This window comes from Cryptomeria japonica, chromosome 3 (assembly GCF_030272615.1).
Source record: "Cryptomeria japonica chromosome 3, Sugi_1.0, whole genome shotgun sequence".
Lineage (NCBI taxonomy): Eukaryota > Viridiplantae > Streptophyta > Pinopsida > Cupressales > Cupressaceae > Cryptomeria > Cryptomeria japonica.
The window spans coordinates 554,782,882-554,854,970 of NC_081407.1; the positions used below are offsets into that span (position 1 = coordinate 554,782,882).

Sequence of the window (72,089 nt, forward strand, 5' to 3'; positions counted from 1 at the left end):
TCCTTATCAACCATGAAGCAGATTGTTTCCTCATATTTCTCCACTATCTCCTTCAGGATTCTTTCTCTGCTCTTCATTGTGGCTTGGAAATTTTTGAAGTAACCCCAAAGAGTGGATATCCTCATTGTGGCATCACCAATCCCAATAATCCCTTCCTGGATTTTCCTAGCAATTGGCCTATCATAGGCCCATTGGACCTTTTCTTGAACACTAGAGATTTCATTCATGAAGTAGAAAGCCAAATAGATGATAAGAGTGCAAAATTTAAAAGTGTGCTTCTTGTCTTGTTTGATTTTCTTCAAATTGCTTAGCAACTCATTCAGAAGGATAGTACACAAATCATACCTCTTGTCTTCCTTTAACATCAAATAGGCAGAGTATATGGTTGTATTGAAGATAGAGTTGTGTCTTCTTGACTAGTAAACTTTGTATCCGACCACCATTGATGCAAGCTTCACGTCATACTCCATAATTTCATTTATGGTCATCGCTCTACTATCAAACTTAGAACCAGTGGTGGAATTCACGGTGTTGTTTGATATTTTTCTCAGGCTAGGGACATCACCGAATGACCTTAGACAAGTTATGACCTAGATTGATTTCTTAGTAATCTTGTGAGGCTTGTCCAACCACATAAATTCATCATGGATTCTGCTAAGTACAAATCAGATCCATTCTTTCTCATCAAAAGTCAGAAAATACATGAATTAGGAAAAACCCTTGGTCTGCAAAGGTTGATATTTCGGCTTAAGATTTTCCAAGTTGTTCGCCAGATGCTTGTTGTACAGGTTCAACATGTTTGCACTCCCGAGTTCATCAAGATCATAGTGGATGTATGCCCTAATGTCCTCATTGTGAAGAACACCATATGGTATAGAGGAAAATGCACTTTCAGAATCATCCTTGACAAATTTAAAAGAATGTTTCTTAAAAATAGTTTGAGCTCTATCCTTAATCTTCACAACCAATGGGGTAGCAATTCAAGAAGTTGAAGCCATTTCGAACTTAGGGTTTGTGTAAATTGATAATCTGAAACAGATAAATACATTAATTTGCAACTGGGCGTTGGAATTCTCTTTAGGATCGTTGAAATCAATGTTGAGATCACCAAATTGCTTTTCTCTTCTTCTTTGCATTATTCTCTTGATCGCATTGTGACAAATGAAGCTTTAAAATACCCTTTTAACCTTCAAAACCCTAATTTTTCATTGCAATAAATGCTCCAGCCGGTTACCTTGATTTTCATGGAGTCTCTTACCAAAGAATCAAATCTTCACTAAAACTTTTGGATAACATCTGCATATACGATTTAAGCCTTCTGCAACCTTCTAGAATCGATTACAGATCACCAAAGAGGGGGTTCTTAGAATCTGCATGAAAAGTTCCCCCTAAGGCATAAAGCCCTAGTTACCAGATGAAGATCCTGCACTGGATTCGGGTGCAGATCCATCGTCTTCTTTAAATTCATCTTTCCTGACCCACATCTTCTCATGTTTGTCTCTAATCTCTTCTACCTGTGCCTTTCCCTTCTCATTTGATTTGTTCTTGTCTATCGGAAGACTATTCTTGCCTCTGTAGTTATTTGCAATGTGACTGGTTTTATTTCATGCACGACAAACAACATTCTACATAGGTCTGAATTTCATTTGATTTGATCTCATCTTGTACTGGTTAGAGATATGTTCAAACATCCCACATGCATAGCACCTCTTGTTTTGGAAATTATTTATTACTTATCTACACACATTTGACTTGTGACTGAAATTATTACATAGGAAACACTTACCGGTAAAGGTAGGAACATTATTCATGTTGTTCATTCCATTATTCATCCTACTTCTGCATTGATTTTGTTGGCATTGTGTTGTCATTGATGTCAACAGGTATAGGATGACCATCGGTAGATGAGATGTATGTGCAACACTGATATGAAAGAGTACAGTATGTGATAACTTGGATATCACCTTGTGTTGCTGAACATCGGTACACAAGTTAGCGCCTCACTTGTGTGATGAGATGGAGGAGTGTTTTGAGCAGTTGCGTTTGATGAAGAGGCAAAATGTTATCTGAATCACTTCAACACTGAAACAGCATAATAAATCGGTACATTGTAAGATTACAAAACAGTAAGACTCACACCGGGTGAAGAAGTGGTCATCATGCAAAGCATTGGCTGACAGTAAATATGCTCACATCAGATCACATGAAAAGCATTGCAGGATGTAGAAGACAAGGTGTTACCTCATCTAGCAAGTGGAGCTTATCTCCTATTATGCATTGAGTGCATCATAGCTTAGAGAGATAAAAGTAAAGAAGTAAAGGCAAACACTTGAAGGATTACACCGAATCCACCGGTGAATTGAAAGAATGCCCTAAGTGCATGAGATCGAGGTTATGCACCAGACCAGAAGAGAAGGCATGATGCCAATATAGAGGGAGTATGAAGTGTTTGTCATCTTGACAAACCTGTTGAGATATGGTCAAAGCTAATCAGGGAAAAGGCAAGGCTGAGTAGATGCAAACAGAGGAATCTGACCTAACTAAAAGAAGATGGAGCCTTAAGAAAGAATGATGACATGGTGTCATCAAGAGTGGTAATTGGTATGTAAGTCTACCGGTTATATAAGCAAGGTGCAATTGTAGAAGACCTCCCCGTTGTGGAAATGAGCATACTTAGGACTTACCAGTTTGGAGACCGGTTTGAGAGTTCCATCGACAGTTCAAGATGAGAGTAGATATGATAAGGTAACCGGTAGAATGGTTGAGACTGGAAGGGTTAGAAAACCAAATGGAGTAAGAAACTGTTAGAGTGGTTGGTCAGTGATCCTACTTGGACCGACTTAAAGTACCTAGTTGGCAGATGGTTGACATGGAGTCAACATGGCAAACCCAAGTTTGGATAAAGATAGAATGTACATTGACAGGGTTGTTGTAGGGTTGGTCAACTTTAATGAAAGACCACATAAATCACGGGACTTGCTGTAGAGCGATTGCAGGGGTTTGAGGCTTGAGGTCTAGAAGACAACTACGAGCCAGCTAAGAGATATTGAGAAGATCGAGGCGATGAAGGAAACAGCCTGATAGATCTTTCATGACTGACCGAAGGATTTGTTGTGAGGGTAAAAAGAAAATCGCCAGGAATAATAGGCATGATCAAGGAGATGCGATTAGGGTGGAGTTGTGCATTCAGATGTCAAAAAGATCAGATCATGCAAGATCTAATTAAATTTGGTTTTCCTCGAGGATGGTGAAGAAACCCTAACTGCCTGGATTTTGAATTGGTGTTTGCCGGGAAATCTGAGCTATAAGTAAAAAGGCCTAAGAGATTGTTTGATGTTGTTGAAGAGATGAATATTGTGTTGTTGCAAAGTGGAAGACTTCTGCAAGTAAGAACAAGATCAGATGAGTGCTTAAAGAGTATCTAAGAAGAGAGTGAGAGTGAACCTAGTTGAAGCCTTCAACCGGTTGGAGAGAGAACTGGTAGTTCTTATACCGATAGAGTGTGATACTGATGATGCGCAGAGAGTGAGTTGCAGATCCAGCAGAGAAGCAGCAGGTGCAGAGCAGGAAGAAGAGTGAGTCAGTAAAGGAGAGAAGGTACTTCACTGATAGAGTAAGATATTTGATAAGGTTGCAAGATTCACTTGTAACATGATAACAATTTATGTATTTGAAGTTTGGATTGTGAACACTAAGTTGTAGCTTGGTGCAGGGGTTGATGCTCCTTTGTTGTAGCCCATAAATCTGATAAGGGTTGTAGCTCCTTGGGTTGGTGCCCTAAACTTTGTAACTGTGTTTTACTATGAGGTTAGATTGGAGCAGTAGCCTCCAGCAACATTGTTCACTGAGGTTTTTCCCATCTTGGGTTTTCCTCTGGGATTTGTATGAAGGTTCCTCCTTGCAGCATTGATCTTTACTTTTGTCTGCAAGTCCACACCGATTGTGGTCAGGTCAATCTCTTTTAGAGGATCACTCCTAACTAGAGAGGTCTGGCCTTTGTTTTCTTCAAGCAGCCACTGAAGTTTTTTGTCTTTTATTTCTAGTTGAGAGGCTAGATCTTCACACAAGCATACCTTGATGTCTTTTGCCTGAGTCTTCAACTCTGAGATGCACTTAGGGCATCCCTTCAATTCATCGGGGGAAGATGGGAGAAGAAACCTCATCAAAAGCAGGAAGATGAGGAAGCAACAAAGGAGACCCTCCATCGATGGAGGGCAAAGAAATGCTACCACTCACCGGGGGAAGCATATGTGGGAGAAGAAGAAGAGATCAAATGAGAGAGGTGCTCTGAATGGACAACCAAGGGTCCATTCCCAAAAAGGAAAAGATGGGGATGCAAAACTGGCAAGATCCTCTCATGCATGGCAGAACAAATATGTAAGTCATATGTCATCCTTTACCGGTTATTGTTTTACATGTAATATTTATGGCCATAAGGAAAGGGAGTGTAGAATGAGGTCCAGAAAGGATAATGTAGGATTTCATAGAAATCATGCTTACCGAAAGCATGTATCCAGAAGTAGATACATGCATGACCTTTCTCCCGGTTATGCAAAGATTGGTTGTCATAACTACAATGGATTTGGCCATAGAAAGTTTGAATGCAGGAAGAGGAACCTGCAGTTACATGGAGGCCGACAAAATGGCCATGCTCTGAAAAAAGGTGAAAATAGTGCATATGGAAAGCAAAGACCTTCTTGGAACAAGATGAGTGGTGTTCCTACTCCAGCAAGGCATCCAAGGAGACTGGGTAATGGTTGCAATGACATGACAAGAAGAAGAAGAGTGAACTGGTACATTAGAAGGTTCCCTTGTCATGAGGTTAGTATGGATGTTGTGTGCTACTAAAGCACTACTTCTGGTTGCAATGAAGAATCACGAAATGGAAGGACCCATCAGCAAAAGAAGGAAAGACTTGCTCCCAAGTCTGAAAATGAGAAGAAGAATGAGATGAAGCGGGTATGGAGGAAGAGGACCATGGATCGGTACTGTGCATTCAAGGCACAGGTGATATCTCCTAAGGCCTAAAGGAGATGCAGGATCTTAGGGGGAGCAACGCACTTTGAAATAATCATTCACCCCCCTCAAAGAAGAAGGCAACATGGATGAAAGTGTTGTTGCCAGTATGAAAGGAGAAAATGTCTGTAGATGTTATCTTAACTACACACCTATAGATCTGTGATGGATCACCACTACTTGTGTCAAGAAGTAATGGTTAACAATTAATATCAAGTGTTAATCGATATGTGCAGAATGTTACCGATATGACTACTAATAGGTACTTGCAGGTTATGTAAGACAATGAAGTTGGAAGTTCATTGCATTGGCCCCGATAGCTTGGAATGTGGAGTTTGTGTCTCAAGATCATGTCATAAGTTGTGCTGGATAAAATGGAGTTGAAGGATCATCAGATGATCACATATGAATAGCTAAACCAATATATGGTGAAGATTGGAGTCCCGGTACCATACTTGACCGGAGATAAGAACCTAGAGATGTATGACTCGGGGGGAGTTCAAGTGCTCGTGATGAAGAGTTGGCTTGCTTGAACTGGTAAGAATGTTGATTGCCCAAACTGAAGGAGATGGAATTTGCAATGGTGTTGCAGGTTGACCAGAAGGAGAGCAATATTCACTAACACATCAACAATTGGTATCAATCTTTCTTGACTTTGGACCCACATACTCAATTGGTGTCAGGTGATGGTCAAGTTCCCCATCTCAAGTGTTGTGACTTGAGAAGATGTAACAACCGATGACTAGATAACAAGTGGTATCTAAAAAAGTTTTACATCCAATGAAGACAAAGGGGGAGAAAGTATTATGTCAGTGACCGGCACATACAAAGAGTAATAATAGCCTGACAGTGCCCTTTGTCATTGTGTCAAAGGGTGAGAAGAATTTTGTAGTATGTCAGATACTACATGTGTTGACATCAATGCCAAAGGGGGAGATTGTTGGCATTGTGTTGTCATTGATGTCAACATGTATGGGATGATCACTGGTAGATGAGATGTATGTGCAACACCGATATGAAAGAGTACAGTATGTGATAACTTGGATATCACCTTGTGTTGCTGAGCACTGGTAAAGGTAAAGAAGATGATCACAGAATTCATCATTACACAAGTTAGCACCTGACTTGTGTGATGAGATAGAGGAGTGTTTTGAGAGCAGTTGCTTGTGATGAAGAGGCGGAATGTTATCTAAATCAATTCAACACTGAAAGAGAATAATGAACAGGTACGTTGTAAGGTTACAGAACAACAGGACTCCCACTAGGTGAAGAAGCGGTCATCATGTGAAGCATTGACTGACAGTAAATGTGCTCACATCATATCACATGAAGAGCATTGTAGGATGCAGAAGACAAGGTGTCACCTCATCTAGCAAGTGGAGCTTATCTCCTATTATGCATTGAGTGCATCATATCTTGGAGAGATAAAAGTAAAGAGGTAAAGGAAAACACTTGAAGGATTACACCGAACCCACTAGTGAATTGAAGGAATGCCCTAAGTGCATGAGATCAGGGTTATGCACCAAACCAGAAGAGAAGGCATGATGCCAGTATAGAGGGAGTACGAAGTGTTTGTCATCTTGACAAACCAGTTGAGATATTGTCAAAGCTAATCAGGGAAAAGGCAAGGCTGAGTAGATGCAAATAGAGGAATCTGACCTAACTGAAAGAAAATGGAGCCTTAAGAAAGAATGATGACATGGTGTCATCAAGAGTGGTAACCGGTATGTAAGTCTACCAGTTATATAAGCAAGGTGCAGTTGTAGAAGACCTCCTCTTTGTGGAAATGAGCATACTTAGGACTTGCCATTCTAGAGACTGGTTTGAGAGTTCCATCGACAGTTCAAGATGAGAGTAGATATGACAAGGTAACCGGTAGAATGGTTGAGACCGGAAGGGTTAGCAAACTAGATGAAGTAAGAAACTGTTAGAGTGGTTGGTCGGTGATCCTACTTGGACCAACTTAAAGTACCTAGCTGGCAGATGGTCAACATGGCAAACCTGAGTTTGGATAAAGATAGAATGTACATTGACAGGGTTGTTGCAAGGTTGGTCAGCTTTAATGAAAGACCACACAAATCACAGGACTTGTTGTAGAGTGATTGCAAGGGTTTGAGGCTCGAGGTTTGGAAGACAACTACAAGCCAGCTAAGAGATATTGAGAAGATCAAGGTGATGAAGGAAACAGCCCAACAGATCTTTCGTGACTGACCGAAGGATTTATTGTGAGGGTAAAAAGCAAATCACGAGGAATAAAAGGCGTGATCAAGGAGATGTGACTAGGGTGGAGATGTGCATTCAAATGTCAGAAAGATCAGATCATGCAAGATTTGATTGGATTTAGTTTGCCTCGAGCATGGTGAAGAAACCCTAACCACCTAGATTTTGAATTGGTGTTTGGCGGGAAATCTGAGCTATAAGTAAAAAGGCTTAAGAGATTGTTTGATACTACTGAAGAGGTGAATATTGTGTTGTTGCGAAGTGGAAGACTTCTGCAAGTAAGAACAAGATTAGCCAAGTGCTTAAAGAGCATCTAAGAAGAGAGTGAGAGTGAACCCAGTTGAAGCCTTCAACCGGTTGGAGAGAAGAACTGGTAGTTCTTATACCGACAGAGTGTGATACCGGTGATGCACAGAGAGTGAGTTGTAGATCCAGTAGAGAAGCAGCAGGTGCAGAGTAGGAAGAAGAGTGAGTCGGTAAAGGAGAGAAGGTACTTCACCGACAGAGTAAGATATTTGATAAGGTTGCAAGATTCACTTGTAACATGATAACAAATTATGTTTTTGAAGTTTGGATTGTGAACACTGAGTTGTAGCTTGGTGCAGGGGTTGATGTTCCTTTGGGTTGTATCCCATAAATCTGATAGGGGTTGTAGCTCCTTGGGTTGGTACCCTAAAGTCAGGGGTTTTAGATTCTTGGGTTGGTTACCTAAAGTCAGGGGTTGGTGCTCCTTGGGTTGGTGCCCTAAACTTTGTAACTGTGTTTTACTGTGAGGTTGGATTGGAGCAGTAGTCTCAAGCAACATTGTTCACCAAGGTTTTTCCCATCTTGTGTTTTCCTCATATATACTGGTGTTATGTGATGTTTCCTTGTATGTGTGTGTGTGTATTTGAGTTAGTCTCATTACTAACCAGTAAGTCTGCATTGTGCTTGATTCACAAAGCAGTGTTGCTCACAAAGGAAAGCCAAAAGGAAAAGTTTTGAGAACCACTGATTCACCCCCTCCTCCTCTCAGTGGTGCATTGTGTCTAACAGATTTTTCATATGACCAAATTTATTGAAATTAAAGCATCTACCATTGAATTTATGAGCATTGAGCTATCTTACCGGAGGATTCTTGCTCTTCTTCTAGTTAGGTTTTGCATTGCTTTGTCCAAATTTGGAGGATTCTCCTTTCTCAAATCCAAGTCCTCACATGTCCTTTCCATGTCTCTAACTTTCTAGCATCTCATCAAGACTTGTTGAGCTAACTTTGAATTTGTCTTTCTTTTCATTAGTATTAGCAAGCTCATCCCTTAAGGCAATAATCTGTCTTTCAAGTTCTTGACTAGTATTCCTTGACTGTGTCAACTCAAGCTTCAACAAATCATTCTCATAGGTAAGCCTGAAGCATTCATCTTCTCTTTCCTTTAATGATTGTGTCAAACTCTCTTCATTCTTCTTTCGGTCCTCAATCTCCTTAGTCAGCCTCATCACAATGGATTCCATCTGATTCTTCAACGCAACATTGTCTCTCTCAAGATTGTTAACTTCATCAGCTTTACCCAAATTTTCCATGATTTGATCTTCTTTCTCCTTTAGCTTGTCCATCAATTCCTTCCTCTTATCTCTTGAAGTGTTCACTTGATCCTTCAAGTCATTAATGAATTCATCAACAGCATTCAGGTTTCTCTTCAAGGAACCGATCTCATTTCTTGTTGCATCAAGATCCTCAAGTGCCACATTGAGTTGTCTCTGAAAACTGGAATCCATTGATTCAATCTCTCAGACCTTCCTCAAGCGGTTAAGCTTCCTCAGAGGAACTAGGCTCTGAAACCAATTGTTGGAATCAGGGATCACTAAGAGGGGGGGATAAATCAGTGATCTATCAGTTAGTAAATTTTCATACTTAACTTTAAACCACCATAAGCATAAACATGAAACTAAAATGCAGGAACATAAAACAATCAACCACAAAATCATAACACCGGCTTTTTACATGGAAACCCAAATGGGAAAAACCACGGTGGGATTTGAACCCATAATATTATTCCACTATGGCCAGTAGAAAAACAATATTACAATATGGGGAACACACAAGCATTCAAGCACACTGCCTAAAGCTCACTGCTCAAATACAATACGGGCTACAACCCCAGAAGGCTCACTGCCTTACTAATTAATTACAATAATAAATTACAGAAAATGAACTCCAAAATAGCATCTACAATGCTTGGATGAGTTCTAGTAAAGTGCCAAATACACTGACTGAATCACCTCTGTTGTTATGTTCTGTTCTGCCATGTTCATTGTCTCAATCAGCTACCGAATCAAGAATGCGAGCATGAAACTACACTAAAAATGATTCTTAATCACCACTCACTCGCATATAATCATACCAGCCCTCAAAAGGATCTCCCACACCGGTCTTATATATCCGCAATCACAAAATAGATCATTTATCATGTCGACCTACTAATGTAGCATGTAGTCATATATCGGCTTGACCGGATCACCAAAGATAAATATGGATCACCAAAACTATAATAAAATGATGTCTCTATGTCAGCTCAATCATCCCAAACACGATTTATAGCTCCGCAATCACTGGAAAGCTTCTAGACCAAAAAATCCTCAAATATCGGTTAACAGGATACCAATTAACATCCTCTTCCGAAAATCAAGATCCGTGATTACCGGATAGGAATCTCAAGAAGAGTTGCCATCAATGACAACCCTAAACCAATAATCAACCATCATAAGCCACCGGATGAGTGTTAATTTCTAACAGTGGGGGGAATGGAGGAAGGAGGATACTTAGCATCCTCTCATCATTCACCAATGATAGGGCCACTTATTAGCTTTGGTGGCATGTTGAGATCTATTGTGGAGTGTGATTTTATTTTTCTAATAATTGGAAATGTCACATCATGGAGGGGAGTATAAAAATAATATTCCATCTCCAGTGGTAGTAACAATTTTATTTACAGTTGGAGATTGAGTGACTAATCAACAACAATTGGTATTTATGTTCTTTTGTGTATGATTTTCTTATGTAACCTCCTAGTGTTAAAACTGTAATGAATAAAAGCACTATTGTAATGCAGTTCATGGATCTTGAAATGGTTAGTGGTAATATAAAAAACCATATGAAGTGAAAAGATGAGTGCGGTCCTATTCGTGTCTAGATTTTTCGTAAACCTGTGTGAAAACCATGAAAGGTTGATGAGAGGTGTCTTTCAAATGAATCAAGGTCATGAGCTAGAAGCATTGGACTTGGAAAGTGTGAGTTTTTACCATATTCACACTAAGGGGGGGAATGTTGGAAATCTATTATTAGTGCTCATGTTTGTTTTGGTTACTAGTTGCTTTAACAACTAGCTAATCTTGGTAGAATTGCAGAAGGAATTTTAAGTCCTTTACATATGTATTATTCCAAATGGTTTTAGATTGAATAAAAACTATGCTTTTTTGTGCTACTCTGATAGTTATTATTCACAGAAGCCATTGTCATTCCACCATGATGGTTTGAAGTCTCTTGGTTCATAGTGCTTTATTTTTGGAAGTGTAATGGCATTAGACTGGATTAGCTTCTTCAAAGTTGATTCAATGGGTTCCCCTAAGGGTATGTATCTCTATCTTGGTGTGTTGTTGATGTTTGTCAAGGAAAATTAATTGTTAGATAGTTGCAAGGTAACTCCCATTCAGGGTGTATGACATGACTAGAAACGATGACCCAAAGTGCATTGTGTTGGTAGGATTGTAGGTAGGGTCAAATATAGTGTCGATTTGTTTTCTCTTGGTTTGTGACTTTTTGTTAACTATACAAGGCCTCTGTATACTATCAAATGTTATGCTAATGGATGTTAAAACTGCTAGAAATGTTATGGATGTATGATGATGCTAAATGATTTTTTTGGATTGATTGGATTTTTTTTATTTTTGGGATGTTAGATGTTAACTAATGCAATGATCTACCAAGATGAACAAGGAATTTCAATACCTCAAAAAGGAACAAAGATCAATATGTTGGTTAGTAAATTCAAACCTAAACTAGCTTGGTGAGATTTTAGGTCGAACTATTGATAGGATGATGATGAAAATGGAGTGAGGTCAAGACAATCAATGGAAAACTAAGGTTTGATCAAGTCTAGTTTGATATGCTACGTATGTTGCTTGTGATATGTGGATGAATCCTCAAAATGAAAATCTGCTCTAAGGATGCAAATCTAGGATAAATATATTCAAGGCTAATGCAAGGTGTATAATTCTATGCTAGAATGAATTATCAAGTCTCTGATGTTTGTGTTTGGTGTTTGGTATTAGGTCTAATAATTTTAAGCTCAAAGATTAAGTATAAATGTAGTGTCCCTCCCTGATTCAACTTGTCTTTTACTTCAATAGTCCATATTGATATAGCTTAGTCTATTTAATGATGATTTGATGTTATCTTATGATGTACTAACCCTATTTCTTAATTATATTGGATATGATGGTGAGTATGATTAGTACTTGGTTCTTGTAATTGTCTTCAACTACGGTTGTGATAAGGATGATGTCATACCAATCATCCGTGAGCATGATCTTATGTTGTAATTTATTTTCACTTGTTTGTTTATTTCATGATATATGTTATTGTATATGTTGTTGTATGTGTATTGGTGGTGACAGGTTTCCAGGCACCAGACATCCACCTAGCTTCATAGGTCTGAGCATGTCTTTATCCCAATGCCAAGTTGATCGGAGATGACTTGAAAACCCATTCTACACTATAGGTTTAAGTTGATTACCCTTGTTGGTTTAGTGTCTTGGTGTAAGTTGTTATTTAGCATCAAGTTGTCTCTTGAGTTGTCCTATGTTGGATTGTTTTGTAGTGTTATGACTATTGAATGATTATATTATTAATTAATTGATTGATTTATATGGTTTAATAATTTTAAATTAAACTAATGGATTTACATAGTTTATAATAATAAATTAATAAATAGTTGATATAAATATTTAATATTAATGTGTGATTATTATTTGAGAATTATTATTTATAAATAGTTATCATTTGGATTTATATTTAATTAATGATTTTATATCATTATTATCCATCAAGGATTATTTGTTATTTATTTAATTATTAAGTTGTGGCTTTTATATTAATTTGGGTATTTATTTATACACTCTTGGTTATTTTATTAATGGGCTTTTATATTTAATTGTGCCCATGGTTTAATTTATTATTGGTTGATTATATTATTATTATTATTTCCCTTACCTATTGGGTTAATTAAATATTATATTTTTTACCTAACCTTTTTTACGATTGGTTGAGTGTATTGGGTAAGTTAATTAAATAATATTTTATTATTCTTACCTTGGTTTTTGGAAAGGGTTGGTAAGAAATATATTCTAATTCTTTATTTTAATTGGCCAACATTTTCTATAGTTTTGGCTATGATTTTCTATTTGATGAATTTTTTGTACATTTGCCTCGGTTGTCTTCCGAGAAGAATTTTGCATTTGCTGAAGACTGGATTTGGATTTTGTCTACTAGGAGCTTTGTTTGGTTTAGTTGGTTCAAGATTTAGATTTCTCTTCATCAATTCCATTTGGCCATCACTTCTATATTTTCAAGTTGGAGATATTACTCACGTGTCTCTTGCATTTGATTTTTGAAAGGATTATTCACAAGGAATTGGGAAAATTTAAATATGCTGGAAATTAATTTAATTGTTAAGAGGAAATAATTACATATACATATATAACACTGGGGGAATTATTGTTTATATGTTGTATGCTTTCTGAGAATGATGTAGTGTTTTCCTATGTTTGTCATGTCGTGAAAAGAATCATGATTGATTCTTGTTTAAGTGTATTACCTTGTCCTTTGTCTTTGAGTGCCCTTTGTGTTTTAAATGGTTGAATTTTGGAATTATATTGTGCCTTTATAATATCCTAGTTTTGTTCGAAGTTTTCTATTTTCCGTGCCCCAGACTTTTCAAGTTCTTGTCGTAAATGCGCCAAACTAGGTGGCAGATGCACTACTTCTTGTCGCAAATGCGCTAGACTGGGTGGTAGATTCTCCACTTTCTATCACAGATGCGCTAGGAGATGTTATATATGTGCCACTTCCTATCGTGAATGCGCTAGGAGAAGCACTTCTAGTCGTAAAGGTGTGAGAATATTGTTCATATGTGTCAGAGCTTCTTGTGTATGCGTTAATCGAGGTGTCATATGCGCTAGAAGACTCTATGAAAGTGCTAAAACAGTCAATGAATGCGCTAATCTGTGTATCCTTGTATAGAGATCAGTTTTTGAGTTTTCTGAGTTTTCTGTATTCAGATTTTGAGTATCTATAGGCTACTCTTTGGTTCCTAAGTTGTCCCAGGAATGTTTGTTGGTTAGAATTATGTATTTGCAAAGATGTGGTACCTTGTTGTTAGTACACTTCGAGCTCATTTGTTGAATTCATGTTTATATGCATGATGTGTTTGTTCCATGTTGTTTATAATGTTGATGGCATGTTATTCATGTCTCTTGAAGTTTATGATTAATAAGCTTGGTTATCTGGTTGATTGTTTGAGAGCCCATGTTATGTGTTGTGCATTGTTGTTATCCTAAGGTCTAGGTGCATGTTAGGGGGAGTGGGCTTCAAAGAGGGTGACTGGGGTCATGAGGATTAGACTGCTAGGTTGCCCAGGGTCTAGACTGCCAGGATATCTCATTGGGATTTTACCTTGTAATCAAGTGATAACATAAATAATTAATTATAATGGGATGGGTACAAGTAAATAACCATAATAAGATAAGAAATGGATTTGTGGCCTCAACTCATGTCCCTGGGTGGTTATATGGATCTAGGAATGGTTGAGTAGACCTTGGTGATCCAAGTAAGCCGAAATCCTTTGGTGTCCTTAAAGGTTGAGATGGCTCCACATGAGTATCATAGATGTCGAGACAGGATTCCCAAGTTCTCATGGTGGCTGCATGCAATGACACTCTTTCCGTACATGTAGATCCTAACACTTTGATTCTTTATTTGATGTGTTGCCTCTGGAGATTATATGTTGGAGATCTCGTGCTTTATGTTTTGCATCCTTTTGTTAGTATTGTGTTGTATCCTTTGGTTGTTAGGTGTCGGCCTAGATCTAAAGTGTGAGTGGAATCTTGTGTCATCTCCTAGCACGAGGGGTGGTTCCACATGGTCGAGTGGTTTGATGCCTTCTTCCATTGGGATGTTCTTTGATGGTTGCTCTTATGTGTGGATGTGGATTCTTTTATTGCAGCTCATGGATGGATTCGTGTAGTAGATCGATGCATATGATTCATGTGGCATATGTATCTATAGAATGATTAATGTATATGTAATATTGTAACTTTGATAATGCTTATTAATGGAATTGACTCTATGGTTTTATATTTAGTGTTATGTGAATGATAATGATGTTTAAGAAAATGGATTAGTAATGTGGTAATTAGCATTGGAAATGGTATAATGATGTTAGGAGTTGAATAAGAAATTCGGATTAGGAACATTTGGTATTGGTGCTCTTAAAATGAAAATAAGGGGTTTAATGGGATTTGCATTATTGATGAATGGAATCATGATAGTATTATGATGTATATTTATGTTCATATTTTCCTTAAGTATGTTATAAGTAATGACGTTGAGATACCCTAGGGAAGAGTAATTGTATAATTATGTTTATTTCCGCTTGTCTACTGAGTTCATAAGATTGTGCTTTTAAGTTGTGCTCATGATGACTAATTGTTTATCATGTTAATGAATGTTATATGCATATGAGTAGTTGATTATATATGTTGCATCAAGTGGTGTTTTAAAAAAAAATTAATCTCCATTTGCATATTAGATGGTTGGTTTCTCTAGGGTATTTTGGCGGGCATTACAATAAACACTAATTTTTCAATCCTAAAACATATGCGGTAGGGAGTTTTATAGTGTGATATAGATTGTCTTAGTTGTGGTACAAAACTAGTAGATTTGGTATAGGATATGCAGTAGTGTGATTCTAGTCAAATTTGGCAATTTTGACTTGTAAAGATTATGCTTCATTTTGCATGAAAAATCAGTGTTTTAAATATGGCAAAAAAACATAGCAGATAGTAAAACACAATGGTTGTTTTGATTGTGTAACTTTAAAAGGGAATATCAAAGGGGGTCTTAAATGAGGCCCAATGATAAGCATTTTTTGTTTGATACAACACAAAAGAAGACACACATAAGACAAGCACAACTTAATTGGTCAAGTGGGTTTGTATACACAATGAAGGCCCAAGTTCAACACTCCAAGAAGTGGATAGATAGATATCTAGGCCTATAAAACATTTCCCTTCTCTCTCTCTTAGGGAGGAAATGAATAAGCCAAAGGCCCAATATTTCTATCTCAATTTAGAGGAGTGCATATTGAATAACCTCATGGTACAATCTACATCCCCTATACCTCACTAGCTGAGGGTGATGGCTTCTAGTATACTACAACAAAAGGTTCTTAGTGAAGGAATTCCATAAACACCAATTTGTCTACACATGTGGGACCTAAGTGCAAGAAAAGGTCCCTTCACCTTGTGTCCTGGATCACTAGGGGCTTCAAGGTTGTGCCAAACATGACGTGATTGGATTGAGATATAAATTCCACTATCCTCCCTTTATATAGCCTACCAGAAAATATGTGCTTGAGGTCAACCCTGGGGTGATGAAATCCCCAGGTAGGCCTCTTACTAAAAATAAAAGTTGAGAAGATTTGTATATTTATCTTGCACTCAAGCTCCCATGAGAAGGCGAGTGGAGAAGGTATGTGTACACACACTTTCAAGATAAAGATAGAACGTGCAAGCACAACAAACACTACAAATAGGGGTTCTTTCCCCTAATGAAATTGAAGTGTTATATAATCTATAAATAACAAACACACAAACTTCAATAGATATAGAAGTAATTTCAAATTGATGTCTTATCCCACTATTTATCAAGGTGTTATAGAAATTAGATTAGTTGCCAAAGCCACAACTAGATTAGCTAAAAAAGGGGAATCTCCATGTGAAAAGTATTTTTTTCTTATGACACTATAATTTGTAATTGAATTTTTTCAAGGATCGTAAAGTAATATTGTGATACAATTAAATACACGCAAATTAAATATAAACCCATTGCACAATTGCAATGTCATTTTTTTTGCCTTTGATCTTGTCACACAAGATTTGATCTTTTTGCAATATTGTTGACCCAAAAAATCAAAATGAAAAGAAGATACCCCTAATGAATTTCTGAGAGCTTTCTAAAATGTAAAAAATGTAAAAAATTTAGAAAATTTCCTCAATTTGCATCCTAGAAAGCAGATTTATGAAAAAACCTTAATTTTTAAAGATCCAACTTTATGCTAAATATTTAATTGTTAAAATTAAAAACTTGTAAAGAAAAAACCCCTCTAGAATTTTAAGAGATTTCTAAAAATATAATTTTTATAGAAAAATATTTTATTTTCACCCAAATTACATGATTTATGAAAAAAATTAAAACTATCATATACCAATCAAAATTGATCATCTGAAGTTGATTATTGGACCGTAAACGCCTAAGATGATTCTTAGCCTTCAGTTAAAAAATCATAGAAAAAATCATAGGTTTTTTAGAGATATGATAAAATCTTTGAAATTCAAGTGTAATTTTGCCTTCAACCTTATTTGCACAACATTAGTCTTGAAATTTTTGAATAAAATAGAAAATTAAGGTCAAAAAAAACCTCAAAAATATAGATCTTGAAAAGACGTAAGTCCCATCAAGTATTCCAAAATGTATGAGGTGAAATTTTTAAAACATAATGAATCATCAACAGGACAATCTGATTCAAAAACCTCAAAATAATTAGACAACTAAATGAATGCAAAACTTGAAATCAAATTGAAATTACACAATTTATACCTCACTCGAGCATGCATCATATTGGCCTCCATTTTTCTTCTTGACCTTTGTATATTGGTAGTATGTTGCTCTCAAAATCTATAGCACTATTATTTCAAGATGATCGCATGACTATAATTGTAGATGAATGAGGAATGAAGATTGCTAGCTTGATAATGATGGTGCTTGATAAATATTGATTAGCCATAGTTTGATTTGATGAAAGATGACTGCTTTCATAGATTTATTGATATTGATCAACAATGGAGATCTGAGGAGAAGATTTAATGATTAATTATTAAGATTCAATGTGAAAAAGTTGATTGGGCTAATTATTGAGAAGACTGATCAAAAGGAGTTAATCAAGATTGGTTGATCAATTGAGTGAATTAATTAATCAATTTTGAAGTGAGTGGGAGTTTGAGAGGTAGAAGTGGAAGAATAAGTTAGTTTTAAATAATTAAATAATTTTTAACTATGCACGAAAGAGATATATAAATAAAATAAAGATTTTACTTATTTTTAGATTAACTTAATTTGGAAAAGTGAATAATTAAAAAAATTAAAGAATTCATTTAATTGTAGAAGACTTAGTTAACTAATTAAATAATTAAAATAATTATATTATTATAAGAGACTAGAAGAAAATAATAAATTAAATAATTAAAATTATTTGATTATAGAAGACAAGAAGAAAAAAGAATTGATTAAATAATTAAAAAATTATCTAATTAATGTGCACGAGACAAGAATTAAATAAATTATTTATTCATATGCATGAGAAGAGAATAAAAAATAATTAAATTAATAAATTATTGATTCATGTGTATGTGGGAAATAACATTTATTTATTATTAGAACAAATATATTTAGAAAATTAATAATTAAATAAATTAAAATAATTGATTTAATTATAGAAGAGAATGTTATGATTAAATAATTATTTAATAATAGGAGATTTAAAAGAAAAGAGTTTATTTAATTAGTGAGGAGAGAAGAAAAAGAATACTATAATTAAATAATAAAAAACATTTAATTATTGTGCAAGAATAAATTATTTAATTAATTTAAGAAGAAATTAGGATAATTAAATAATTAAAAATTATTAAATTATAAATGCAATGGAGGGAAATTTGAAATCTGTATTTGAAGAATAATGTTTTTGATATTAAAAGCCGCCAAAAAATAAGGGGCTAACCCATAGGAACATTAAGGAGAACAGTGGCAGGACCATTGTCCGCATATAATCAGCAGAGTTATAGCCTTTTACCTCTATCAAAAACAATTATCATTCTACGAGAGTTTATCAGAAATAAAGCAGTAATAAGCAGAGTTTTAGACATTTGCCACGCAGGGCAATAAACATAGAAATTCAAACAAAACCATAGGCTAACACTATCCGCCCATAGGCTACTAAACGTAGACAAAAAACCATCTTTTCGCCGCATTCAAAGAATTACTTATATTTCCCATGGCTCCTCTTGGGGAGGAGTTTTCTTGCCCATTCCTAGGTGAGGAATTTGAACACAGCCTTGTAGTCCTCATCATCCTTGCCTTTACCTTTGGACACACTTTCCTGCATGAGGCACAGAGTGGTAGCCAAGCAACACATAACATTTAGCGCGAATTTAGAAACATCATGCATTTTGGACTCTGCCACCTCCAGTCTGCTGGTGATATTCTGCACATTATCAGAAAGGGCCACCATCTTTTTCTCCAGCTCCACCAAGTTGTTTTCCTCCTCCTCTTTTATGCTACTCGCCTCCTCCACAACCATCATTTTATCCAGTCTGAAAGTCGGGAGGGGAAATTTGCAGGCTCCGGACTCTTTGAAGAGGTGGGGTTTTCAGAAGTCTGGGTGGAGCTGACAGAGTGAGGGGTCAGGTTATGGTGGAGAAAAACCACATTATCAGTCGGGATGGAATTTCCAATGTCATGCAAAGAGGAGGGGTCTCTCAGAGATTTTTCCAAGGGTTTAGAGGCAAGCCTGCTAGAGCGGCGGGGGGTTTTGGCCTCATCAATGATATCCATGTCAGAATCAATCTCCTAGATTATGACTTTCTTAGGAGTTCTGACCTCCTCAGGGGAGTGTTTTTTAGTTTTCTTGCTACAAGAGCCAATTTCTGGGAGTTGAGGGGGGCTAGCATCATTTTTAGCAGAAGGGTGGGCCGAAGGGCTAGTATTAGTCACATTCTGGATGAAGATGGAACGAGGCAGGCAGAGAGCGAGGTGGAAGTTGTACAGGCGAAGAATGAGGCCTTGGTGGAGGATAGGGAAATCTTTCCCTTTTTTCATAGCTTCAACAATGTCCTTAACTTTAGCATCTAGAGAATGCAGCAAGAAAAACGGAATGGAAATATAGTCCTTATTTATCAAATGGTTAAGGAAAGGGAGATGGTAGTAATAGAAGATACCATACCTTCCCTTCGACATGAAATACTTCATCACAATATAATAGACCTCATCCCACGGGGGAGGGAGCTCATCCCTGTTGAATCCACCAGCCCTCTCACCAGGGTTTTCGCCCTCGTGGAAGAACTAGTTTAGGCTGGTGGTATCCGCAATACGGCTCTGCTTTTTCCATTTCCTCCCCTCCATAGAAAGACCCGTCGCCTGGGCTACGACTTCTTCATTGATTTCAAACGAGATACCCCCCATGGTAACTCTTATGTCTTCCCAGGAAGTCACAAATTGCTTGGAGAGTCTTTCATCGTTTCCCTTCATATTTTCCATGAACTTATCAATGTCGCCCTTCGAGCAAACGAACCACACCGCCGGTTTAGCTCTGAAATCGTCCACTTTATCGGGTTCCAGTTTGAGCCTGTCTCCCCCCCCCCCCCCAATTCTCGGTTCCTCCAACTTAACAGAGTGAATCTGAGTCCTTCTAGCAAAAACGTAGAGCCGAGGCAGAATTGAGGCAAAGTTGATATGTGAGTCATATTTGAAGAATAATGTTATCTTAATTAAATAATTAAAATATCTGATTAATTTAGAAGAATAATTAGTGAAAATGTTGCTAGTAGAAATTGGACAATTTTTAATGTCAACAACTAAATATAACATAATAATGGGATTTAGCTTTTGAACCATCCCACTTGACCAAATGCATTGATCTATTACTTCTAATAGGAAATGAAACAATATTTTGATTATAAAACACACAACTCTCACAAGAATCAAATGCTCATTAGAGTAAATAAAAAATCCTCAACCGTATTTTTATTAATTAGAGTCCAAATAAAATTTCTCCAATTTGTCCCAAACATTGGTAATAGCAAATACATGCATTTTGGATGTGTTAGTTATATTGGTATTAAGCTTAAATAAAGTCATGTACTGCGATCCCTTCACTACCACCAAATTTCCTCTTACACAACTCCAACCAAAATTATCAATTGTCACATGCACTATAGAATTATTCAACTTGGATACAAAAATAATATTTCTCACAAGGCCTAAAATATGCAAAACTTTACTAAGATTTCAATTTTTTTCATCACTAGAACAGAACTATACCCTTCTTTTAATGACAATTTAATGCAAACTTTTGTCACCAAGGAAAAAAATCCTCTATTATAAGCTCAGTGAGACAAGAAATAATACTCATGAAAATCCACATGGTGGAAGCAATTTGAATCATTAGCTAATAGTTATCACTAGTAGCATAAATAGAAAGAAACAATGCATCATTATCACCATCATTAGACAAATCATCAAATATCTTCTAATTATTGTAATCCTTCCTCACTTGTCATATCTTTTCATAGTTCCAACATTTTCTCCACTCTTCTCAAGGGTTTGAATAGTCCTTTGAACTTGGACCTATCTTCAATTTATTATATCCCCTTTGGACCCACCTTTGTCCTTGGTCCTTCCTTGAACATGTAGGCATCCACCAAGCCCACATCCATGGACTTTTTTCTCATCTCTTCAGAAAAAAAAATAGAAATAAGGGATTCCATATTCATCTTTGCAACACTACAATATTTACTTACAATTGGTTTTCCTCAAGGTTCAAATAAAGAACAAAGCAACAATATAATATTTTCTTATTTATCTAGTATAATAGTTGTTGAAACTAGTTAACTTAAAATCAAATTAAAGGTACTAAAATATTCTACAAAAAAATAGCCATCCTTCGTTTTTAAAGAATATAAACCTCTTTTGAGATATAATTTATAATTTGATAAATGTCAAAGATTTTCTGCTATATTGAAAATGTAATAGTCTCCTTTAAGACATTCAAGAAGATACAATCTATAAGGCACAATTGAATAGTTTCTCCTACCTTCTTGTCTAATATTTTCTAATCTTAATTAGATGTTTCTTTAGATTTTTCTTCCTTTTAAAAAATAATGTATATAAGAGAAGAATATAATAAGAAATATGTTACATATACTTGAGGATGCTTGAGAGTAATAAGTCACTTTGGGGTCTGAGTCTCCAATAATAATAAAATTTATATTCCAATAATCATAAACTATTTCATTAATCTTATACATGCTATATACATGACTTGGATCACACTCAAGACAATTTATTTAGATATATATGATTATGCAAATGATTATTTAACTTAACTGAGGGCTATTGATGGCTACAAATAAACCACACATATCCTAATGTAATCAATGGGTTGAGGATGTAGAATTCTCCACTCTCTAGAGAATTATTTTCCTAAATGATAATAAAATGTGGATGTTTTTTCACAACATCAAGGTTATTTTCTCATATAACATCTTCGACCAAATGATAAAATACTATATGATTACCCTCATGTGTAGTCTCTTAGTATATATTTGAAGGATTTATTTTGGTTTCAAAATTATTATTCCTCCTAAATATTTGGTAACTCAACTTATTTGCAACTCTATGTCTAATAACATTCTTCAAGCTTTAAACATGAAAGGTTGGATGTATTTTATGACATCTATAACTCCAATTCATATGATATACTCTCCATAATCTACAAAACCTTATAAAGAGAACAATACTTGGGAGTAATAATTTCATCCTTATTTTGTTGTTTCAATGATATTATCTTGTTTGGATATAATTATATCAAATCACAATCTCTTATTTGAAAATTCATTTCATTGTGATGTTGAGAAACTTGTTCCTTCATTCTATTTTGTGTGATTGTCAAGCTCTTCTTGAGACTAACAATCATCTCTTATTGATGCAAGATAAATTTGTCAACTATCTAGAACTTTGGGTGTGACCACAATTAAGAGATGACTGGTGGAGGATGGTACCCATATAATGCAAAAAATGGAGACATTTTAAAGGAATTTTAGAAAGAAGTGTCGTACCACAATTCTACTAGTGGTCATCATTGTACCCATCTCTTTAATTTATCCAAAGAAAAAAATCATAGACACCTCTCCAAGAACTCCTTGAACTCAATATGTCAATTTGACTAGGGATGATGAGATGAGATATGAGAAAACTAAGTGCATAAATATGAAAATAAGTCAATCCAAATATTAATCCCAAATATAAGATCATGACCACGTGCTATGACTTTTGGATTCCTACATAGTTTTTTAATACTATCCATAAACATTGTTGATATAGTGATTGGTACAAATGGGTGTTAAAAGTCACAAACATATGCATATTTTATAAATAAGGCAACAACAACCATGATGAATAAAAAATTCTTCAAACCTAGCAAAACCTATGAAGAAACCTACAAAGAATTCCTCATGCCTTTGGTTTCGAATAGTTAACAATTACAAAAGACCCAAAGATTTAATTGGCTCCCCTTTATTTTTTTATATACCATGCATTTTATTATTGATTTTTTCATCTCATTTTTCTTTACCTAAGGATACTTATAGGGCTTGATGTTGGTTAGTTGATTCCCTAGTACTGGTTGAATGATATGGTCTTAAGAGGTGATGAGATTTAGTTCACAATGATATGTATCATTTTTATAGAAATAAAAGACTATATGATTATGCATGTTTCTATTGATTCTTTATATGGGTTATATTTATATGCATGTTTAGACTATGAGCTAATGGATGGCTATGCATGTGTACTTGATGCTCATTTGTAATGGTACTAACTTTTATGCTTTTTTAGACTATTATTTTATGGATTATGATGCATTAGATTATGATGCAATGCTATGGATATGACCTAACTTTATATATGCAAGGTGTCATGTAGTAGATATTTATGCCCTAATACTTATGTATGTGAACCTTTGTGTATGTGTGATATCCATGATTATGACCTAACATGTTGGTGTATAGAGGATAATGCAATGGATGCAATACGATGGCAATAAAACTATTTTTTTTGGTGTACCATTAGACATAACCATAACAAGTGTGATGGATAGAGGAGTAATTGGTCAGAATAGGAAAAGGTTAAGTGATGAAAGACAATGGTTGAATTATATAAGGTATAGAGATGGTTAATGGATAAAATGAATATGGATGGATATTATTGTTAATCCTATGAGGATCCGGTTAATACTGAGAGGGGGGTGAATCAATATTAACACAATTTATAACCTCGAATCAAAATACCATTTACAACATATCTGAAATCATTTAATACATGAATCTCTCCCTTTAACAGATCTCATACACTTGATACCCACTTATGCAATCTTATTAATTAGAATATTCACTAACTAGATATATGATCAACACATACTCATACTATCTTATTATCAGATCAGAATACTTCATGTATCAATTCATTAAGATTACCAGTAACCATTATCAGATCTCTAATAAACAGCAGATACTTATCATAACTGGTAATCCAAAATAATGCATGAAAACATACACTATGAAAAGACATTCCACACATGAACACCAAGTTTTTTGACGTGGAAACCCAAATGGGAAAAACCACGATGGGGATTGGTACCCAATATAATTTGTACTCTTTCGAACTATGCCCTGTTAGGAGCTTAGCCTGGTTAGGAGTTTATAGTACACCCGGTTAGGAGCAGACCTTGTTAGGAGTCACCCAGTTAAGGGATTTACCTATCACTCCAACTAGGAGCTTAATGATCTGTTAGGATCAACCTAGTTAGAGGATTTAAACACTCTTTTGTGAGCTGCCCTGTTAAGGGAATTAGATGGAAAAGGCCTGCTAGGACCTACCCGGTTAAGGGATTTATGTTGTTGTAACTGTTAGGGAACAACAGTGAAAAAAGATCTATTACTTTGCACTTTCAGCTTGCTAGATCAAATCCAATTATGGTTCACAGTCTGCAACACTCAGGAACATCTCTATCTTCTCTAGGATGGCTTAACTTATTCTCCTAATGCCACCAACACATGAAACATCAATTGTGTCACCCTAAATAGCCATAACAACTAAGTCGGCCATAAAACCTAATTACATCTTGAATTTACAATATAGATCATATCAGATCAATATCCAGATCATGACAACAATTTACAATGCAATATCAGTTGTTGATTATTCATAACATCACAAAAATCTGATCTGTATCCTCAAAACACTCTACTAAGCATTTCGTTGATTCCCAAGAAAATCTTCCTTTAATCACGCCAAAACAACAATTAAATCTTTCACACGGGTTGTGTTGTGTTACCAACTTCATGTAGACTTGCCACCAATCATCGTCATCTAAGAAATCATTACCAGTTGAGTGAATTCATCATCGGTCCTAAAACCCTAGCACAACTCCATCAGAAATTCAAAACATGCCTTCCAGTAATCAACATAGGTTGCGGTTCCAGTCACATACACAATTCCATCATAAAAGCTTATGTCTAAAACCACAAGTCTCCAACCATCATCGATTTATCGATTCCATCAAAATCTTTTCTTTTACCAGTTCAAGTCCTAATTCTCAGTCCTGTCGGTAAACCCTATCATACTTACAAATTCTAAATCTGGTAGACCAAATTACTTATCCAACAAGTCAAACATCAAAGTTCATCTGTAACCATCATCAAACATTAATTGGCATAGGTTTACATCAATGACAACACAAATAACTGATGATTTCATCATCATTCTTCTACCGATACAGTCATCAACTCATCTGCATCAGCTATGCCAATCATGCCAACAGTGTCTTTGATAAGTACCATAGTGAAAACCTATTTACAAGTGACATGTTTAGTGATTCATGCTCTACTATCTATTAGATTCTAGATGACCATCCACATTGCCTTCCATAATTAAATGCATCCATAATAAAATATACCCACACCTATCATGACCTTATAGTTATCAATATTTGGCATCACCTATTTCATTTCATGTCATACTAATGTTAGTACACACATCCCATAATAAACATGTCCTATACCTAACTAAGGTCATTTCCTTGACCTTGTATTTTGTATTGGATCCTTGAAGTCACTATTAGAGGAAAACATTTCACTTCTCAATATTACCATCACACCCCATTCATAATTATACTATCCACCTACCATAATAAATCAAAACTAGGCTCATCCCTCACAATCCATAATAAATTGTCATTTGCCTAGACTTTAACACTTATATGAGACATTACACAAAACTTAATATTTCAACAAAATTGAAAACAAAAGAGTTTGGTCATTGAGTCTATTACTTTGCTTGATTCATGTAATGCCATGTTCTTATACTTCTCGAGGATATCTACAAATGATTAGAGGAGCGATGATGAGGCATAGTCAATGTTTTCATATATCTTGTTTGTGAAATGTTCTTGTAACATTACTAGGTCAAATACATCCCATGTGTGTGTTGTCATAACTTCTAGTATGATCAATCACCTTTATAAAAAGGGTCATCTAATACATTTTTTAATTAGGAATATCATGATTCAAGGCTACTTCCTGACATATTCTAATAAGGTTCTCTTGTGTCTGGTATGAACAAGGTCACTCCTTCATGTTTACAGAGTCATAGTTCATGCAAAAGATACCAAAGTGGCCATGGTTCTATCATACCTAATTTTATATATCTATTTATTCCCTAATACAATTCTCTATGATGATAAAAAGAATAAACAAAAAGCATCAATTCATATTAATCCATTTCCTATCAATCAATTTATATCAACCTATCTCACATCATCTCCTTATGTTGTGCAACACAATGCTTGGGTTTGTGACATGGCTTAACCACCTCTTGTGGATTCTATAAGTCTAGTGGTTGTATCGGGCATTAACACATCGATCTTTTGGTACAATGGCAATTACACTTGTAACAGACACCAACAAAGTGGTTTTCATCACATGATGAACTATTTCTATTTAATTTTTATCATTTTAAAAAAAATTGTCACACAAGATGCTTATTTGGAGAGAACAATTTTTCTTTTTCTATTTTTTTTTTTTTGGTTTTTTATATTTTTGATAGGATTCTCTAAGGAATGGGTGTAAAATCTGTGAAGGTTAATTATATTGGTTGTTTCTTCTAGTGTTTCACCTTCCAGTATAGTGAGTTGGTAAACACCATATCCATATACTATTGTAATGATAAAAGGGCCCAACCCATTAGGCTCAAATTTTACCATCTTCTCTTAGTTTTGTTCTACTTTTTGGATATTATTTAAGAACCAAGTCACCAATATTGAATTTGTGAACTTTGAATCTCTTATTGTAGTTATTATGGAGGTTATTTTGATGGCTTGTAAGTGAGTCAATGTGTTTTGATGCCTCTTATCTAGCAACTCTAAGTCATGAAGCCTAGAAACTCTATATTCTCATCATCAATGAAATACTACAATGTGACCCTTAAGGATGGTAAATCAACCTCAGTAAGTAATATAGCTTCATCTTGGAAGGTTAGGGGATATGGGAAAGAAACTATAGGTGTGTAGATACTAGTTTGGTAGGATCATAAGGTTGGACTAATTTGGATGTGCCTATCGCGACTAGTTCCATTGACCATCTTTTTAAGTATTTTCAATATAGTTTTATTAGATGCCTCAACTTGATTGTTACCCTAAGGATAATATGGGGTGGAAAATCTATGTTGGATATGAAGTTTATCACATTGTTTATAGATGTCCTAATTTTTTAAAGGACTAACATTATCTATGATAATGGATAAAGGAACCCCATACTAAAAAATGATGTAATTCAATATGAATTCAGGCATTTATTTTTGATAATATATCAAAGAAATGGATTCAATACATTTTCTGAAGTATTTAGTGGTGGTGCTCATGAACTTGTGTCCATTGGATGATGGGGAATGTATCTTACCTACAAGGTCAAGTCCCCATTGACTAAAGCGCCATGGACTAATTATTGGTTTAAAGCTCCTATGTTGGTGCATGTATGAGATCTCCATGCAGCTAACACAGCTGACACTTCTTGATAGATTGATATGCATCTCATTCCATGGTAGGCCAATAGTAGCAAGTTTACATTAACTTTTTAGCTAATGTAGGACCACTAGAATGAGCCCCACAAATAACTTTGTGAACCTCATGTAAGGTAGTTCGAGTTTTTGCCATGTAAGATGCCTAAGAATAGTACCATCAATACTCCTTCAATAATTATTGATTATTATGAAGAGAGATGATTAGTGAATGAAAGTTTTATATTTTGTATTAGATAGATTTGGTGGAAGGATGTTATCCTGAAGGTAACTATAGATGTCTTTATACCAAGGGGAATTAGGACCAACAATTTCACATACGAGCTTATAATTTGAAACAAAAAAGGTGAAGATCAAGAGATTTTCTACTAAGAACACACAATGTTGTGTATATTGCAACCTACATGTTAGGAAGAGATCCAATAGTTTCCATGGTATCTGAAGATTTTTTGTTTGCTTTGAAATTTTTCTCAAATAATTTTATTACGAAATATTACTCAAAACCATCAACCATTTTCTCTTAATGGAAGAGTTTCTCATCCTTTGTTTAATAATCATCATTCACTTATCTCAAAACCAATTGGGAGTCACCACAGACATGAAATTACTTGATTTCTCATTGTGCAACCATTCTAAGTCTGCGGATTAGAGATTCATACTCAAAATGTTGTTTGTGCAAGGAAACACTAAGCAATATTACTTAGGGATGCAATATCCTTACGAGATAATGAATAAGACTCCTTTGAAACCATGTTGAGTGTATGGTCAATCAAAATAAAGTTTTCATGAATGTGTAGGGACCATTGTAAATATCACTTCATCAAGAAAATTAGATACTACAGGATGGTATTAGCCACATCAACTAATTGATTAGTGATAACTTGTACTTTGATAGATTTTATATTAATATATTCGAAGTCAAACTCGCTAGGGTTCATGACCCATTTAGCTAATTTATCTATAAGTGTCACCTTCTTGAGCAAGTACTTTAGTGGATAAATTTTTGAAATGAGTTTCATTTGATGTCTTAGCATGTAATATCATCACTTTTGGGAAGAAAAAATAAAAGTAAGACACATATCCAATAGGTGTGTAATTTATCTCATAGCCCACTAGAGTACAACTAATATAATATATAGCTCTTTATTTCTCTAAATAGTGATGTTGTACAAGAAGAGCTCCTAATGTCAATGTTGTAGAAAAGATGTATAATAACAAAGTTTTTCTTTCAATTAAGGGCATGAGCACTGGTAGTGAGAGAAAGTAATCTTTTAACTATTGGAATGTTTGTTAAAATTTTGTATCCCACTTGAATGTGACACTCTTATGTTATAGATGTTAGAAAGGATGACATTTATAAACGAATTAGGAAATGAATCTTTTGATTGATTATAGATTTCCTTGTAGAGTACACAACTAACTCATATTTTTTGGTGGAGACACATCAAACATTTCTTAAACTTTTGTTGGTTCAACCTCTATGCCTCTATGAGAAGCGATATACCCAAGGAACTTTTCTAGATGTATCCCCAAAGACACATTTCTTAGGACTCAGTTTGACATTGTACTTCTCCACTTTGGTAAAGATATATACTAACACATCTAGATGATTTTTCCTTGTGAAATATTTACTTAATAATTACTCAACATAATATTCCATAATGATATGCATCGTCTCATGGAAAATTAAGTTCATATCTTGTTGATATGTAGCTATTGTTAGGAATTATGTGTTTTACACCTTCCATGATGTTTATAATGTTTAATTTATTATTGTGTGTGGTGCACCTAGGGAGACCTAGAAGTACATGCATCAATAGGAGTTAGCATTCTTAGGGCCACTTTATGTGTTGTTGGTAACATTGAGAAATATATTTGATGTGGAGTATCACATTGGAAAAATCTATTTAATTCAAAATTGGGTAAATATTAATAAAGTAAAATTTAGTACCCAATATTAAATGTGGGGTCAATGGTTTTGTAATATCATGGTTTAGTTGCATGGTTTTGTGTGATACCACTTGGTGGTTTTGTTTGAGCTTGTTTGATCTATAAGAAAACATAAGGGTAGTTGTTTAAGGTTGGATAGTTGGGGTTTTGAGTCTTCTTCTGAAGAGTGCATATGTGAAGCATGACATGGGATGTGTAGATTCATGCTTGGACACATGGAGGATGCTTCGAAGAGGCTAGATGTTTTAGATGTGTTCATGGAGGCCCTGATGTACTATGATGTTTATTATTGAATAATACATTAATCATGGAAGCTTTTGGAGGTTGGCATTTTCCCTCTTGAGTGTTTTCCTAGGGTATATCTTGTGTCTTCTTTTGATGGGTATGTTGTCTATTTTGCATATGGATTTTCAATACATTAAGCATTGATTCTTTTGGAGGTTAGGTTTTTACCTCTTAAGTCTTTTCCCGGGGTATATCTTGTGTTATCTTTTGATGAGTATGTTGTCTATTCTCTTGTATATAGATTTTGAATACGTGTTTGCATAGATTTCTCTTCTAGGTTATGAGGAAATTGCTACATCCACAGAACACAATCATCCAACCTTTTCTTATTATCTAGTAAAACAATACAACACCATTACAATGCCCTTTCCATTCTAGCCTCTTATAACATGCAATTTTTAGGGCAACCTACAAAGTCGGCTTTATAGCTTTTTTCAAAAGTCAATCCAAAAAAGAACCCCTGCAAGAATACATTACAAGTGTATAGTACTTGGATGATCAATCACCACATACCAGCAATCTCTCACTTGGAGATTGATCAAGCTCCACACCAAACAGGTTTTGTGGGGGAAGTTCTATAGATGACCCTTAGGAAAAAATCAACCTCACCATTGGATCTAGGAAAGATGAAAAGTGACATAAAATTTGACATATTTTGAAAAACTTTTGCAAAAAAAATTCATCTAACCCTTGTTGCACAATCATAAGGCTCAACCAAGAGCAAGTTGCAGGAAAAAAAAAAAATCAACCCATCAATTAAAAATATATCCTTGCAGAGTAATAAAAAAAGAAATTAATTAATGGTGGGTGCTTTTAATAGTCTCAATTTTTAAGTGTATTTTTTTATTGGGGTGGACCTCTCCCACTACCCCTGCCAAGTTGCAGTACTACATGGTATCAATTGTACTCTCCCTACATAGGGGCTATCAGCTCTATAGTATGAGAAGGCGCCCCAAGCCCCTGATCGCAAGTCCTATAAAACAAAGAATCAATAATAAATTTATCTTATTAAATTTAAATTGTTATCGTTAAAACTAAAATTTTCAAAAAAAACAAAATTAAATTATTATTTTTTAAATGATCTAGCCACACCGTCGGTGGCATCACCAGAGAGCGCCACTAGAGTAGCATCATTGTTGATGGCTCACTCGAGGGCCACCCAATAGTTGCCCATATAGCAAAATTGGGTCTTTTTTCAAACAAATGTAGCTTTCACCCAGTTTATGGGATTTTTAACTTCTAATACTTGTTGGAATGTTGGTTCTAAGAACTATGTAGTGGTTTAAATTTGGTTCTTGATTTTTCTATGTTGATCAGTTTTTAGGTCCTTAAAACTAGATGTACTTTGTTTCACAGTTTTAAGCATAAATTTTGCAAACAAAATTGGTTTTTTGATTTCAAATAGGCATTGAAGAGTATGTTCAATGTACTACATAATGGTGCTATTATTTTTCTAATTTTATGAGCACGGAGAGTTTTGTACTTTTTTGAACTCTTGTGGTTGTCTGAGATTTGGTGTGTGATTATATGGGCACTCAAATGAATCAAGAGACAAAAACTTGAAGAGTGTATGTTTTTATGTGATAATCATGATGGTATAGCTACTTTTTAGATTTTGTGCTTCTTGGTGCAAGTGTAGAGTTGGTTTTTAGAGTTGGACTCTGATAGGGACAAGTACATGGGTTGTCTTTAATTTCAGGATATAGTTGGGCATGATTTGAGAATTGGGTCTCACGTGGTTGATAATTGAGTTCAAGTACAACACTGGTGTTGATATTGTAGCATGATTATGTAGGTACATGTTTGCATTAGCACAACATAATTAGGTTTGTGGTGGTTTCAATGGTGATTTGGTTTGATGTTAGTAAGGTTATTTTTTATATCACACATGCTTGATTGATTTCTTGATTATGGTACTTGGATATAGACATGTTTGGCAAACCAGATCTAAGGTTGATTTGGTGTGAGTATTCTCTTCAATATCTCAATTTGTAGGTTATTAATGTGATGATGAGTTTGCATGTTTTAATATTTGAATCTATGAGGTATGTGATTAGTAGGCATGCACAACATATTGATTGTAGTAGACTGCCTCGATGTGCACTATCAATATCAACTAGGTTTGATTCAATGTTAACGCAAACTTTGTTAGTTGGTCTTGTGTGTGGTCATTTGTGCATTGGCATATTTTCTTTGAGATGAGAGGATGGATGTTGTTTATAGTACCAAGATAGTCAGTTTTGGGAATTGTAATTTTTTATCATGGTATCATGATAGCTTGGTTACACTTTTCAATGGGATCTTTTGAAAATGACGGTTTAGTGATGTTGGATTGATTCCTGATGTTTATTGGTGGTTGTATCTTCTTGGCTTGGATCTTGGTTTCACTTGATATTAGTACCAACATTTCAATTATGTGTGTGTGGACTTGGGTGAGCTTCAAATAGGAAATGCTTATCATGATACCATGTGTGACTCAATATCATAATTTAGTGGGAGTTGTTGGAAGTGATGTAGATTCAATATTGGATGGTGGATGATCTTCTTTAGTGTTATAGATGTTTAGAGGAACTCTTAGATCCTATTAGTGTAAACTAGTCTTTCAAATTTGTAGGTTCACTACTAGGAGATAGTTATCTTCATTTTGATTGGATATTTTGACATCTTCGAGCCATGGAGGACTCATGAAGTTGAGGTTCTCTTTATGATCTTATATTTGAAATTTTATCCTTGTTTGGTAGGTTATGTTTACTTTAGAGTATGCTTGTTATTATATCATAATGCACTCTAAATTATATAATAGATTTTCTATATTATATATTACACTTGAGACAATGGCATGTTCATTGGAACATACGTTCTTCCCTATATTAATGTGAGATCATGTTGTTATGTTTATGTTCCTTATTTTTGAGATTGGATCTTTGACATTGATCTTGTTGGTTCTCTTTGTATTGAGTATAATATTATTTCTTGATTACTTCATGATGATGCTATGTTGTATTTGGAGTTTAGCATGGTTTGATTGGTTGCAGATACTCATGGATACACATATACATGGGTGAGGCTTGGAGTTATCTTGTAATTAGAGATGTGTTGAGATGGATAGTCTTAATGGGATTTCAATAGGAATTTTGAGGAGCCTACACCATGGTTGGATGTGAGTTCACCATGGACCTATGAGGAAATGGTTCTTTGATGAGTCATGATGACTTGGATATCTTTGATGAGCATTCCCATTCCCCACTCTTGATCTACTCGATGATTTACTGTTTGAGATGTATTGTCCTTTGTTGTTTTTAGGTGCATTATGTTTTATGATTTATTTTTTAAAGAAATGGATCTTGAACTATCCATAAATGTTTAGTTTTTTAGGATTGATTTGAGAAATGGATGGTATGGTTATCCCCTCACATATATGAGTTGATGTTATGACGACATGATGAGGATCTTAGAAGATGTTTTATTGGGTTGTTTTCATGGTATGGGAATGTTTACTTTGAGTTTGATATTCTTGGTTTGAGAGGCTTACATCCATGTTGATTACATGATATATGCTTGATCTATGAGATTGAATGGATGGGTGTTGTTATGGATTTTCACTTGTGGTGGAGATCATATTTGACATAGTTGGAATTTAGAGGTGTATGTAGAAGGACATGATACATACTTATTATTTGCAATTTCTCTCTTTGGCTATGGTTAGAGCTATGGTGATCACTAGTTTGTGGTCATGTGTTTTCACTTGTACTTTGAGTGATGACATGGAGGTTACTTTACCTCTTTTCTTTGTTTGATATGGAGAACATGGAAGAGATTTGAAGACTTGTGTTGAGAGTTGTAAGGTGATCCCACAATTCTAGGTTACACTTTTTGGTACATCTTATTTTTGCTGAAATCAAAAAAAAAATTAAAAATATAATGATCTAAGTCTTGAGAGGTCGCATTTGAAGTAATTAATTTAAGAGAGTTAGATAAAAGCCTCTTAGATCAAAATCCCTTGGATAGAGCCTCTCTACTCTTAAATCATACATACAATGGAGTCTCCTTCGCACCTATCAAAATGCTGATAAAAAACCACTTTTACATAGCTTTTGGGGGCTTAAATGAATTCATTTAGATGTTATGTTTTTAAAGTATGTAGTCCTTATTAGAAGATTTCCACATAGTATAATTTTTAATATATTTTATTTCATTAATTTATTTATGTTTCATTTCTGATGAATGTAGGTTTTCCGTCAAACATTAAGGATTATGTTTCACACGTGGAAAATCTTAAAACTAGAGAAAAAAATTGTAAATAATATCTTTTCCCTAGGTATTGATATCCGTATTTCAATAAAAAAAGAAGTTGATTCAAATGCATACAAAAGAAGTTATGCATTATGTGAATATACCTATGTCCAAATTACAATTACTCTGACTTCAAAAATTAACTAAAAATATATATAAGTAATGAATATTCATGAAAAAATATCCATCCACTAGATATTGGTGTGACAAATCTATATTTCAAAAATTAGAATTTCCTTATTTCTATAAAAAAATGTTATGCATTACAAAATAAATGTCACTTCTGAAAAATGTTGATTACTATAAATATTAAGTTATTAAAAGTTGCATAACAATATGGACAATTCATTTCTAATTATTTCTTAAAAAACATATTTAGAAACCATATGAAAAATCTCACAAATTAGTGGTTTACTTCATCTTCAAATTCTTAATGGTTTAGCCACTATTAGTGTTAGAAAGTAAAGATTTGATGCAAAATATTGATTTCAATGTCAAGTTTGGCCAAAAAGTGTAACTTATAGGTTTTGCATATCATTGAGGATGTTCCTTATTACTACATGATTTTTTTGACACCTTTCTATGTGATGCTATTGGTAGACTTGATATGCCTTGATCATTTTCAAATTTGCATTACCCATGAAGTTATTTTTAGATGTGGTATTCTTTCACAAGTTTGCACATGGAGCTTGTGGTTGTAGTTTATGGTTGGTAGATGTTGATGGCATGAGTTTACTATGTTTGTATACCTTTGACGAATGGATAGTTGGATTTGTTAGCATTTGAAGTGGGTGTTATTTCGGTTATGAATATTGTGTCTTGATATCTATTGATGCAAAATGATACCTTTGGATTGGGCGTTTGTGTTTGGGATATCAATTTAGGAAGGATTTATGCTTTGTTGTGACAGATAGTGTGACTTCTCTTTGGATGTCTTTTTATCTTTGTGCGTTGGCATGATGGAGGATGATAGCATTCATGTTTTGGGATGGAAATCACCTTGTTTCTTGTTACAAATACATTGATCAAGCACATGGAGCACTTTGATTCCTTGATGCTATATGTGGCTATGGGTATTATTCCCTTATTCATGTTTGAGGCTATTTGTTAAACCTTATGAAATTTATACGACGAGTAGGAGAATGTTAGGAATTGTGTTGTACACCTTACATAATGTTTATAACATTTAATTTATTATTATGTGTTTTGTACACCTAACGGGCCTAGAAGTGCGTGCATCACTAGGAGTTAACATTCTTGGGGCCACTTTATGTGTTGTATGCAACATTGGAAAATATATTTAATCTGGGTCTCAACTTGAAAAAACATATTTAATTTGATATTGGTGAAATATAATAAAGTGAAAACTTAGTACCTAATATTAAATGTGGGGTCAATGGTTTTAGTCACGTGGTTTTATGTAATACCACTTGGTGGTTTTGTGGGAGCTTGTTTCTATAAAATCAAACACAACAATAGTTGTCCAAGCTTAGCTAGCTGGGGTTTTGAGTATTCTTTTGAAGGGAGCATATGTGAAGCATAGCATTAGATGTGTGGATTCATGCTTAGAGACATAGATGATGCATAAGTGGATATGCTTGATATTTTAGAGGTGTTAATGGAGGCTCTAACGACATGTTGTAATGTTTATTATTGAATAATACATTGATCATGGATGCTTTTGGAGGTTTTTTATCCCTCTTGATAGTTTTTCTAGGGTATATGTTCTGTCATATTTTGATGGGTATGTTGTTTATTCTCCTGAATATGGATTATGAATACTTGTGTGCATAGATTTCTCTTTTGGGTTATATGGAAATTGTCATTATGTGGTTGTGAGTTCATTTTTAGCCCTTGTACTCTTGAGCCCAGAGGGCATGACATTCCAATAGCAAGTTCCCTATGGAAAGTGTAAGTTGTTTTATGTTTTTTATTAAAAAAGAAGTGTTAACTAGAGTGCTAACCCTTTACATAGCCAAAAGGCTATCATAAATTAAACAACAACCCAAAGGCAGCAAAAATACCAAGCAGTGGTACAAACCCTAAACAAACAGTCATATAGATCAAACAAACTTGTCAAACCTACAACAACCCAACCCAACTCAAGAGTGGGGATAAACACCCGAATCTTGACAAAAGTGGGGTTGGGAAAGGGGGGCGGATTTTCCATTCCACCTACGTCAAACAGCCATCTAGGTGACACTGTCATTAGGAATATTCAAAGAAAAATCAGGCAGGGAGGACCCCGCAGAGTTATTGTTAAACTGTTGTTCCTAAACAATAGAAGACTATTGTTGTAGGACAACAACAAGAGCAAAATCGCCAGGAGAAGAGCGGAGTTGTGGAGCAGGAGCAATAGATGTAGGAGCCAAAGGGGCGAAAGAATCCACAGCAATATTAACATCCGCAATAAGGGGTGCCTCATTACGGGATGAGACATCATCCTCCAGAGAGGAGTTGACAAAAATAGCCTCAGAAGCATTAACCGTCAAGTGATCCTCAATAGCATCCTTCCACCAAGTAGCAACACCTTTATGGCAGGAGAGAGAACAGTATGAAGCTATTTTTATCTAATTATATCAATGAGAAAACGTCCATTAGAGATAACATCTCATGTCTTGTTATAAGATCTACAATCATGCCTATGTTTGTGAATTAAAAGTTGTCTTTGGGACACACTTTATTAAGATCTTTAAATTTTGTGCATATGTGGATGTCCCAAGTCAATTTGGTAACTGGAAAAATATTAGCAATATACTCCAGCTATTCAATGGGTCTAATGAAACCAAAATCTAGCAAATTTTAAAGCTCTGATTCGACTAAGAGTTCTATTTGAGAGTGTATTTTTTAGAGTTTTTATTTTAAGGTCTTAGAACCTATAGATACTATCAAATTATTCATCACAAGTTCAAGGTCAAGGCTTGGTATATCTACATGTGACCATGCAAAGTTGATTTGCCACTCCCAAAGAAAAATCTGATGAAGTTTTCTTTTTATTTTTCTAAGGAAATTGCAGAGTAGATGATTCTAGGAGTCTTTGATGTCTTGATGTTTGCTTCTTCATATTTTTCTACGATAAATGGATGTCTCTCTTAACCTTTTGGGAAGAGTGTCAAACCTTCCATCGTTAGGCACCTTAGAAAGGTTTTCACCCTTGGATGCATCCTTTATTTTTATTTTTATTTTTTCTCGGTTTGAAATTGTCTTTTGATTTTCATTAGGAGACCTTTTATTAATTTTTCACATTTTTGTGAATGGAAGGATTGACACCCTCACCAAAGCATGTTTAACAATGATCATGAATGGGTATTTCCCTCTTGAACCTCCATGGACTCAATAATGATTGCATTATTTTTTAGTAAGTCCAAATTTGATGGTTCGTGTTGATCCCAATCAATGATTTGTCAATGGACTAATTGAATATTATCATTGGCTTGTGTGAAAACAATGGATTTGAAAGTTAAGTTGTTTATATAATAGTCTTCAAATAATTCAGTGATATGTGTGGAGTCTTTATGGAATGCCATAAATTAGTAGACTTGACTATAGGTAAAGATCTAGACTCCTCAATAAGGGTAAACTTGGTATTAGAGGGCATAAATTCTAATGACCCAAACACAAGCCCTTGACCTTTAGGATTATCAAGTGGTTATATAGGTTCTTTGATTCCTTTTTTTTTGGAGACCAAAAAAATTCCATCATATCCCATCTATTCCATAATAGGGAACTCCTTTCCATATTTTCAATGGGTAATTTGACAAGTTCCTCATTTTCTTCATCTTTGTATAACCATTGGGACATGTCATCTTCTATTGTTTCTTTGTGAAGGTCACCCCACTTTGTGAATGTAGTTTGCTTAAAATGGATCAATTTTTTTGATACTTCTTGAATTACCGTGTGATTTAGGCAATGGTGGCAGCTAACCAATGCAAAATGATTATTTCATGTCATACTCGCTACACCCTGTGTCTTGTACTTAGACCTTAATCTTGGGAATGGTAGTGGATGATGTGGATGATTCAGATAATGAGTTTTAATCTACATAGGATAAGTGCATTGAGAGGATGATGCCTTACCATTAATAGGAACTTGGAATTCGATATGTCCTTTCAAATTGTTGCAATACTATAGGGAGTTAAGGTCGCATGATATGATTATTTTAGTTCCATTATAGCGAAAATTTAGGCATTGATTGAATGTGAATAGAGTGGTTTGCATGGCATGTATCCATGGTCAACTAAGGAGTAGTTTTTATGAAAGATTGAGGTTCAAGGCTTGAAATATTGTATCCTTTATTGTTGGATCAGCTCTACTAGGAAGTGTGACTACACCTTAGAAAGGCAATCCACGTCATCATAATCTTAAATAGAATTATTCTTGGTTGAATCAATAATTCCCTCATATTATCCTTATGTTTTCACCAATTTCAAAGTGTGTGTATTCAAGTCCACTTCACCATCTATAAAGACTTGCCTAATCTTATATTTGTGTATGAAAACCTCTAGATGGAGAGCATCATCATGAATGGGTTTATTAGATGCCCATCTTTATCACTAAATTTGAGTTGGTGAGTTGATGTGAGATGTCCTACCATGACCTCAAATTGATCCAAATTTAAGTCATAGGCACAAAAGGTTCCTTAAGAGTCTTATATATGGTAGCCTTATGCATTGGAGGTATGCGTATGAGCTAAAAGATGGATATTTGTGCAGGAGTTTTTGGCAAATGATCTAAGGGGTTATATTGATTATTTCTTTAGGATTTAGAAGTGGCTCCTTGAAGAGTCTCATTGCTTCTACAAGTTGTAATGACACATTCATGATTCTTATTTTTGATGGTGATGGTGGATGCTTGGTTATGAGTTGGTTGGATTTAGTTAATAGTATATTCTTAGAAAACATTATTATGTTGGCAATGTTATTTGAGGTATTTTCCTAATTAGATGCATTTCATTTAGTGTGATTATGTAAAGGATCCTTGAAAAATCACGCGGTCATTATTCGAGGTACTTGATTGATTTTCAACTATGATATCTCACTTGTCTATAAGGTCATGTACAAGGTTTTACAATTTAAAACAGTAAGAGGTTTTATGTCATTTAACTCTATGATATTCGTAGAAATCTTTGTGTTTCCACTATGGTTTGATATGTGGTTCATATTGTTTGTTTTTTGGTAATGTGACCATGTTTGATTGGACTAGTTTTCACAGTACAAACTCAATTGGTCCTCCCAAGGGGGTATATTTTCTCGTGTTTGTGTTATGTTAGAAGGACCCCTTTGTGAAGTATTTTGAACTGTTGTCTATTAGTAAAATGGTGTCTTGACCTTGCAATTATAAAAGGTTACTATTAATAAATGAGCACTAGAGGTTGCAAGTATTATTTATCATTGTAAATCTTGATCATTTATCCTTAGGTATAGATCTAATGGTGGAAATTATGTGTGTTTTTCTTGTTGTAAATGGCAAACAATTTTATGAGGGCATTTAATTACAGTTGTGCATTGAGATTGTATTGTGAGAGTTTGATAGAGGTTGAGTTGCCTTTGTATCTTTGTTGGTGATACTCCTATGAGAATCTTGTAATTTGTTGTTGATTTCTGAATAATATATTGGGTGACTTTTAAAGTGTCATTTTTCTCTCAAAGGGGTTTTCACCATGTAAATTACTTTGTTATGGTATGCATGATATTTATGTTTATTTTTGTTCAGTTTATGTAAACTTTGCAAAGATCTCAAAAGTGTTTGCATTACCCTCCTCTCAAGATCAGTATAGAAAGTTATTTCTCTATCTTAACCTCTTTTCGTTGTCTTTGTTTGAGCACCAGGTTGTACAGGTACTTGAAGGGTAACCATAGGTTGAGACCTTTGGACAACTTTAGCATCAACTACACCATCATTAACTATGTTCTTGTTTTTAGACCAAAAGCGAGTTTTGTCATTGGATTTGCTTGTGTTGGCTTTGGTCACTTTGTATATTTTAATAAGTCTTTTAGGATAGGGCCTTTTTGATGCTAAAACCCTTTTTTATGATTCCATCAAAAGTGTTAGAACATTGGACTTGTAGGTGGAACCTTATTTATTGGTTTATATTTTTAATGAATATTTGAACAAGTTATTCTTTTAGTACGTAGCATGGATATTTATTAGCTAAGTTTGTCCATCTTTATAAGAATGAGGCGAACCATTCACAATCCTTTGTTTTGCATTACATAGAATAGTCATAGAAATTTCATATTCTATATTATAAGAGAAATGTAGGATAAACTTCTCTACTAGTTCATGAAAAGTTTTGATGTCATATGGAAGATGGGAAAACCATTCAATGGCTTGTCCTCTTAAGCTACATGGGAAGAGACACATAAGTTATGTGTCATTATAGATAACCTTTAATAATGATATGTAAAACTCTTGGATATGTTCTCTAGGGTCACCCTTTTCTATATGTTTTCCAAATTTTGGCATCTTGAAGTAATGATATGTAAAACTCCTGGATATGTTCTCTAGGGTCACCCTTTTCTATATGTTTTCCAAATTTTGGCATCTTGAAGTCATATGGAAAGAGTGGCATTAGTATGGATCGGTTGAATGGATAAGGACAAATTTCCTTGAGTGTGTAAGTTTTTTTACTGCTACAACTGGTAAATCAAATACAAAAAATAATAATGTACAAGACAATGCAAACCAGACACGGCAGTAAAGTATATATTTATTCGCACATGCAATTATTACAGAGAAGAAGATCAGAGATGGTCGGCCAAGGATTACAATAGATCTGACTATATCGTGCTACTTTACTTGGCGGTACACAACATATTTAAAAGGACCCGATGGTTGTCGAGAGGTACACAACCGTCAACTAACTGACACCTAACTACCTGAGTGTGACAACCCGCTTAATACAATTAATTAATTAATTGTTGGATGACAAATATTATCAAATATAACCATAGACATTTTATGCCAACTACATTATCGCCCCCGCAAAAGAAAAAGTCGTCTTCCAGACGACAAGTAACCATCAAGTAATATCTGGAAAGACTAATGACAAGAGTGTAGGCAATGACTTGTACTGGTCAACCCCAACTTGTAGTGAATCTGCCAAATAAAACCGAGGTTTGGAACCAACACCCCCAACGGGATCAAGGGGTTGCACCCCTTGCAGGGTCGAGGGGCAACACCCCTCGCGGGGTCTCGAGGTTCCGTGTAGCCAGACGATGGTAGTGCTACTCCGCCTGGTTGCATGCTCACCACCATGTTGTGGCTCATGCTATACCTGCAATGCCCTCCCTAAGTCCTGTCTGTCAGATGGAATTTCCATCCCGCCATGGAGCTTCATATCACTAGATGGAAGTTCAACTCCGCCAGGACCGTTAGATGGCAGTTCCATTCTGCCAGATGGCAGTTCCACTCTGCCAAGACCGCCAGATGGCAATTCCACTCCACCAACTCCGCCAGGACCGCCAGATGGCAATTCCACTCTACCAACTCTGCCAGGACCACCAGATGGCAGTTTCATTCCGCTAACTCCACCAGGACCACCAGATGGCAGTTCCATTCCGCCAACTCCACCACGATCGCTAGATGGCAGGTCCACTCCACTAGGACCGCCAGGACAGCCAACTACGCCACAACCACCACATGGCAGGTCCACTCTGCCATGTCCTCCAGGACCGCCAACTTCGCCACGACTAGCAGATGGTAGGTCCACTCCCCCATGTCTGCCAGGATTGCCAACTTCATCATGTCCGTCAGGCAATGATAGCTCTGGAATGTTCTCCACCCGAACACCCAATGTCTCCAATAGCCATGAATCAATTGTTTCTTCTTGCCCATCCCTACCTCTCGTGGGGTTGAACCATGTCAAGGTGGCTCCTATCCCGGGTGTCGTCCTGGATGGGGGCAATGCCTCTACATCAACTACATCCACAATTACTCATTGTGGAACCTCCTGCATCCCCTCTACCCTCGACGGTGGCACCTCCTCCATCTAGCCAAAAGGGTTCTCGTGACTATCAGGAATTCTCAAGGGTCTGGAATCCTCTCCATACAGAAATCCTCTTCCTCCTTGAGCGTATGGATTTACTTGGTCTGCCAATTCTCCGTCCAACCCAGTTTGTACGAAATCTCTTCCCTGGTGTAGCTGTATGAATTTCTCTGCTTGTACGGATTTTGAATGCCTTTTCTCTTTGTACGGATTTCTCTCCCTCTTGTACGAATTCCTTCTCTTCTCGTACGGAGAATTTCCTCTACCTTCGTATGGATTTTTGTCGCTTTCGTGTGGACTAACTCTTCTTCAATACGGATTTCTACCTGCAAGGCTTCCTTAGTGAACTGACGATTCCATATGACAACTCCTTGTCTACCATTTGCTTCCTCCATACGGATTCGTACGGCAACATGTTATGCTTTCATACGATGACTCCTAACCAGTGTCTTTCTCCTCCTGTATGGACTTGTATGATAGCTTTACCTCACCTGCATTGGGCTTCCATCATACGACAACATCCCTTTGCCAATGCCCTTCTCTTTCCGTACGGATTCATACAGTATTCCCCTTTTCGGCAGGCACTCCCTTCGATGGTACAAATTTTCTCTTTCTAGCAGGCAATCCCTTCAATTGTGTAGATTGATTTCAGCCACGCAATCCACCGAGCAAATCCCTTCAACTATACCAATCAGTTTTCACCAAGCAACCTGCCAGGCAACTCGCTAAGCAATCTGTCAGGCAACCCGCCAAGCAATCCATCGGGCAATCTGCCAGGCAACCCACCAAGAAATCCCTTCAATTCTCTCGGTACGAAATTTTTTCTTTGGTTAGCCAATCCTTTCGATTGTCTCCGTACAAAATTTTTCCTTCCGCCAGTGAATCCCTTCGAACCTGTCTGTACGGGATTTTTCCTTCGGCCAACTTGTCTGAGTCATGACTATACAGAAATTCTATGGTAGTGTCTTGGTAACTGATATTTCCATATGGGATTCCCCCCTGGCAGTTTGGTGTCTGTACAATGGCTTCTTGGCGACTACTGCTTCCATACGAAATATCCCCCTGGCAGTTTGGTGTGATGATGGTTGGGTTGTTGGTGTACGGAATATCTCATGTTCATACAATGATGGGTTGGTTGTTGTCTTGGTTTCTAGCGTTCAAAATATCCCCCATGTACAGATTTTGGTCTCCACTTGTCCTCGTGTCTCTTGTCGTACAGATTCCTTTGGTCCCTTCCTCATTCCTGCAACCACCTTCTACAGTTATTGGCCTCCAACTTCTCTTATCCTTCTCATATGGCCTAACCCCATACAATTCCCTCGAGCTTGTTCCTGGACATAATGTTCGGACTTGGATTGTGTACGCACTTTGCACTTCCTCGGTTCTGCCAATTTGTAGCATGTTACAGTCAGGTTGGAAGACTTCGTAATCCTCCATCTGTCAGTGAAATAATCCATTCAAAGAACTCGTCTCATTTTCAGAGCAATCTTCCATTTCAAGCACCCCTTCGTCATTGCCCCTATGTCTTTTCTCCCTTCATCCATACCAAGCTTTCCACCCTCAAACTCTGAGTCGGAGGATGTCAGTTCTTCACTCACCTCCTGCTTCCTCAAGTCAATCACATACTTGCGACCTTCATTCTCGATGGAGAGTGTATTTCTCTTCCAGGTGTGATTTGCCTTGGCCATAATTACCAACCCCTTATAAGGAGAGTGTCGTATGCTTTCCTCTCCAATGGGATGACCACGAAGTCAAGAAAGAAATGTTGTGTACCAACCACAACCTTTTGTGCCATGAGCATTCCAAGGGGCTTGATGTCATGTTGGTTTGCACCAACAAGGTGGAATCTTGGTGGCCAAAGGGTTGGTTTGTCCAGACCCCTCCATGTCTCCTCTGGCAGTACATTCACCCCGCAGTCGTCGTCCACAATTTTGTTCGTCAACTTTTGTCACATTATCTCCATTTCCACTGTGGTCAGCTTCGGACCAATACTCATAGTGAGCAACATGGGGTCTGTGGCAAACGTGTCAGGTGATTCTTTAATGGGGTTCGTGCCATATGGTTTTGTTGCCATCTGAGGTTGTTCTTGGCCAACGGTGTTGTCACCAACCAGTGAGGGTATCAATCCCTCTGTGAACCACTTCTTCTTCAACCCGTCAACTAGCTAGTTCTCCATCTTGTTCAATAGTTCTTTGAGCCTATGGTTGTAAGCGCATACACTCTCATTTTTCCCTTACTTGGTATTATAGATTTCGGCCACAATCTCATTATCATCCCTCGGGAGTTTGAATTCCTCCTTGAAGGCCTTATTCAGATTATTCCATCTTGTTTTTTACTGGGTCATCGAGGTCGGTATACCAATCAATTGCCATCCCCCGAAGGCTTGTCGGAAACGCCTTCAACCAGTAATCCTGGTCATCTTGTCCATTTGCCTCCCAAATGGTTATACATGTTTTGCAATGACGTAAGGGGTCCTTTGATCCATCCCCTGTGAACTTCGGCAGTTTCTACTTATCCTGGGTGTTCACCATTGTTTTCACTCAAAAGGTACCGTGTGTATTCGCCTTGTGTGTCAGACCTGGGTGGATTGTTTAGACCTCTAAGTTTTGTTGCTTTTCCTGCACTCTTGGCCACGCAAGCGTCCTCTACACGCCCACCTTCAACGTCCCCAACACTCGAGTACTTCCAGGTGTGTTGAACCTAGGTGGATTGTTCCGATTGCTACGTTTCGGTGCTTTCCTTGCACTCTCAGCCACGCGTGCATCCTCTACACGTCCACCTTCAGCGTCCCAACACTCTGGGTACCTCCAGGCTCTAACTCATCTTTGTGCTCCCTCTGGCCGAGGGTCAACGGATCATCTAGTCGCTTGGTCTTGACCACCCTGTGGCCTCTTCTCACTTTTAATGGGGTCTATGGACATGAATCACTCAAGGCTGACCCTATTTCTTTTCCGACAACAATGCCAAAATGTTTACCACTGCAACTGGTAAATTAAATATAGAAAATAATAATTTACATGACAATGCAAACCAGACACGGCAATAAGTTATATCTTTATTCGCACATGCAATTATTACAGAGAAGAAGACCAAAGATGGTCGGCCAAGGATTACAATAGATCCGACTATATCGTACTACTTTACTTGGCGGTACACAACATATTTAAAAGGACCTAACGGTTGCCGAGAGGTACACAACCGTCAACCAACCAACACCTAACTACCCAAGAGTGACAACCCACTTAATACAATTAATTAATATATTGCCGGATGACAAATATCAAATATAACCATAGGCATTTTATGCCAACTACAAAGTTTTTTTTGTTACCCATAGTTGTATGCTCATGCCTTTGTGTTAGAGAATTTGCAGTTGGAGTACTAGGTTATCTATGGGTAAGGGTTGGAAATTGTTATTATGGATGATAAGTGGTGTACCTTGAGTATCAACAAAAGGATTGGTGTTATGGTATATGGGTGTGTGATTGAATGGCATGAAGTTTTGGTGTTGATTATATGACATGGCGTGGGAGGTTTGATATTGTGGTGGTATATGTGTGTGTGTGTGTGAAAGGTTAGGTCCTAGGTTTGACATGGGGTAGTGATTTGATATGTAATGTTTTGGTTGGCTGAATAGTATTTTGAGATGTGTTGGTTTAGTTTGGGTTATGTGAGGTGTTTTGTAAAATTGTGCTGTGATGTAGGGTTTTTCATTTTTTTAAGTGGAACATGAGCTTGAGGTTAGCTAAGTGGTATGTGGATTTGAGGTTGGCTAATGGGTATGTGAGTTTGTGACATGATGTTAGTGATTGGAATAGACATCATGTTGATTTATGGAGTTGGTATGGCATTATGGTTAGGAGGTGTAGAACTTTGGTGAAGTGGAGGGAGGTTTTGACTTGAAGAAGTACATTTAGGGTTAGCATTTTGTTGTATGTTGGTCATAGGCGTAGATGTTTGAGGTAAACATGGTAGGTGATAAAGTGGATTGTTAAAATGTAGGTTGCATGATGGTGAAAAGGGTATTGAATCATATATCAAGTTATTGTGTGTATTGTTTTGACGTAAGTTGGTGTTGATTTCTTGCGATGTGATGATGTCATGTGATGGTGATGGGTTGGTAGTGTTTGATACCCCTAAGGTTTGTGATGTCATGGTGTGTGTAGAGCATCTTTAACACTAGAAATGTCAAAGTCAAATGGTAACTTAGCACCTTGTTATGCCAATAACAAAAAGTAGTGATTTCGATCAGCAACTAGATGTGAATCTGCAATTTTCAAAACTTTTGGATCTTGTCAAGCTTCCTATAGTTCACCTTGCGTCAAATCTCTAATGGTTTTCCATGTAGTAGGAGTTTGTGGTTGATGTGTCTCAACCCACCTATCGATATAAATGTTGAGGCATTCCATATCGATAAAAATCAAGTTTGATGCTTCTAGGATCAAATGTTGGATCTTGTTGAGGATCCATCTTTCCTTTCTTGGTTTTATACCTAGTTACAATAAGCATACAAGAGACTTAGAGACCCTTTGTGTGATTTAATGTGGATAGATATATGTTATGGGATTTGTAAATTCAACCTAGACTTGTTGATAGTTTTGGGATTTTTTTTATTTTTTTTAGATGTTTTGAATATTTGGTGTTTATGGATTGTTTGGATATTTGGTGTTTATGGATTGTTTGGATATTTGATGTTTCTTTGGACTTTTTAAATGTTTGGTGTTTTGGGATTTTTGGGATATTTGATGGTTTTTTGGATTATTTGAATATTTGGTGTTTCTTTTTAATTTTTGACAAGTTGGATTGATACTTGGATGAAAGTTTGATGGGAAATCAAAATACTCAAGTGTATCTAGATTTTAAATGATAATGAGCAAGGTTAATGGATATGTTGAACTTGGACTAGACAATTGAGTACATGCCAACAAATAAGGGAGACAAAATAGACCAACTAAGAACAAGCCAAAACTTATAACCTAATCTATTAGGTTGATAGGCTAACTTGACCCCCGACTTGAAGAAGGAAACTTCCATGCAAAAGATCAAATTAGAGAAACAAGGGATGTAAGATCTAGATAACAATAAGCAATTTTGGGAGGATGTTGATAGTTTTTTAATTTTGTGATGATGATGGATGCTTTGATCCATGTCTAAAGCAATTCTAAACCCTATGGAAAATATGGTGAGATGTAATATTTGGGGAATCAACATTGCAAATATGAATGGTGCTATTGAAGGAATAGGTAGATGAGAGATATCGAGGACTTTGCAACTAGAGACATGACTTGGCATTGCAATCAAGGATACATTTTCTTGGTGTCTTGTGACCACCCTAAACGAGGCTTTGAGTGTATTGTTGTCATTTTCTCTATGTGAAGGAAATTTTGCACAAATGTCCAATCCTCTTATTTGGTCATATAGATAGCCAAGTCTTGGGGACTAATAATGGGGAAGGTGGCCCTAAACATGGACCAGAAGTTAGTAGAAATGAAGAATCACAAAACAACAAGATGTTCAAAGAGGCTTTACAAGCAAAAGAACCAGAAAAGATGTTGAAAGAAGCAGAATTTGATGTGGGAAATGGAGGAAACTGTACAGGGACCTTTGGAGGTGAAGGTGGTGACCTCAAAGCCCAAACCAAGGGAAGTAAGGATCCTCTCCTTCCAAGGGTGCTAAGTCTTAGCCCTAATAAAGAAATGTTAATAGCTATTAAGAAAGAAGAATTCACATTAAAAAATGTAGCTATATTCTCTACTTATTTAGATAATAACACCCTCCTCGCCAAGAAGTTTTTATATAACTAGCTTAGTATGATGTGGGGTAAAAACGTAGGGATTTGCACCTCCTTTTGCAAAATGATTCAAAGGGGTTTGTTTGTTATCTTTCTAAAAAAACGTAAGATGTAAGAAAGAATTTTGGAAAAGAAATATTGGAATGTAGGTAAATCCTTATTTAGGGTCATTTCTTGGGGCCCTAATGTGTCACAAAATGGAATTTTATTTTGTTCCACCCCGAGATGGATTAATGTGAAGACCCTCCCTTAGCAATTTTGGAGGTTTCTGACACAACTGCTGAAACCAATTGGCAAAACCCTAAAGGTGAAGAAAACCAAGTCAACGCCCCCTCATCTGCATGGAAGCGATTTGATCGCTTTTAATAAAGGGGTCCAAATTTTGGATATATTGGAGTTTCTTGTTAACAATTAGATTCACATATCTGAAATAGAGGCCCTTGAAGGCCTGAACTCTTACTTTTTTATGTAAAACAAATGGTCACCACAAGAGGGACTGCCCTAAAATCCCAAGAAATGGACTTAAATCAATAGTTCCCACCCCAATGCTATACCTTCAATAAGCCTAACCCCAATTTGCCTCCCGAAGGTGGTGCATATGGCCATTCTCAAGGAGATGCCTCTTCTCTAGCATCGGCTGGGAACGTCCCTCCCCTCTTCCATCATGTTAATTTGGAGCAATTTGCTCACATGAAACCACCCTCAAAAGACAAAATGAGTAAGTCAAGCCTAAATGAAGATGGGTTGGAAATTACTATTGTTAAAGCTAAAGAAACTTAGAAAAATAAGCATCCTAAAGTTTCAAAAGTTGAGACTGATAATAATAATGAAACTTCTATTCTGAAGAATAATGTTGTCTCTCGAAGGAGAAATGCTAAAGAAATTGTCCTTGATAAATTGAAAGAAATAGATAAAGCTAAACAAAGAATAATAAAGAATTCATTCTCTGGCCCTACAGAGGTTGTGACTCCAATAGATAATAATGGCATAGCATTAAACACCAAGAGTAAGGAAACAAACCATAGGTGTGAGGAAGATGTCAAGACCAAGAAGTCTACCACAAAATAAATCAATGAAACCTTGCCCTGAGTGGAAGGTGATGTCAACCCCATAATAAACATTGTTTAAAAAGATGAAGTTCCTTTGTCAAAACTCATAGACACCTCCTATCCAATGGAAACTGAGGGAGGTATGTCTGACAATGAGGAGCATGAAATGTTGATCGATGTTGGTAACCTTAATATTCTGACTTTGGCTCTTGTCAATGAAGAGAATGGAAGTGTTATAAATAGGGGTAGAAGAAAGAGAGAAAAACATGAGTAGCACCAACAATTCAATTAAAGATGGGAAGAAGGGAAAAGATACAAAACTCCCTAAATTATTTCATAACTTGTGTAATAATGGGATACCAGACCCACCCCCACAATCATAATCATGATGCAATGTGTTAGCTAGAATATTAGGGGTCTGGAATCCTCGATTAGGAAGTATCATGTAATTAGAAGCTTTTGTAATCAGAATAAACAGATAGAATTCGTACTGCTTCAAGAAGTCAAGGCAGTGGGATTCCTTATTATTAGTAGCTTGAAACTCATATGGAAGGAGGTACATTTCTTCCACACAAATCATGAGAGTGGTCAAGATGGAATTGCAATACTAGTGAAGGATGTATTGAGAAAATACATTATTAATCATGATTGCTCCTTGTGCAATACATGCTCCTAATGACCATCGAGAGAGCCAAGTTATGGCAATGGATGACATACTCCCTCCTAAGAATCCCATTGGTTATTGGGGGGGATGTCAATATGGTGGAGAACAAAGAAGACAAGAAATGAGGGAATGTTTTGTGATGGAAAGGCAATGGAGGATACTTTTAGGATGGAATGAAAAAGATGTGTAAGTTGCCTGATCCTCTAGTAGGAAACAAAAAAGAAAGCAAAGTATTTGGTACACTTGGTGTAACAACCAAAGTGGGGGAAGGAGAGTGTACTACAGATTGGATAGATTCTATGCCCAAAATGATAATGTTTTCTTTGCTAACAACAACGATAATAACTCTGTTCAGGTGGAACCTAAGGCTCAATCTGACCACCATCCTATCAAATCCACCATTATTTTTAAAAACAATAATCACGATGTTACTATTATTAAAGGACATTTCAAACTCAATACTAAATTGTTAAAGTACCAGGACTATGTAGAAGGTATTAGTACACTTAGAAGTATCACTAAGCTATGAATGATAGAAGTGGCAAAAGAACCTACTGGAATACACTAATATGCAACCTACAAAGACTATTTAAGACAGTAGGAAAGAAGGAAGCCATGGACTAGAATAAGGAAGGCATACACATGCTATAAGAAGAGTTAGTGAAAGAAGAGAAAAAGATACAAGATAATGTACATTTGATCCTAACCTTAATGAGCAAGTCAAGATTATCAAACATAATCTTATGAAACTTCATAGTATGAAGGCTCAAGGAGCCACAATTAGAGTGAGGATTACCTAGATACAAGAAGGTGACAAGGGGACTAAGTACTTCTTTAACCTATTTAAGTTAAAAAAAAAAAGTAAAGAACCAATTGACCCTATTCAAGATAATAATACATGGTTATATGAGAGCTCTGAAATCAAGAAGATCTTTTTGGAGTTATATAGAAATTTGTTCACTACTAAGGATAAGAACCCTACCTATAAGAAAGCACAAAAGATATGTGAAGATATATCCCCAATAAATTACAATTGAAATGGCTAAGGAGATTGGCAGAAACATTGATCAAGATGAAATCAAAGAAGCCATACTTTCATTTCAAAGTGGTAAATCCCCAATGTAGATGGCCTTCCAGCAGAGTTCTATAAGCCTAATATGGTATGGATGGTAGAGAATATTTTTGAAGTTTATCGAGAAGCTATTGAGGGAAAGAATATAGGAGATAAAATCAATAAAGGTGTGATTAGGATGCTTCCCAAAGAAGGTAACAAGAGCAATACAGAAAACTAGAGGTCTCTGCTAAATGTCTCCTACAAAATTCTTGTTAAGCTACTTGCTAAGATCTTACAAAGCAAGGAATCACCATTGACGTAAAAAGGATTGCAAAGGCTCTAGAAGGAGATGAGCCATGGAAAGCATTGGTGAGGAATAATATTCAAGAGGCTCTTGTCAAAGGAGCAAAGAAGTGGAAAGGGTTACATATCCATGACTTTCTCTTTGGTAAATTTAATGCAATCCCATTACGATCCAATGTATTTCATAGCATAGGGAGGGTCTAGGAATGTTGTAAGATGAATCTCCTTCACACCAAAGCTATTAATCTTACAAATAGTGAAGTTGTTGGTCATAGATCTATATGGTGGAGTGTTGAATATAATGGTAAAGCTCTTGCTCTTTTGCAAGGATGTTCAACTAGGAAATGGCATTATGCAGGCTTGACATCGTTGGAGAATCTCTATAGTGATCAAGATATTAAATGATGGAAAAATATACAAGATAGGAATTGTTACCCAAGGACGCATCCCCGAGCTAAAATCCCTTGCCCCCATACCGAGGACATTTCGGGGACTTGGGGAGGGCCAAGGGACGTCTCCCGGTCGTCCCCAAAATTGTAATATATGTGGGAAACATCCTGGAAACTTGGGGATGATAGTGATTCTCAAAGGGGACATCCCCTCGTCCCCACTATGGTTGGAGACGTTTGTGACGTCCCCTAACCATCGCGGGGATGGCCAACCGTCCCCCTTTTCCCAACACATTTAAAACAATTAAAAAGACTCGAACACTCCAAAAAAAACATTTTTTAATTTTATTAGAGGTCTGTAAAACTGGATTTTCACTAATATGGCGGGTAAACATGTCTGAATCACTTCCAAAAGCACTTAGAAATAATGAGCAGCAACATAGTAATAAATTTTACAAATACTTAGAATTCGGTAGTGTATAAAAAAGTGGTTGCAGAAGTCTGCAATATTGGACTTTTCACTGATATGAAAGGTAAACAAGTTTGGATCATAGCCAAAAGCATATAGAAATATGAATAACGGCTTGGTAATTTCACAAACATCCAAAACTTTGCAGTGCATAAAGAAGCAGTTGTAGGTCATAATAGTAATGGAAGACTATCAAAATATCCTCCAACCAGAAAGAAACAATTTTCAATTATGAATACCTATTGATTATTGACAATGAATTCTGAGTTATGAATGCATATTGAGTATTGACAAAGAATTTTGAACACAAATGTGGTATGTTAAGATTTTATAATGTATACCTGCTTTTTCCATGTTTTCATATGAATATAACATATATATACACGGTTTATCTATTTTTCATATGAACATTTAAAATTTCCCTGTATATTTTAAATTTTTCCTATATTTTATATTGTTGTCCCCTTGCTGTCCCTAAAATTGACAAAAAAAAATTGCCATCCCAAAAACTCATCCTGCCATCCCCGTCCCAGAAACTTGGAGTAACAGAGATAAATTCCATTTAGCTGACTATAACAAAAGAACATATTATGTACTGCAGAAGTCTCTTGCTAATCTGAAGGTACCTATTAGATTGGTGAATGTTTCAAATTGCTTCTACAACATAAAATGGGCAGATGGCACCCCCCTTCTCAACCTCGAGATTAAATATCTGTATAAATTCTTGACCCAAACACACAACATTATGGATCATGTTGATAATAAATGGAATCTTAATCTGAATAATATAATATAGAGGAAAGTCTTGGAATCTCGTTGGTTTAATAAAATTGAACCTAAAAAGAACTATTTTAGATGGCAGCTTCTGATCCACAAGCTAGTCAATAATCCCTTCCCTGTCCAATTTCTATTCTGTCGTGAGGTGGAAAGTTGCTTTCATATTTTTTTCAAAGTTAGTATGTTGTTTATATCTGGTCTCTTTTTATGGGGAATATTAGGAATTGGAACATTACTAATGAATCTTGTTGGTCTGAAGCTCTCTTTGGCTTTGTTTCGAGTATGAGTAAAAGGAACAATGTCTTATGGCCTGTTCTATGTACTAATGTTCTCTGGTTTCTATGGAAAAAAAGAAATGAACAAATGTATCAAGGAAATGAGAGGATCCTTATTGAGTCTACTTGTAGAATCACTATGTTTTTTATCTTTGAACAGGTATCCTTCACACTGAAACTTCCTGCAGATAGGTTCAGAAAATTATGGAGGAAGGTACCCCAATATACGAAGATGACATCAAGGATGCATATTTTTGGCCCCATGATCTCAGGAAAATTGACCAAAAATTTCAGAATGAGTACCTGGATTTCTAGAAACAGTATTGCACGGAGCATGAGTACTAATTAAGGCAAGCAGAGGCAGTTCGAGACCTTGAATTTTGACAACTCCAGCTGGAAAAGGATTTCTCCTCCACCAGAGGCAACCATGGGATTCTTTCCAACTCAGTACCTCCAAGCCAAAAAAGAAAAAAGACAAGAAAGGCAAAGGCAAAGAGAAGGTTGGGGAAGATGAAAAGGAGGATCAAGCTGAAGATGAAAATGAAGAAGAGGACCAAGATGAGAAAGAAAACTCCACTGACAATGACCAGAATAAGCCCGATGAGGAACGATCTCTTATGATATATGTTACTCATAGTTGATTTTGTAACAACCTATTATATGATACTTATTGTTGCTTTTGTAACAACTTATGATAATCTGATAATCATGTTGTGGAAAACTATAACAGGATGCTTACATAAGTTTCAAACTGCTATTTTGCTCCTTTATAACAGCCTGGTTTGGGTTATAATGGAGCGACTAGCTTGTTCACTGAATTGTAACCAGACTATACTTTTATTTTGATATTAGTAATCGATATCCAAGTAAAAAAAAGAATGGTGGTACGTTGGGTGTGTATTAGGTCTGCTCTCTAGTCTATCTATGTATAGATATGGTTTGGAATTTTAGGATCTGAATACAGTAGCCAAGATAAGATAGTCTAAATCAATTGTGTTAATTAATGGACCAAGTGTGACACAAAATGAATCAAATGTATCACAAAGGGCTTAGTTACGATGTAACTAAAAATTTGTTTAGGTTAGGTTATAGTACACAAATCATTTGTGGCTTAGAAATGCTCAAATGCGACTTTTGATAATTAATTGCAGATCAAAATTAATCAAATGGTGTCAATTACGACTAAGATGAATATAATGCAACATTCTAGGGTCAAAACCTATGTTTCTAGATTTACTATGTATAGTAAATTGCATTGAAGGATAGGGAAATACATCAAAGGATAGTCAATTGTGGCATTTTATAAATCAATTGTGTAGTTTTATGAAATTTTCAAGAAATGACTATTTCAGATTGATTTTTAGTAAGAAAAAATCAAACAACAAAGACACAATGGTTGTTGATATTTTGAGGGTATAAGGCCGATTGGTTTCACTAGTCTTGCACAAATAAGACATACCAAACATGATAACAACCTAGTTTATTCAAGCAGGTGTGTGATTCTTCATGGGCTCACAAGATTGACATCCATCCACATTCTAGGAGAATTTCAACATTTGTCCTCTTCATGCCATATACCACATGAAGTGGATAGCTAGAAAGTGCAAGGTCATGTACCACCTTACACTCTTACCTTGGAGGACTAGCCTTGCTCAAAGGAGACTCTTTCTCACCAAAAAAAGACACAATGTGAGCACTTTTCCTCTCCAACAATGGTTCAACGCTTGGAATAACGGTCAGAGATCTTAAAGGCTTCTAGAAATCAAGGTTCCTAGTGGGGGACTTGTAAATAGCAAGCCTATTTGTAGGAGTGTAAGATTGTGGGGATCTCCAAGTTTGGGCAAACTTAAGGTCTCGCATCTTGGATTTGAATGACACTAGCTACACCTCGGAGTACAACTTTTGTTCTCCCCCATTATATACCCTCTAAAAAATATTCTTGAGGTTGTTGTTAGGGTAATGAAATCCATAGACAAACTCCTACTAAAAATTTAAAAAAGACACATTAGTATTTTTTATCACCTAGGGTCACACTAGGTGCAAGGGGATAGTATACATAACTCTTTTGGTTGAAAAATAACAAATGTGTATTCAAAATGTTTTTTCTCACCCAAGTTCATACTAGATCTAAGGGGAGAACATACACATTAGTGAATACACAATACACAACAAACAAATTCTTTCCCTTTTGAAATCAAAATGTGAACTATTATAGAAATAAAAATCACATAAATCTTACAACAAATTCATTGGTAGTTTGGAAAATCTTCTCCAATGATCAAAAATCTATACCAATTTGGTTGTTAGTAGTTTCAAGTTTTTATCTTTTCTCAGCTGCATAAATTTGATTAGTAACCAAAAATTCCAACCTTAAAATAGATCAATTGCATTATTTCTTTAATCAAATGCATCGTTAAGAGAATCATAAGCGACAAGGAATTAATCATTTATTTTGAAACACAGAATCAAAATTTTACCTGACCATATGCCTGCTCAACTGTGTCATTTTCACAATCAAATGTGTCATTTACTCGATCAATGCATTGTTTCCCTAATCAGATGCATCGAGGAATCCGTCAATCATCTTAATCTAGTAAGACCTAAGAAATCTCTGTAAAACAGAACACAAAAACCCTAAAAGGTAATGAATTAATGTTCAGAGGGTTAGATACTATAAAAAAAGAGACTAGACACTGTCAGAAATAGAAAGAAACCCTATTAGTAATAAAACTGTAATATACATCAGATGCGCTGAAACTCCAATCAACTGCGTCACAAAATTGATTAATTGCATCACGGAATGGATCAAATGCGTCAAAAGACTAGGTTCCTATGACTATGTCCAGAATCAACTGCGACAAAAGAATATTCAAATGTCGCAAAATTTCAATCATTTACGTTTGTTGTACACTATAACTGTTAAAAACATATAATTTATCACAAAAATGTTAGATCACAGGGACTCTCACGGAGTGTACCATTGCATATTAAAAATTGGAAAAGTGAATAAATTTGCCACAAAACTCAAATAGAATTCTCAACTAATTCCAATCTACCAATGAAGATAAAAATGAATACATAAACATAAACTGAAGCAATAATAGTATCTTTATGTAAGCACTTCTCTCATTTCCATTGTTTTCTTCAGTTCTCTTCGAATGGCATAGAAGTAGTGTTCAGAATTTATAAAGCACAAGTAACAATATGATATCATGAAAGCTTAAAGATTGTGGCTAGGGAATGATATGGATGAAGGTTTCATTTATAGATTTTTCTTGGTATAGATCAACAGTAAGGATGAGTTGATATAGTTGAGAATTGATAAGATGATCTTGATTGAGAGAACTGATGAGTTAACTAATTGCATAGTTTAGTGAATTGAGTGAAGTGGATTTTATTTGATTTATTGTGAATGTATTGTTGGCAATGAGCAACCTTACATAGGTTGTTCTATTGCACCTAATAAGAGTTATGGATAAATTAATTATGTTCATTTATGGTGGTCATATCCATTTACAAACACTCTACAAATGCTTCAAATCCACCTCCTAGCCCTTTCATTTGAACACAAATTTTTAATGGATATAGCAAGACTAAACACTTCAATTAACAATCGTAAAGTTTGTCCTTGTTGGTGTATAGAGGATTGATAACTAGGTTATTCTCATTAATGTATTTTGAAGTTTTAAGTTATTTATGGCATGCAGTGTCTAAAGCTATTATCACTGCTATTGTTTGAACAAAAAAGAAAATTTGTTTTTAGGCTAGATGTCCCTTAATTATAATTAAAAAGGTGGGTAATACGAGGATTCTTGTTTGAACTTTCTAGAGAGAGGAATGGAACAATGTCAATGAAAAAAATAAAAATAAAAAGTCAATTTTTAGCTACTCAATCCACCTCAATATAGGAAATTGGGGCCCTTTTTCTCCTCACCTCGAGAGTGTGGTGGACTAATCTATACGTAGGTGTACAAGTTAAGTTGGTCTGATAAGGATACTCCAATTGTAATTGGTAATTTAATAGTATTCTTGTGTATCATAATATGTCAATTGTTGTTCTTGCATATCTAATCAAATGGTTTGGATAGGGTAAAACCATGTAACCATGTCCTTGAGTGGAATGGAGTGAGTGGATGAAATATGGATTGAACTAATGCACTCAACCTATTATATATATATGAGGTAGAGAACTAGTCAAGGCATCTAGCAAGGTTGATATAGATCTATAATTATACACTATTTCTTCATTGACTTATTTTGAAATCCAAAATTATTTGTGACATGTAACATCTAAAACAAATTAAGTGTCAAACCTTAAATTTGTCTAAAATAATAAAGTTTTCACAATGTATGCTTATAGTAACTCAACATTGCACAAGTCATTAGATACTAGAAGGAATGGTGTTGCCTCCTTCTACTTCTACAAACCCTATAGGTTGCATCATTTCATCTTCTTGATTTTGTAGATTCAAGTTCATTACATATAAGGTATTGGGAGTAGAGAGAGATCCAATTCTATCGTGGTCAGATTTAGGTTTAGGGGTGCAATTGTAGGTGGACAAGTGGTGATTGTATGTGGGTTTAGAGGTGGGAGGAAAAAGTGGCCTTATAAGCAAGGGTGGCTTGGATGTTGTAACAACTTGTGATGCACCTCCTTTAGCATCGTGACCAAAAACTATTCTCTTAGTAGTTTTAAGTCCAAAAGTGGAAGAAGATGCTTGTTACAGTTTTCTCTAATTTTAAAATTTAGCATATTTAGTTGAGTTTGATGGACCTTCATTTTGGGGTTTAAAGGGTCTGAATATGTTAATTATCAAATGATTTGAACTTTTATCCATGTTCTCAAAGTAAATTTTATTTATTGCAATATTTGCTTGAAGAGAGATCAAATTATGATCCTTAATTATGGTCCATGGTCCTAGGGTGAGGCTAAATCGTTTATTGAACAATGGCTCCCATATTTTTATTCCTTCTTCATACCACTTGCCTTTGGTCCCTATTTTTTTTGCCCTCTAAAATCTCCCTTTACAATATTGGCAACCAACTACCTTAATGGTTATCAATAACTCCAACCTTTGCAAGAATCCAAGTTGAGTTAGATCTTTTGACTAGTCTTCTAGATGAAGTCCAATTACAAATTGGTGAATGCCTATGGGAACATCCCATCTAATACAAGTGGTTTGCCTTTCGATCTAAATTGTGCTTATCTTGTAATCATTTTGCAAAGGATTATTCATGCAAATGCCCCTTGGGTAAGGTGGAAGCTTCTTGGTAGAAGAGAGTATGGCGTCACCGCACGATAGTTTTGAAAGATGCCCCTATATTGTGGCCTCTTGGCTCACCTTGAGTGGCTTCTATACAAATAATCATCCTACCCAAGGATGGCATTCAATTGTTCTCCTAAGATTGCTCCACTTCGTAGGGTTGGTGAGGTTGTGTGCCCCTAATACATTGATTCTATAAGATGTATTTTTATTTTCCTCTAGGGAAGGTTTCTCCCCTTTGTGGTAATGATCATTTCTACTATGAAAGTTGTGACCTTGATTTCTCAACTTTTGAATTTGGTTCCTTAATGTGATTATAGATGATCTAAAAAGTTGACCACAATGAAATCAAGGGAGTGTTTTGCTAGGAAGAAGGCTTTGGCAAATGATCTGTATATCTCATGTGAAGTGTGGGGAAGTTTATTGTTAATAAACTTTCCTTTACTTGTATGCTAATTTAATCTTTCAAAATGCAACGACAAAAGGCTCAAATAAAAATCAGTAATTCGTTGAAAAAGAAAAATCTAACCTAACAAAAAAATAAGATTAAAACCTTTTAATTGAGCAACTAACAAACCTACAATCTAGAACAGTTTGCAATTATGTAGGAAAATGAAGTGAGAAACTGACTTTACCTAAAAAAAATCTTAATATCCATATTTCAACTATCGATCAAAAAGTAGAAGAAAAAAATTAAAAACTTATAACCCAAAAATTACTATATTGCTTGAATATTATTTTGTTTGGATCCCTCAACACAAATCCATTCACACGTATTCAACATTGCAGCCATGGTAATACTACTGATACAGAACAAAAAAAATTAGGTGTTATCTCTAAAATATTAAGAGAGAAAGAGACCCTTTTTTAATAGAAACAATTGGATTTTTAAGTTATTAGCACCTCTGCTATCATATAGCGGATTATAACATTATGAGATAGCATACATCTAAACCAGAAGTTGTCTACAGGGTATACCTCACACGTAGGGAGATTTAGTTCCTCAAAGTCATCCACAGATCTAACCTGGCCCAATAACATTTATAAGGGATTTCAATCTTGAAAGATGGTATAATCAAAGAACTTATTATCATCCTCACCAATTAAATTGAATATGACCAATTAAACTACAACCCCTTGAATACGACCAATTGGGTAAAAATTCTGATGACAGTTATGCATATAGGAAAATTACTACACTCTATTGGCAATATGTTGGATTTGGTTAAGTGTTGTCATTGATGTCAATACTGTATCCCGGTTAGTTTTGGTGATCATCTTGGTTATGGCTGTGATTCTAATCCGGTATGATCAGATCTCTGGAATCGGTTTTGGATATTTATTCTGATGGTTATATGCTTGCTATATTCTGGTGGTTTCATGATTTGGTTATCGCTTTTGGTATTTGCCTTTATCGGCTTCTAGCATTCCCGGTTAGCTTTACCGGTATGCTGTTTTGGTGACTTGGTCAGTGGATTTTGGGTTCGGCTTATTGAATCGATTTCTTTCATGTTGAAGGTGCTTCTTGATCATATCTCGTGCATTTGGTGACTTTGCATTTGGTGGCGTGCTATTTTTGGTGGTCCTATTTGGATCCAGTTAAACTTTCATTGAGGGTTTCTACCGGCAAGTGAAGCGTGTTGGATTTTGGTCTTAGCGGAATCCCCAACGGATATAATTGTTTGGTTACTTGATTTAGGTCCATGCTATGTAATGTAAATCATAATATTGGTCTGGTGATATCATGTGATGTATTTTTTGTAATTATGGGTTTATGGGTTTAGGGTTTAGCCGACCTTGTCAATAAGGTTGATGATCGGTATTTATAGGTGACTTATTCATGTAATTGATACATCAATGGTTATGGTTTGTTAAGTCTGCATTATCAGAGAAAGGATTATGTGCTAATAGAGTCATATTATTCAGGAGAAGGTTGGAAAGGTTTTGTATTGCAAAGCAGACATTAATGCTTAACCGGAATTGTATCAGGCATTAGTAGATGCTATTTTCACAGTTCATTGTTTTCCGGATTGCAGTCCAATGTTTATGTAACTCAGTGAGACTTCCCTTTGTGATGAGCGGTGCGCTCTAGGCTGTTGGTCTTTCTGCATGTGCAGACCCCATTGTAATTATTCACAATACTACTGCAGAGTATTCATCTGATTGTGGGTAGGGTTTCCCACCGTGGTTTTTCCCTTTCCCTTTCCGGGTTTTCCACGTCAAAATATTGGTATTATGTGTGTTGTGCTTTCATGATATATATTTCATTGTGTTGTGCTCTGGTTTAAGGTTTATAATTGAAATGATTGTTGTTATTGTTAGTAAATTGATTCCCCCCCCCCCATCTTAGTTTACTCTCGATATGAGTGCATTCCAACAATTGGTATCAGAGCGAGGTCCTCTCTCTAGAAGCTTAACTGCTTGAGGAGATCCGATGGCAACTGCATCAAGTTCCACATTCAATCCTTACCGGAAGGAGAGTCCCATATTTGATGGTACAAATTACAAGATATGGAAGGAGCGAATGAAGATTCATCTCAGATGTTTTGGAGCTGAAGTTTGGGAGATAGTGGAGAAAGGGTATATACCTCACGATCCTAATTTTGGAACACCAACACTTGCAGATGAACAGAAGAGAGCTAAATAATGATGTGAGAGCAAAAGAAGCATTGTTAAGCGTCCTATCTGATGAAAAGCTATTGAATGTCATAGAGATGGAGACTGCTAAGTTGATCTGGACAAAGCTTGAAACTCTTTATGAAGGTCACTAGGCTGTGAAGATTGCTAAACTTGAGGGTTTCCGAGTAAAGAAATGAAACTTTAAAGATGGAAGAAGATGAGAAGATAAGTTCTTTCATGGATAGAATCAATGAGATTGTCATGGGTATCAAATGTTGTGGCAGATCTGTTAGTGAAGATGAGATAGTGTCAAAAGTTCTAAGAGTTCTACCTCCGGGTTACAAGATGAAGGCTACTACTATCAATGAACTTCGGACAATGTCAAGTACCCATGCGACCAGAGATATACTACTTGGGAAATTGACTGCTTTTGAACTTGAAGAACTTGGAGATCAGAGTGATCCTAAAACTAAGACTGCATTTAGAGCATCTACATCCGGTAAACAGAAGATAGATTGGAAAGAGATGTATGCTAAGGATATGGAGGAAATTGAGAAAGAGGAAAGAGAGTTTGAAGAGCTAGAAGAATTCCTAAAGGACCAGTTGGAAGTAAGTATGAAGGCAAAGTTCCTTTTAAATGTTTTTCATGCAATAAGATTGGTCATTTTGCATCTAGATGTCCTGAAAGAGCTGCTAGGAATCATGAAAGATTTGTGAGGAATTATAAGCCTAATCCTGAATATCAGAGCAAACCTAGATTCAGAAGAAATAAGGATAAATCATGTTATTATGTTAGTGATGATGATGGTATTTTTGATGATGATGATAATGAACCTATGAGTGGATCCGGTAATGGTGTCTCGTCCAACAAAGATTGGGTCTTTATTACTATCAAGGATGATTCTCCAAAATCAGTCATTGAAGCACCACATACTGAGGAAAAGGCCTTGGCTGCTAAAATTGAAGAGAAGGATGAATGGGTTATAGATAGTGGATGCTCACATCACATGATTGGTGACAAAAGAAAGTTCTTATCACTGCAAGAATTTGATGGTGGATTGGTCATATTTGGAGACAACAAGGCATGTAGGATCAAAGGCAAAGGAACAATATCATTGGATGGTAAGACTAATACTGATAATGTTTATTATGTTGAAGGCTTAAACCATAATCTTTAAGTGTAGGTCAGATGATGGATAGAGGATTTCATTTGCAATTCAAGGATGGAAAATGTAAGATCATTAATAAATCTGGATTGGAGATTGCTTCTAAAACTCAAACTAATGGTAATATCTTTCATTTGAACTCCAGTGAGAAGGCTTGTTTGATTGCTTAGATTGATAAAAGTTGGTTATGGCACAAGAGGATGTGTCATGTAAATTTTGATTGCATAGTAAAGATCAGTTCAATATCGGATGTCAAAGATTTGCCTAAGATTGTTAAACCTCATAATCTAATATGTAGAGAATGTCAAATGGGTAAGCAAGTTAGAACTTCTTTCAGAAGTGTACATGATAAATCTAATGAAATTTTTTATCTTATTCATACTGATTTGTGTGGACCGGCAAGGACTAAAAGTTTTCAAGGTGATAGATATTTTATGTTACTTATTGATGACTATTCTAGAATGATGTGGGTAGCATTTTTGAAAGAGAAATTTGAAGCTTTTGAAAAATTCAAAACCTTTGAAGCTATAGTTGAGACTGAGACAAGACTGAAGATAAAGTGCTTAAGATCAAATCATGGTAGTGAGTTTACATCCGGTGAGTTCAACAACTTTTGTGAAAGGAATGATATTAGGAGACAACTTTATGCACCTAGAACCCCGCAGCAAAATGGATTAGTGGAAAGAAAGAACAGAACAATTTTGGATGCAGCAAGGACTATGATGACTGAAGCTAAATTACCTGATATCTATTGAAGAGAGGTTGTCAATACCGCTGTATACACTTTCAACGAAGTACACATTAAAGGCGATACCGGTAAGACTCCTTATGAACTATGGTTTAGTCATACTCCTACTGTTAGATATTTCAGAATTTTTGTAAGTAAATGTTACATTAGAAAAGATGATGCATTAGGAAAGTTTGATCCTAGAAGTGATGAAGGAATATTTTTGGGTTATTCTACTTAGAGCAAAGCATATAGATGTTATAACAAAAGATTGAATAGGATATTGGAAAGCATAAACGTCAAGGTGGATGAGCATGACAGTAATCAAATCAGAGCATATGATTATGAACTGGAAGATGAATTTATCAGACCTGAACCGGTAATGCAAGAATCAGTTCAGAATAGTGAACTAGTGACACCGGTAGCACCAGAAAATTCAACAGTAACAGAGGAACAGCATAATGAGTCAACAAATCAAAAAAATTCAAAGACTCTCAGGTATGTAAAGCTAAATCATTCTGAAGATCGAATTATTGGAGATAAAAGAAAAAGTGTGATGACTAGGAGAAGGCTAGTTGTTGAAGAGGTATGTTTAATTTTTCAAATTGAACCGAAATCTTTTATTGACGCAAGGATGAAAATTGGATAAAAGCAATGGAAAAGGAATTAGATCAGATCTTTGGGGTGTGCGCCCTTGGTTTCCTTGTGATGTGCACCGCAGTGCTTGAGTTTGTGACATGGTATGCATTCTTTCTTGGGAAGAAGTTGGTTTCATGGCTTAGCAAGAAACAATCATGCACTTCATTGTCTATAGCTGAAGCAGAATATGTTGCAGCTGCTACCAACTGTACTCAGATTTTAAGGATGAAACAGATGTTAAAGGATATAAGGGTAAGTTATGATGAGCCTATTGTTATTCACTGTGATAATATTGTTGCTATTGATATGTCAAAGAATCCGGTATTTCATTCCAAATCAAAACACATTTCTATAAGGTATAATTTATTGAAGAAAAATGTTGAAGCAAAGGAAGTCAGATTGGTTTATATGTCTACTAAGGAATAGATTGCAAATATTCTAACGAAACCATTGCCTAAAGACACTTTTGAATATCTCAGAGATCAGTTGGAGGTTACCAACCCTCCGGAAGAGACTTAGAGATGCAGAGATGCATCAATCTAGTGAGCTTATCAAACATACATTTCTGATCTGGGTTGATGAAGATGGTGCTACTACTCAGGGGGAGTAGTCAGCTGTTTGGTTTAGTATCTGTCCTTTGTCATTACTGTCAAAGGGGGAGAAGGTATTCATGTGAAAACTGCTAGATCTTTTGATGGTGTTTTGGAGATTGTTAGCATTCCTTGGCACTTCAATGTTTTTCACATTCCGTGTTGCCATCAATGCCAAAGGGGGAGATTGTTGGCAATATGTTGGATTTGGTTAAGTGTTATCATTGATGTCAACACTGTATCCCGGTTGGAGACTATCTTGATTGGATCTATCCCGATTAGTCTTAGTGATCATCTTGGTTCTAGCTGTGATTATGATATGATATGATATGATCTCTGGAATCGGTTTTGGATGCTTATTATGATGGTTATATGCTTGCTATATTCTAGTGGTTTCATGATTAGGCTATCGCTTTTGGTATTTGCCTTTACCGGCTTGTTCTTGGCTTTCCCAACTAGCTTTTGGCTTTACCGACTTCTGGCGTTCCCGATTAGCTTTACCGGTACGCTGTTTTGGTGACTTGGTCAGTGGATTTTGGGTCCGGCTCATGGAATCAATTTCTTTCGTGCTGAAGGTTCTTCTTGATCATATCTCGTGCATTTAGTGACTTTGCATTGGATGGCGTGCTATTATGGTGGTCATATTTGGATCCGATTAAACTTTCATTGGGGGTTTCTACCAGCAAGTGAAGCGTGTTGGATTTTGGTCTTAGCGGAATCCCCGATGGATATAATTGTTTGGTTACTTGATTTAGGTCCATGCTATGGAATGTAAATCATAATATTGGTCCAATGATATCATGTGATGTAAATTTTGTAATTATGGGTTTATGGGTTTAGTCGACCTTGTCAATAAGGTTGATGATCAGTATTTATAGGTGACTATTCATGTAATTGATACATCAATGGTTATGGTTGGTTAAGTCTACATCATCAGAGAAAGGATTACGTGCGAATAGAGTCATATCATTCAGGAGAAAGTTCGAAAGGTTTTGTAATGCAAAGCAGACATCAATGCTTAACCGGAACTGTATCAGGCATTAGTAGATGCTACTTTCACAGTTCATTGATTTCTGGATTGTAGTCCAATGTTTATGTAAGTCAGTGAGACTTCCCTTTGTGATGAACAGTGTGCTCTAGGTTGTTGGTCTTTCTGCATGTGCAGACCCCATTGTAATTATTCACAATACTACTACAAAGTATTAATCTGATTGTGGGTAGGGTTTCCCACCGTGGTTTTTCCCTTTTCAAGTTTTCCACGTCAAAATATTGGTGTTATGTGTGTTGTGCTTTCATGATATATCTTTCATTGTGTTGTGCTCCGGTTTAAGGTTTATAATTGAATTGATTGTTGTTATTGTTAGTAAACTGATTCACCCCCTCCTCTCAGTTTACTGCCGGTATCAGTGCATTCCAACACACTCAACCATACATCACTATCACAAAATACCTGGCCCAAACACATCTGTCACTGCCACGCGAGCCACACGGCTGATATCCAATCCAACAAAACTTCGACCCAGATCAATCCAAAATATTCGGATCAACTATGTTGAGACACTAAAGATAAACACCTTCTCATGATACCACCCTAATTACATGTCAAAATGTGAATGTAATCATCACCATAAACAATAACAAATCAGTAAAAGGGTAAAAAAAAAAAAAACTAAAATTCGGACCCCAAAGCACTTTCCCCAGCGTAAGAAAGAGAGAATGCACACATGCACGTATACCTCTTTGTTGACTGTGCAACCACAGAGAGAACCATTAACAAAATTGGCAATAGAAAATAACGTTCCTTACTCACCAATGTTTTAAACCATTGCCGCTCAAAGTTATCTTGTACGTATAAGTCTCTGTGGATTAATTCTTTGAAATCCGAAATCATATGCATCACCATCTTAATAAAGGTATACCTGTGTTAATTTTCATAATTTCATAGGAGACCTTATCGGCAAAGTGAAACTGAAATCAACTACGCTGAAAAGATACCATTTGCCTAATTTTTCAATAATTTTCCAACACGTATATAGCTAGCTCAGAGTACATTTAATCTGAATTCAATAAGGCATTCAGATAAATGAATTAATAGTGGGGTCTTATGAATGGGGTTTCTCAAAAAAAATTCGGTTCCAATTTTTTAAGAATATTTCTATAAATTTGGTTGTGCAGTTTTAAAAGTTTAGGTTCTAAAATTTATGAATGCTGGTGGTCACATGAATTTTATTATTTTACATATTCAATCCAACAGAATAAATATAAGAAAAACAATAAAACATTGGTGAGAATTTAAAAACTTCAAATGATTGACAAGTGACAGATAAGCTAGTGGAACAATTTCTAATCCCATCCCAAATACATTGTCTTAAATCTTTAAACTAGAAGATGAAAGCTACTATTATTCAAAAAAAGATTCAAATTAATTCTGTAGCATATTTGTTTTCTACTTCATGAAACCTACTCTAAACAAATCCTAAAATTCTCACCCTCTCGAAAACCCAATCTAAATGATTCTAATCTCCATACAATATATCACTAAAACCCAATAAAATTGAACTTTTAAAAATATGAACGTCAAAAAAAAAACAGAAAACAACAACATTTTACCATGTCTGATTACAACTCTCCAATGAAATTTATATTCTAATGTTTCAAACCTCTCAACAGAAGATAATTAGATGAAATTTCTCTTAAAAATGTTAATTTTAGTACTTTCAGATTAGATGAAACTCAGAAAATCAGAATTTGTTTCTAACTAGGTTAATTAGATTTATTGGTTTTCAGATTTAAGCATAGTAAGAAATGAATGCAAAAGAGACAAGACAAAGTTACCTTGGGAAAACCTCCTAGGAGGAAAAACCCAGCCAGAAAAGATCCTCAGATCTGATTATGGTTTTAGATTCAATTGACAATTACACACTTATCTGGAGTATAGAAGTTGAAGTCACAAGGAAGATGATATAGAAGACTACACAGCTAGTTTGTTGACAATGATCATGATTTACAGTCCTTCTAACTTGTCTTGATGTGCATGCACCTTTCAACTAGTTCGCAGTCCTTTGCTTGAGCCTTCAATGGAGATCCCTGTCTTTGATGATAACTTGCTGTCTTAATGAAGTTCGCTGTGATCACCAATTAGATCTGCTGCACATACATGGAGTTCGTTGTGATCATCAATTAGATCTGCACATACATGGAGTTCGCTGTGATCATCAATTAGATCTGCACATACATGGAGTTCGTTGTGACCTAACTGATAATCTGCTGCCTATGAATGAAGTTCGCTGTGATCTGCCGCTTGCAAAGGAGTTCGCTACCCAAGAAGGATATATTTCGCATTTACTTGAAAACTGCATTGAATGATATTGTGAGAGGTATATGTCTTTATTTATAGGAGAACAAACACTCCTAATCAAGTCGGCTTGATCCTTTTAATTTCTTTAATTTATTTAATTTCTTTTGTGTGTAGAGGATAGGGTCGGCCCTACCAAGGTGTAGCGTGGGGACCTTTTGGAGAGCCGAAAGGTATAGGGCCTGGCCCTATATATTGGAGAAGGAGCTGGCCCCCTTAGGCGGATTCCAATGTTGCCCAAGACAATTGAAATCCGCCAGGCCCTAATTATAAACAACAAAAAATACATGTGGACAAACAATTCATTAACATGGCCAAAAATACATAACTCTTCAAAACAATGGTTCTAACTACAAACTAAAGAAAATATCCAGAGCATGTTATTGAGATGTTTATTCTTTATTTTATTTTTGGAGTGTCACCGACATATGTCAACTAATATGTATAAAAACAAAGTGCATCAAAATTAAATCCTCTGAAAAGGAAACAGGCTTCATGTGCTTCCTTCAAGTTACTGCCCAATGTTTCCATTAGAATATTTCTAACATCAATTCCTAAATGCGTACCTAACTGTACATGGGAGGATCTTGCAAATTTTCATTTAAGCAGCTAGAGTACAAATGCAATAGCATGCTTTGCACGCTCTTCTTTTTATCCGTTACAGCCTTTCCTCTTACAGTGAGGGCCTTCCCTAACGAGGCATTAAGTCCAGCAGGAGCAAAATTCCAAACCTTTATCCTAGTGCATGCCACTTCCTAACAGGCATGACCCAGCCAACTATAGTGACCAAATTCTTAAGGCATATTTTGAGGGCCAGTTGATCTAATTGGAGAGACAGAGTCAGACTAGTGGGAAATCAATTCCCCAACGAAAAGAGATAAGATACAACCATTAATAATCACGAAATCTTCCCCTTCAAGATTAAGGTGGGAAAAAAGTTCATAAGATTATGGTAATAAAAGTTTCTCTCACAATGAATTTTAAAAAGTAATATGTTTAAAGCTATTAGATTTCCACAATCTGTTTAAATAATGTACACAGTTTCTGGATTTGATTGTATAAATTTTTTTTTAATCATCAACATTTTGAATCACACTCTGTGATTCATCATCAAGATGCAAGAGAGCTCTGAATCAAAAAATTGATAATTAAAAAAAAATTTACACAATCAAATCCAAAAACTGTATACATTAAATAATATATTGACAATAAAAACCTGTCATTACACCTCAAATTTATTTATAATTATTTTTACACTCAAATCCATGATTAATCATCAGATTAATAAAAAAAAATTGGCAGTCTACCTGAATCATCATGGACTAGCATTCTCAAAAAAGCTTTGTAATGGCATTCATTTATGAGTGAGCATTCGAAAAGTAAGGTGGTTAGTTAATGATCCATTCATCAATAATAAATGATTCCGGTAATAAATTTCTTGTGACGGTGATCACTCTGGTACTCATCACAAAAACTATACATAACAAGCACAGGGCCCTACATATACTCAGAAAAGATAAAACCGGGCCAAATTACCAAATTTTTTAATGTCTATTCCTTTCAAGTATACATGATATTCTTATTATTCTATTGCTAATTAATATGGTAATATGGTAAACAAATAGACTATTGTAATTGAAGTTGGCTATCCAGACTCTAGAATGTATCAAGATATCAATATCTTTCATATATTATTAATCATTACAATAGATGCTTGTTATTGGCTGAATAGCTATTTTCTCACAAAACAACTTCAAAAATTGAAAGTGGAATCTATTGAACAGTATAGAAATTTTTTAAATTACATTACTATAAACAAAGTTTTCAAAGTTTTGCTGAAGCTTTCAAGATAAAAGAGCTATGTACTAGATGAAATGCTCATTTACAAAAATAAATGATGACCAAAAACATCAAGAGTAATATTTTCTCATCAAAATGATGTTTCCAGCTTTGTTCATTGCTGAAAAAGAATATCAGTCTTCTACTTATAAAAAAAAATATCTTCTAAATAATTCATATCATTCCAAAACATATTTTCTTCAAAATGATAAGTTATAGTTTTAAAAAAATTCCAACAAGGTAGTAGACAGGAAACAGAACCAAAGTTGCAATGTGTAGTTTGCATTCCTGACGAATTTCTGAATCTAACTGCATAGTTCTACTTCTTTATCAATGATACTGACTTTCACTATCAGAGAAGAAGCCGTTGCTTTAAGAAAACCAGCCGTTGCTTTAAGAAACCCAAGTTCTACAGCTGAAAATATTCAATTATAAACACTTAAATGGAAAGCAGCTATACAAAAATGTAATAAAATGAAACTTTACGTTACAAGTACATCATTTCCATTGCATTAGGAAACTAAAAACAAACAATGAACAAAGCCCACGATGACACCATAAAGTCAGCAAGAGTTAGATATACAATCTCATTGTTTCGACAAATCAAATTCTCCCATTTCAAGACTAGAAAATTCCAATACTCAAAATATTGGAGCCTTTCCACACATGTCAAAGCCCGGAAGCACTAGAATGGACCAAGGTTGCTTAATTAGGTAAATTCTACCAGTTGTCTAAGAAACTAATCTCGCCAATTAGTGGGTTTTCTTAAAAAAAATCGATGTGCACAAATTATTTGACAATCTCAAACAATGAACATCCCAAACTATTTCGTGAAAACCAATCTGTACTATTTATTTTTAGCTTGTTCTCAGTGAAGAGGGAAAATTAGCCAACAATTCTGGAAACTAGTGCCAATCTTCTCAAATATGGAGCTCTGTAATAGATCAAATAGGTCCAATAGGTCCACTGAATTTGAAGTTCATCCACTTAGCTTGTGAAAGTGGGCGGTGAAAAATTCCGTTTGTGACACCAGAGTGATACTTGTCATCACATTCACCAGTAGTGCAAGGACTGAGTTGTTGCCAATTTCCATCTCTCCGATTGCAAGCAAAAAGCCACATGTGCCTTCCAAGCATCTTATGTCCATATATTTCCTTTTCCTTAGAAACCAAACACAGCATCCAAAACATATTTTCCTCCTCTGCACTGCTGCAAACAGCCATCCCAAGTCCAGTCTCACAAAACACATCGCACCCAATGTTGGGCACACTAGATTCAAACAGGGGTTCCCAATCATCACAATTCTCCTCATTGAGCTGTGAGACCGAAAGCCCCGATTCCCCTCTGCTGTATTTGGAAACCCTAATTACCTTACCACCACAGACAGCGATTCCACACAGGCTAGATGTTTCAGCCCTAGAAAAACAAAGAATTGGTCTACGCAGGGCATCGCATTGGGTATCATAAAAAATCAAGTAAGAGGCACCCGTCAGACCAACAATCAACCAATACAGAACCCCTCTGTACAAAACACTTCTTCTGGACACAATTCGGTTCAGACCCCTAAGAGGAAAGCCAGTATCTGAAAGAGTTACCTGCTTCCAAGCTGGTGTACAAGAATCATAAACCCAAAACACTTCTTTCATTAATATAGGTGCAAAGAGAATTACCTTATATGAAGAACCCATGTCGTCCACAACAATTTCGATTAAACAATTGTTGGCAATCTCAGACGACAAAACCACTGGAGAGGGAGGGTCTGGGAGTATGATGGTCCCTTTTGTGAAGAGCTGCACAACCACTAGCTCTTTCCTCTGCTCCGACAGCCCCCTCCCATCATCACAACTTCTCCTTTTGTTAGCCAAGAATAGAATAAGGCCCCCAGAAGCGGACACCATTTTGGGGTTCAACATTGAAGGGCATAATTTTGCGACAGCAATTGTACTCCATTGGAGAGAAATTATGTCGTAAATGTACAGCAGAGGTTCAGGGCACTCCGACCCATAGTTATCTGTGATTATGCAGCCTCTTTTGTGGCGAGACACTTGGTAGACTTTCTGAAATTCAGGAGAGTTGATAAGCTTGTTCAAGTACTTACATGTTTTAGAGGTAGAAGATATGTCTTTCGGAGCCGAATGACATAAAATCCGAGTAATTAGGGCTTCTGGTAAATCCATGAACTCGTCAGCCCTGCTCAATCTTCCTTGCGCTTCCATCGGATTGCAGATGTACAGGGTTTAAGGATTTTCTTGCTGTTTTCTTTGACACGTCCGCCTGTACATTGGCTTTCACTGTATTCCTTTCTATTGCTTAATTACCAAGTTATGTGCGCATGGAGCTAACAACATTAGGTCGTGGTTCTATGGAGGGGGCTTTCTAAAAAATTTATAATTAGATATATAAATTTAAAAAAATTGATAAATTTATATGTTATTTAATAATAGTTAATTTTTTTAAAAAAATGAAATTTTTTAATTAAATTCGTAAAAAAAAATAATTTTTATTTATCTAAAAAAAATTATGTTTTATTTTTTAAGTTAATTTTAAAAAGATTGGTTCTTTTACTTATATTACTTTCTATTTTTTAATTACTAAGGGCAGGCCTAATTAAAATTTTACATGGGAACACTCGAGTGCTTAAATTGATAATAATTAAGTTCATATTTTTTTTAAATTGATAATTTATAAATTGTTTAGTAATAAGTAATGTTAAGAAAATTATTATTTTATATTTCAAAATTCAAGTCCGAAACTTTCCACTTAAAAGATAGTTGTTCTTTTTTTTTTTTTTTGATAAAATTATATTTTTGAAAGATTTTTTTCTTTTTAATATGTCTAATGTAGCTTACCTTATATTGATAATTTCAAAAACTTAACAACATATATTATAATCTATGTGGAGGTATCATTAAAAAGGTTTTCTAAGTATTTTAACAGTCTTACTAGAGATTTTAACATTATTTTATACAAGCCATTTTTAATTTTATAATAATTAAATTCATATATTTAAAAAATGATGAATGTTAAAAAAATTATTTCATTTTTTTTTTCTTCAAAACTCAAGTTAGTGGAAGAATTTTTCAGCTTAAAAGATAGATGCTATTTTCTAAGATAAATTAAAATTAATATTTTTTCATTGAGTTTTGTTGTTTC

The 72,089-nt window shown here is 35.7% G+C and overlaps 1 protein-coding gene and 1 long non-coding RNA gene across 2 annotated transcripts; both read right to left on the bottom strand.

The window, feature by feature from the left end:
* Positions 1-20,699: 20,699 nt before the first annotated feature.
* Positions 20,700-55,656, bottom strand: LOC131029895 (uncharacterized). The gene is made up of 3 exons (XR_009102846.1): positions 55,479-55,656; positions 55,215-55,288; positions 20,700-21,053 (listed from the first exon to the last, which is right to left on the bottom strand). It is a non-coding gene; the product is annotated as an uncharacterized LOC131029895 (long non-coding RNA).
* A 13,814-nt stretch (positions 55,657-69,470) lies between these two features.
* LOC131029894 (uncharacterized) lies at positions 69,471-71,271 on the bottom strand. Its single transcript, XM_057960556.2, has one exon. It carries the CDS (start codon positions 71,150-71,152, stop codon positions 69,881-69,883), a length of 1,272 nt encoding a protein of 423 aa, XP_057816539.1. The 5' UTR covers positions 71,153-71,271; the 3' UTR covers positions 69,471-69,880.
* Positions 71,272-72,089: the final 818 nt, after the last annotated feature.

Bases quoted from the DNA above. Each gene is read 5' to 3' on its own strand.
- LOC131029894 (XM_057960556.2), bottom strand. From the start codon at position 71,152: ATGGAAGCGCAAGGAAGATTGAGCAGGGCTGACGAGTTCATGGATTTA.